Here is a 57,500-nt window from a genome sequence, read left to right as displayed (position 1 = left end):
GCAAGAGACGGGCCTACAATTCCAGTCTGTTATATATTTTGAGTATTGTTATCACTAGCGATATCAAGATATAACTTTGTATTTTGTATTTTATGTGTATATGTATATATATAGATGTACATGTAATATGTATACATATATATAAGCACATATATACATGCATAATATATCTACCCATACACACACACGCACACACACACACATACATAGGGGCAGGTGTGGCTGTGTGGTAACAAATTACGTTCGAAGATACTGTACTTGATATGGGCGGTAGTGCCTTGCCGGTCTATGGCCTACCTTCAACAAACCGGGAAGGCACAAACACTCTGTCTTCACATTTGCTGCGTGAGACATGTTTTAACGTTGACGAGCTTGCCGAGTACATAGCCGACAATGAGCCAAAGCTCCTTCCAGAACAGAAGTTGGCTTACAACTCCGTTGTTAATTCAGACCGGGCCAAAGCTGGGGGGGATTTTTTTCCTAGACGCTCCTGGGGGCACTGGGGAAACTTTTGTCAACAAATTAATATTGGCTGAGATTAGGCGAACACAAGGCATTGCCCTAGCTGTGGCATCATCTGGAATTGCGGCTACTTTGTTGCCAGGCGGCAGGACAGCTCACTCCACTTTCAAGTTTCCGCTTGACTTAGCGAAGACTGAGACACCAACTTGCAACATCAGTAACAGCTCCGATCAGGCAGAAAGCTTATCGTTTGGGATGAATGCGCGATGGCCCACAGAGGTGCTCTTGAGGCACTAGATAGATCTCTCAGAACTTCAAACACTCTTCAGCTCCCATGGGAGGCATAACACTTCTTCTTTCAGGGGACTTCCGACAAACACTTCCCGTTATTCCCAAAGGGACTAGAGCTGATGCAGTAAGTGCGTGTCTTAAGTCATCCACATTGTGGCCACTGGTGAAGACTCTCAAACTTCACACCAATATGCGTGCTCATATGCGACGTAATATCACATCAGCAGCATTTTTTCACACCCTCCTTGCACTTGGCGAAGGCAAAATACCAGGGATGAAAATGGTAATATTGCGATCGATTCCATTTGTACCATTGTTAAAACGCCTTCTGATCTCAGAGATGCAGTCTTCCCAGATCTACAAGCTAATTATCAGAATATGGATTGGATTGGCCAAAGGGCTATTCTGGCCCCGAGGAATAAAACTGTTCACCATATTAATGATGAAATGCTAAAACTCATTCCTGGGGATGTCTATGTATATAAGTCTATCGATACAACTCCTGACCCAGAGGACGTCATCAACTATCCAATAGAGGTACTCAATTCCTTTGAGCCCCCCGGACTACCACCACACATTCTCAAACTTAAAGTTGGTGCCCCTATAATGCTCCTTAGAAATTTGGTTCCCCCAAAACAATGCAATGGCACACGTTTGATCATTAAGTCCTTATCTCCCAATCTGATTGAGGCCACCATTATCACAGGGTGCGGTCGAGGCAACGTTGTGCTCATACCTAGGATGCATCTTTTCCCATCAGGAGCAGACCTACCTTTCATATTTCGGAGGTCCCAGTTCCCAGTAAGGCCATGTTTCGCAATGTTAATTAACAAAGCGCAGGGTGAAACACTGTCTGTGGCGGGAATACATTTGGGAGAGCCATGTTTCTCTCATGGTCAGCTTTATGTTGCCTGCTCGCGTGTCGGCAGCAACAGTGATGCTTTCGCATTCGTTCCACAACGAAAAACAAAAAAACATTGTGTACAAATAAGTTTTATAGGATTATTACGTTTCATCATTTTCGAACACGTTAGTATTTCACTTACATACGACTCTCTTTTATAATTGCATTTACATTTTTAGGCGTTTCATGACATTAATTCACACTTAACCAACACCTGTCCTTCGCTCACCTCTATTTCTATCCATTCATTATCAAACCACCAGCCTCATCTTCTATATCCAACGTACATGACACATCTACCCCCTACATTTACACTCTCACTGTTAAAGTTTACATAAGCGACAACACGATCGCAACATACACTTTGGAAACTAAGCAACAGATCATTTTATACAACAACAAATTTAATCATAACGCCCATCAATGAAAACATCTCCACCACTGTGTTGTGATTCATCTATACAGCACCACTACAGTCTTGCCGGTCTGACATATGGTGAGTAGATGCTATTGTTCTATATTTTATAAATTACCCATATTTACTTACCCATGCTTCATTCCCCTCTTGCCTACATAGGGCATCCATTCTCTTTTAACACAGCATGAAGTTTTGTAACAGCACATCCGCTGCCGTTCGTGGAAAACGAAGAGACCCTATTCACCTGCAAACGTTTTACACCGCCTTCCACGACTATCAAATTCTTACAATTATGAGAACAATAACATGGCTCTTTTCAAGGCAACCTCGCATTCAATTCTTACACCATTCTACGAGGGGGTAGAAACCCCTTTACACGGCTTTCTATATACTTACGAATACATTCATTCGCCGTAAACTTATATCAATATTTACCTGAATAATCATCATAATTCAGTGTAATTATTAACAGTACTTTCAAGCAATTCAGCCCCGAGCATCGCCGGGCAATTCTGCTAGTATATATATATATAACTATAGCATTATCCTAAGTATTTTCTGGCTCTAATTTTCCACATATTTCATGCTCGTACGTTTGTATTTCTTCAGTTGCTTGCTTCTTCTAATTCAATTAATTTCATTCGACTGCTATTGACCACAATAAGAAACTAAGTTCATTTTAGAGCGACCTTCCACCTTATTGAATTTTTAGATATTTACAATACCCATATCTCTATTTAAACTTATAACTGACCTTTCGACACCTAGACTAGCAAATTTGAGTAAAGTCTATTCTAAGAACTAAAATGACACAAATTTAGGTACAATACATTATAAACTTCGTTTTAGCTAGCTATAGCCTGACTTTCGAACTTTTAACTGAGCAAAAGTTCAAAGTTCTTTTGTTCAACGATCGCTAAATAATTTCCAACGAAGAAAAGATATTCAGTTATAATGAAGTAGTTTAGTAGACTAATTGTTTAGTTTTAGCTTCATTGCACATCATTTCCTGCTGAAAAAACCCATCATTCTCTACTTCATCACACTGTTCACACCTTATACACTCTGCTCTACCTAAATTTAACTAAATCCTATATAAACTCCAGATTTCTCTCTTGTCTCCACTGTCGTGAACAGCTCAATTAACTCAAAGTTGACTGTCATTTCACACACACACACACACACACACACGGTATTTTGCTTATTTTATGGTAGAACGCCTTAAAGTGTTCAATATAATTTTGAATTGGATTTTTTATTGAATCTTAAATCGATGTCTTATTTGTGAGATAAATACGCTTTAATCTTGGATCAAGGTTTCGTTCGACCGCTTGTTTTCGTGATACCTACCTTTTCCCAGGTGGTCGAAATAATCGACATGCAATGGAAGCAGTGACTCGTTGGATTCTGCTGTCACCTATCATCGACAGCGCGCTCATCTTTGAAATTCTCGAGTAAGAATTTGGCCTGATAATTCGAGATTCAATTCAGACAAGAAAAGACTAAACAACCCGGCTTGATGTGCAATGTGTCTAGACGTGGCTCTAATGCACTGACACACTAGGGATATGGATACTGAGAGAAATTCGATGCCAATTACAAAAGAGTGTAACTACCATTGGCAACTAACAAGACAGAGAATTTCAGTATATATAAAATTTTTTAGCGGTATTTCGTCTTTAAGTTCTGAGTTCAAATTCCGCCGAGGTCGACTTTACCTTTCATCCTTTTAAAGAATATTGAGATAGCTGGTTTAATCAGTTGCTCTCCAATAGTGTGATTTTTAAAAATGTTTTGCTATAAGCAGGGAGGTTTCGCGGCCGGCTTCGAGGGCACGAGTGTTGAGCGCGTGTTGTGCAACAAATAGTGAAGGGAGTTTTGTTCGGTTTTCAAAATTTTCTTTTGGTGGTTTGAATTAGAATATGAATTAGAATTGTTGGGATGTCTTATCTTCAAGTGCGCTTTTAGCCTGTCTGCCCGCTTTCATTGACTCATTATTCATTTTCTGATGACATAATAAGCGGAACGGTTTACGCTTATCATGCTCATCAGGAATAAACCCAGACTTTAAAAACTCCACCGAATATTGACGAGTCTTCTTCTTGCTTTGTTTACTCATTTTGAGAAGGGTTGAGACAAATCCAAGAAAGTGATGAAGCGATTGGAGATGACGATTTTGTACAGCGTAGAAAGAAAGGGATTCGAAGCATCTATCAGCAATAGTGAGCGGAGTTCACTGCAGCTTTTATAAACGCTTGACACTGGAGAATAGATATTCTTTTCTACTTTAGGCACAATGCCCGAAATTTTATGGGTAGGGGCCAGTCGATTAGATCGATCCCAGTACGCAACTGGTAATTAATTTATCTACCCTGAAAGGATGAAAGGCAAAGTCGACCTCGGCGAAATTTGAACTCAGAACTTAAAGACAGACGAAATACCTATTTCTTTACTACCCACAAGGGGCTAAACATAGCGAGGACAAACAAGGACAGACAAACAGATTAAGTCGATTACATCGCACCCAGTGCGTAACTGGTACGTGATTTATCGACCCCGAAAGGATGAAAATAGATTTAAAAGGACACTGCTCGGAAGTGGGGTCGAGTATTAGCCATTTTACATCTTCATTATATAATTTCATATCATTCATCCGTCTGTTTTTGTCCCCACTTGTGCTGTCATTCCTGTCCTTGTTCGTCCCCCGCCCTGTGTGTGCTTTTTATAGGTAAATAAAGAGAAAAGTTCGGAAGAGGGCATAAGTCGATTACATCGACTCCACTCATCAGCTAGTACATATTTTATCGACCCCGAAAATATGAAAGGTATAGTCAGTCTCGGCGGAATTTGAACTGAGATCGTAGACAGACGAAATACTATTTCTTTATTACCCACAAGGGGCTAAAAACAGAGGGGACAAACAAGGACAGACAAACGGATTAAGTTGATTAGATCGACTCCAGTGCGTAACTGGTACTTATTTAATCGACCCCGAAAGGATGAAAGGCAAAGTCGACCTCGGCGGAATTTGAACTCACAACGTAACGGCAGACGAAATACCGCTAAACATTTCGCCCGGCATGCTCGCCACTTTGTGAGTTGATAATATTATATACTGAAATTCTCTGTCTTGTTAGTTGCCAATGGTAGTCACACCCTCTTGTAATTGGCACCGAGTTTCTCTCATTATCCATATCCCTAGTGTATCAGCGCATTAAAACCACGTCTAGACACATTGCACATCAAGCCAGGTTGTTTAGTCCTCTCTTGCCTAAATTGAGACTCGGTAGAATATGACTCGAGAATAGATATTGAAACATAGAAACAAACGACTAACGAATTCAGATATCTCACTCGGTACGCTGATTGGTCGTAGCTACATTGATTCCCATGATTTAAGTATCATTCAAGCACGGTAGTGGTTGAATATAGTCTTAAGTCCACTATTTCGTCAATCGCAGCGGATTCTAAGCTTCACCACTAATTCAGTTCTCAACTAAATGGCAAACTGTTAACAGTCTTAAAGAGGACACCTCCTCAGCAATGAAAAATCACTGCTGCTGATGAGATATCAATAAGATGTATGGCGTATCCAGAGCCTTCTACAGATATAAAAGAACATGTGGCAGTTATCATGGAAAGAATTGTGTTCTCAACACATATATACATCTTGGCTGAACTCACAGTCCCTTATGAGAACCGAATAGAGAAACAAAACCAATTCAAAATGAGGAAATACGATAACCTTGTGAGAGACCTAATAAGGGAGGGGATACAGTTGTACAGTAAAGGCAGTGTATATTGGCGCACGGGTTTTTCTTTTTTTGAAATCAGCTCAGAATCAAGGGTTGCAAAATAACAGCGACAATGAAACTCATGTCAAAGTCAGCTGAGAACTCAATGTGATTATAGGCAAAAAGGAATGATTGATAAAACAAGCCATTAAACATAGGCAAAAGGAAGCCCAGTTTGAAACAGGGTTAATACTTGCGGTGGTCTTCTTTGTGGCCGAGCAATAAGGTGACCCAAATGTTCCGAGTTCACTAAAGGGGGCATTTAAATAAAAACAGAAGGACGTTTAGAAGTCACTACTTAGGTGGACCCAGCGCCCTTAGAGCGTCAGGAACTTAGGGACTGAAATATTTGTTTGAAGGGAGTTCTACTTCTGGAGACTTCTGCTGTCTGTTCACTCGTTACGAGTTTTCTCTTACAGCACATTTAGGCACATTTGGGAAACTACCACCTGTGTCATCTCTTGTGAAAGGTAGGAGAGTCCAGTTTGCTGGACATTGTTGTAGAGCTGAAAAAGAAGTAATTTCTACTCTTCTCCTCTGGAAGCCATCTACTCGCAATACCAGAGGGCGCACACTCTCCTACCCTGATGTAATCTCCAGGGATACAGGCATCCAGCAACAGGACCTCCGTAATGCTATGATGGACCGTGAAGTCTGGCGTAACATAGTAAATTCCATTGTCTCGACCACGGTCGAACAATGATGATGAACCATAGGTAACATTGGAAACTGGCAAGAGAACGATGGAAAAGCTGCCTCCCCCCTTCAGTTGATGCAGATACTAACTATAGACAAAAAGAGATGAAACCTTAGTATAGAAGGCAGTTGGTGATTATTGTAATCCAATCTTCTTCAGCTGTCTTATTGATCGTGCGCTGTTCTGGAAGTTAGAAACAAGTTCTTGAAACTAAGAATATAAAAATATTAAATCAACTGGGGAAATTTGACAGTTTCACACAGGAGACAAACAAAAACACTACCAAAAAAATACCCCCAAAATGAAACGAAACAAAAAAGAAACTAAAAGAAAAAGAAAATGAATATTGATGTCATGTGAAACTAAATGGACAGATGATGTTAAAAATGTAAGAAAAATAAAAACAACACAACATTTTAATAGTGAGCAGAGAAAAAGCTCAGGAAGCGTAGGAAACGATAGAGCAAAACGATAGAGCAAACTTACTAATTAGATCCGGTTGAATTTCTGGATAGAATGATCATGAAACTACCAGGAAACACTTTGAAAACCAATATCATACAAAAATACTCTCCTACACATGGATATAGTCATGAAATGACAAATGAATTTTACAAAAATATACAAAATGATATATAATCGAAAGCTGAGGAAACCATAATTATAATAGAATATTCTGAATTCAGAAATCAGCAGAGATAACAGCGACACAAAATAAGTTGATATGAATTAATTAGATGAAAGAAATGAATAAAAATATGACCTGTTGGTCCTTGTAAAATAAATAGTCTACTACAAATAGGAGAATTTAGGTGACACAAGATCTCAGGCAAAATCTATCAGTGGCTCGTAATCGATGTGCCGCGGATTAAAAAACAAACAAAAAACCCCAAAACATGAATCATAATTTTGTTGAACAAAGATATAAATCGTAATTGAAGATAAGCAAAACGTTACAGTTTTCGTAAATTTTAACTTTAATTAAATATTTTAAAACTATATCTAAAGTAAATCAGTATTTTTTTTTATTTATTTGTTATCCAGTGTGCGCCAGGACGTCAAAAACAAACACAAAAAAACTGAGAACTGCTGAACTTATTAACTAATAAATCAAAGTATTTACAAGCTATGTGAAACTTTCGAAAGGGGATGAGGGACTTCCTGGAATGTTCCGAGGGAGAGGAGGTGATGATGGACTTCTCGCAATGTTCTGAGGAAGTGGAGGAAGTGGTAGGTGGAGAAACTTACTGGAAAGTTCCGAGGAAGGGGAGGAATGACTTCCTGGAAAGTTCTGAGAGGTAGTGAGGACTTCGTGGAAATTTCCGAGGAGTGGGATAGAGACTCCCTGAAAAGGCAGGGGAGGTGGTGGAGGAGGGACTTCCTGAAGTAAATATAAATTTAGGCCTTTATCCAGAGACGATTAAATTAAAAATCAAATTTAAGTAAATAAAAATTACTAAAATAGAGAAAAATTAAATTATATTTTTTAAAAATTAGCATAATCTAGACAGTAGTATTGATTATGGCACAAGACTAGCAATTTCTAAGAAAGAAGTAAGTCGATTACATCGACCCCGAAAGGATAAAAGGCAAGTCGGACATTTGTGGTATTTGAACTCAGAAGGTGAAAAGAACAAAATACCTATTTCTTTATTACCCACAAGGAGCTAAACACAGAGCGGACAAACAAGGACAGACATAGGTATTAAGTCGATTACATCGACCCCAGTGCGTAACTGGTACTTAATTTATCGACCCCGAAAGGATAAAAGGCAAAGTCGACCTCGGCGGAATTTGAACTCACAACGTAACGGCAGACGAAATACGGGCTAAGCATTTCGCCCGGCGTGCTAACGTATCTGCCAGCTCGCCGCCTTTTCTGCCAGCTCGCCTTCATTAAGGCGGCGAGCTGGCAGAAATGAAGAAGAACAAAATACCGCTAAGCATTTCGAATCCAGACAGTGGAAATATGAAACAAGTATACGCAAACATCACACTAACGAAAAGAGGAAAAGATAAGAGAAAATAAATGACGGTTGGAATTTTAAAGATGTTGGCGAGGAGAAAGAGGTGCAGGAATAAAGATCAATATAGAACGTTCGAGAAAAAGAGAGATGTGCTATACGTACCAAAGTAACAAACAATTGGTTGGGTTAACAACTGGAACCCTCGTCGTCGTAACCGACGGAGAGCCAGTACTATTTGACTGGTAATTTATTTCATCGACATCGAAAAGATGAAAGACAAAGTTGACGTTAACGAAATTTGAACTTAGAACGTAAAGCACCATAACCTTTTACTAAGACAGCCCCTCTTATGAAATAGTGTGGAGGCGCAATGGCCCAGTGGTTAGGGCAGCGGACTCGCGGTCATAGGATCGCGGTTTCGATTCCCAGACCGGGCGTTGTGAGTGTTTATTGAGCAAAAACACCTAAAAGCTCCACGAGGCTCCGGCAGGGGGTGGTGGTGATCCCTGCTGTACTCTTTCACCACAACTTTCTCTCACTCTTACTTCCTGTTTCTGTTGTACCTGTATTTCAAAGGGCCGGCCTTGTCACTCTCTGTGTCACGCTGAATATCCCCGAGAACTACGTTAAGGGTGCACGTATCTGTGGAGTGCTCAGCTACTTACACGTTAATTTCACGAGCAGGCTGTTCCGTTGATTCGGATCAACCGGAACCCTCATCGTCGTAACCGACAGAGTGCTTCTTATGAAATAGTAATTCTTTCAAGCTTTGTCACAAAGCTAGCAATTTTAAGGGAGGAGAGAAGTCGATAGTATCGTCTCAGTCCTCGACTAGTACTTATTTTATCGATACGGAAAGGATAAAAGGCCAAGTCGACCTTGGCAGAATTTGAACTCAGAACGTAAAGACCTGGAAAACATACCGTTAAAAATTTCATCCAACGTGCCAAAGATTCTGACAATTCACTGCTCGTTTAAAAGGTGGAAGAAAGCGGCATACATGATGAGAATGAATGTTGGGAAGCACTCCGTCGGTTATGACGACGAGGGTTCCGGTTGATCCGAATCAACGGAACAGCCTGCTCGTGAAATTAACGTGTAAGTGGCTGAGCACTCCACAGACACGTGTACCCTTAACGTAGTTCTCGGGGATATTCAGCGTGACACAGAGAGTGACAAGGCCGGCCCTTTGAAATACAGGTACAACAGAAACAGGAAGTAAGAGTGAGAGAAAGTTGTGGTGAAAGAGTACAGCAGGGATCACCACCATCCCCTGCCGGAGCCTCGTGGAGCTTTAGGTGTTTTCGCTCAATAAACACTCACAACGCCCGGTCTGAGAATCGAAACCGCGATCCTATGACCGCGAGTCCGCTGCCCTAACCACTGGGCCATTGCGCCTCCAGACAAATCCCCCGACCCCTTGTCTATCCCCTCTGTTAGGACTTTATGGCTATTATAAAATCAATCCATTGCTCATTTAATAAATAATGGTTATATAATAGCTGTGACTGATTTTGGCACAAAGCCAGTAATTTTGAGTGGGGAGGGTGTTAAGCGATACCGTCTAATGTTGCACTTGACTAGTACTTAATTTTATCGACCCGAAAGGATGAAGGGAAAAATTGACCTCTGTTGGATTTGAACTCGGAATGTATAAATTGCTACTCATTCAAGCACAATGCCTGCAAGTTTGAGGGGATGGATTAGTCTATGTCATCAATTCCAGTATTGAATTTGTTCTTTATTTTATTGAACCGGAATAGATAAAGGCAAAGTTGACACTAGCTGTATTTGAACTCAGAATGTAAAGATCTTGAAGAAATATTGGTTTAAAATTTTGGCACAAGGCCAGCAATTTTAGGGGAGGGGAAGTCGATTACGTCGACCCCAGTGCTCAACTGAAAGGCAAAGTCGACCTTGATGGAGTTTGAACTTAGAACATAAAGACTGACGAAATGCCGCTCAACATTTTGCTCAGCATTCGAACATTTGAGAGTTCGCCGCCTTAGCCATAAGAAATATTGATTTCAAAATTTGGCACGAGACCACCAAGTTCGATTGAGGTGTTAAGTCAATTACATGATCTGTTGTGTGCATAGGACTATCAGTCCGTTGTTACCCATACTCTTACAAATAACTCTTTCTAATTATGGCACAAGGCCAGCAATTTTAGAAGCGCGATGAGTCGATTATTGACCCTAGTGCTCAACTCGTACTTATTTTATCGGCACCAAAAGGACGAAAGGCAAAGTTGAGCTCAGAAAGTAAAACCATAAAAAATGCCGCAAAACATTCTGCCAGCTCGCTGCCTTAATAGTCTTACAAATAATAACATCTCAGCTTATGAAGAGGAGACTGAGCGTGAATGTAGAAACCTTTTATGAACATATCCACTTACTAAGTAATAAGAAAAAATTGCATTTGTCTATTAAAAGAGGAGGAGTTTGTAATAATGGAGGGTTAAAGGTAGTCAAGTAGTAAATATTTATGCACTATATGTTTCTTTATTGCCCACAAGGGGCTAAACATAGAGGGGACAAACAAAGACAGACAAAGGGATTAAGTCGATTACATCAACCCCAGTGCGAAACTGGTACTTAATTTATCGACCCCGAAAGGATGAAAGGCAAAGTTGACCTCGGCGGAATTCGAACTCACAACGTAACGGCAGACGAAATGCCAGTAAGCATTTCGTCCGGCGTGCTAACGTTTCTGCCAGCTCGCCGCCTTCATTTACGCACTATATAGTCTTTGTATGTACGTAAGAACAACCACATGACTCTTACTATAAGTATGCATGGTCAAAACATTAGTGAAGCTGGGTGACATTACTACTCATGGTTCGATCTACCGATACCTGTAAATTCAAGCTCAACTTGAACAATATCTCTAATCGATGCTACCGGATGCTTGTTTCATGATGTTCGCGTCATTGTTTCAGAATGTCTCACCTGTGTGTTACTGTTGTCTTTCTTAAAGAACTGGATTAAACACTTAGGTTCTTTACTTTTTGACCGACAGATTTTAAAAATAATTTTTTGTAACTAAACACTTTCAAACTTCGGACACTGGTAGAATGTGTTATATAAAATATTTACGAAGTTCTCACGTTAAAGTTGTGGTATGTCGGTAATTTCAACCAATCAATGACGTGTATTCAACTGAATAAGATTACTGCCGTTGTTTGTCAACAACTATTGGCGGTGTATTTTTTGTTTGTCACTGTTATTTATGACATCGTTCGTGCGTTTGTACTGGTTTTAGGGTTAGGCATTTAGGGTTAGGGTTTTAGAGTTAGGGTTAAGGTTAAGGTTTTAGGATTAGGGTTGTCATAAATAACAGTGACAAACGAAATATACACCGCCGGAAGTTCTTGTTGACAAACAACAGCAGTAATTTTATTCAGCTGAATACACGTCATAGATTGGTTGGAATTACCGAAATACGAGAACTTTAACGTGAAATAACTTCGTAAATATAAGTTTTTTTCTCAAAAATGCTAATGTTTTATATGACACATTCTACCAGTGTCCAAAGTTTGAAAGTGTTTAGTTACAAAAAATTATTTTAAAATCTGTCGGTCAAAAGGCAAAGATCTAACAATTAAGGGTAAAATGAATAATCACACGAGCTTTTTGCGAAGTTTCCGAAGCTGTTATATTAAGGAGCAGAACATGTTATTTTCGCATCTAGACTTGCACTCAGCGTTTGCATCAGAGTGGACCTCATCTTTAGGTCAAGTGGTGATAGTAAACCGGACGTATAAGGTCTACCGCTGGATCTTTTCCTTGTGAACGGCACATGTCAACACAATTTCTAGTTAACTAAACACTTTAAAACTTCGTATACTGATAGAATGTGTCAAAATAAAACATTTTTTTCTCTTGGCTTTCTTGATAAAATTGTAATTCGTTTGTTTAACGTAGTTTAATTTTTCGAATTTTAACCAATGAATTGCCTTTAATTGAGCTAAAATCATTTGCTGCGTCTAAAACTGAGACAACATCCTGTCACTAACCCTAACCCTCACCCTAAATTTTAGCCTTTCGTTTTTTTTTCTTAATTGTTAAATTAATTTAAGGATAACAATTAAGAAAAAAAAAAACGATAGGCTAAAACGAAAGCAATGGAAAATAATTTAAACAATTAACAAAATAATTCTATAATTTTATACACACGCTTTCCGTACGTATATGGAAAGCGTTTGTATAAAATTATAGAATTATTTTGTTAATTATTTTGTTTAAATTATTTTCCATTGCTTTGGTTTTTTTTTTACACGCGTAACAATTAAATTAATTTAACATTAAGAAAAAAAAAAATTAGGGTGAGGGTGAGGGTTAGTGACAGGATGTTGTCTCAGTTTTAGACGCAGCAAATGATTTTAGTTCACTAGAGGCGATTCATTGGTTAAAATTCGAAAAATTAAACTACGTTAAACAAACAAATTACAATTTTCTCAAGAAAGCCAAGAGAAAAAAATGTTTTATTTTGACACATTCTACCAGTATACGAAGTTTTAAAGTGTTTAGTTAACTAGAAATTGTGTTGACATGTGCCGTTCAAAAGGAAAAGATCCCTACCGCTTCATTCGGTAACAAGATATATTTCGCGAGCATCTTAAGTATTTTCGTTGCTGCTAACCATTTGTCAGCTTTACTTGAACAGATCTGTGGCACGAAGCTAACAAATCTTTGTGATGAATTTTACTGGAACTGTAAAAAAGAAATGATGCTATCATTCTACAGGTTCAAATGTTCGTTTAAAGCAGAGTTGGTATTTTTTTTATTACTATTATACTTTTTGATGAGACGGGTGCAATTTACCGGAAAAGAGCGCAGAAGTTTTCGGGGAAGGAGGGATAAAATGTATAAAGGCTAAATTCTCTGGAAAGTCCCAGAATTTTGTTGAAACTTCTACAGTGAACAAATGGCGTGGTTATATAATTTCTACTCTCATTTCCTTTGCTTTAAAGTAGGTAACTTCTTATAGGCTTCAGGAAACAAGCAAAAAAGTTGCACCCTTTAATTAAACCGACTATATTTAATTCTTTACTGCCCACAGGGGGCTAAACATAGAGGGGACAAACAAGGACAGATAAAAGGTTTATGTCGATTACATCGAACCAGTGCGTAACTGGTACTTAATTGACCCAGAAAGGATGAAAGGTAAAATCAACCTCGGTGGAATTTGAACTCAGAATGTGAAAACGCGTAAAATGCTGCTTAGCATTTTGCCCGGCGTGCTACCGATTCTGCTAACTCGCCGAACTTAGTAGTAGTAGTAATTCTTTTATACGTTTCAGCCCTAAGGCCGTGGTTAATGAGGGTTTCAAATTTAGGGACAAAGCCAGCAATTTCGGGGGTGAGGGTAAATCGATTACATCGACCCCAGTGCTCAACTAATACTTATTTTATTGACCCCTAAAGGATGAAAGCTGGTCAACCGTTTCAAAAAATTCCAATTATCTTTGGATTCAGTAATTTCCCGGTTGGGGTCATATTCGGTAAAGTGAGATTTACCCAATCTTAATGATTATACAACTGGACCATCGTTACATATATTCTCTTAGTTTACAAGTTTCTGAACCGACACTTTTCTTCAAACACAATGAAACAACGTTGGTTGATTCCAGTACTTTTTTACTTATATATACCAGGATGCGAAAAAGACATAGATAGAAGATCTTGCCAACGGGTGAGAATAGCTGTTGGTTTTATAGCAATGTATTTATATTTTGTTAATTTCATTTAATAGAAGTTCAGAGTTACTTCAGTCAAAACTATTGAAGAGCCTTCAGCTTTTCCAAATACACGCATAATCCAATATATACATAGAGAGAGACTTAGCAAATATAAGTTTAATTTTAACACTGCATGCACAGATAACTAACGTCTCCTATTGTCACTTTCTTGTAACATGGAAATAAAGTTATGGATACCTCAAGAAGATATGAACAGTAAAAGAAAATATAGAAAAATGTTACTTTAGATTATTCACAGCAGTGAGCCAAGATATCTCAGGTTACGGAGTTCAAATTTTATCCAAGCTATTTTATTTTATAGGAAAATATTGATACGTATTATACAACAAACAGCTAGAGGTTCGACCTCTGGTTAGCAAAATAAAAAGGACGCACTTTGAGATTAAGGAAAAATATAGAATCAAAAGGTAAAAGGATGGAATATAAAATCATTGCTATTAGTCTGAAATATCAGGCAATTTAAATAATTGTGATTCTGTCATGAACAAATTAAATTAGAAGCTGACTAATATGTAAAAAATATAGATTTTACAGATGACATAACTGTTAATAGTTCTTATAGTAATCTTAAGTGAAAGATGTCGATAGTATGAACACGAAAATTCTTGACAAGTTTGATTAAATAGATTTAAAAAGTAAAATTAAGATAAAGGATAAAATATACTGTAAATAGTTATAAAGACATAGAAGCAGACAATTAAAATGCTCCATATAGAAAATACTTCAAGTAGGAATTGATTTAATTCGGAAGTAAATGATTAAACAAAAAAACTGTAGTTTCACTTAAACAAAAGCAAAGAAAATAAAATATTTCATTATTTAGAGTCCATAAATGTTTCACAGTCCAGCAGAGAAGGAAATGTTTTAATACGAATACATTGATGTTTAATTAGAGGTAAATTGAGGAAATCGCTTTTTATGAAAATACACATTGTATTGAGGGTTAATAATAGTCAGTTCTTTTGCAGCTTGCAGTAATGTGTTGGTGTTGAACATTGGTAAAGCTGGTTAACACTGTTCTTCAATTCTGACGGTTTCCACGCTGAAGGAGAGTCAGTGAAATTATTCCTTACCATTACGATGTCTGGTGTACTCAAAGCTATTCGGGTATCCATCTCTGGAACTCGTTTCACATGCAAAGTTGAGGAATCGTAAGTGGGACTTGGTTGATGCCACTGAACAATAGAACAGTTTTCGAAGTTGATTTTGGGAAAATCTCCTGTCATAGTTTGCTCCTTTGAGAAATAAGAACCATTTAAAATATCTGGCAAGTCACACGAGTCTGTGATATTTTTAGAATGGAGTACAGATTTGAAATTAATCAATTTCGGCGAATTATTTTTCACACAAGTTTCTCGTGTTTTAGACCAGAGACGTTTGAAAAGACTCGAATGATCACAACCCATTTTGAACTACATTAATTATCTCACTGCGACGCTATGACTGAGTCTTAAAGCTATTAATTATCGCATGATGTAAGGAGGTGAGGTGGTTGGGCAATTAAACCCTATTATCAAACACTTCTGGAAGTGTATGATTAAAAGGCGTTTTGAAATATAAAGTTTTTATCAAGAACTTTGAAACAAACTTTTATTTGTATTGATTAAAAAAAAAAAAAAAAGATGTGGAATGCAATTAACAACTGCCTGAAACCAATAACTTATAGTCAAGTCAATAATTCTAGATAAGATATAAAATGTTTAGAGACAAATTAAAATGACTGACAGAGTGTCTGTATTATAAATTAAATTACTGTAGATTAAAGACGCAATTCCTAACCCCCACCAGATTTCAACACGACACCAATTTCACAAAGATCACCAATGACCTGTGAAAAGGTATGGAAAGGACACACCACGTTTAGCTTCGTATAAAATATAAGGAGTTGTATTTTGACAAAAAAAAAAAAATGAAGAAAGGCATAAAGCTCTAATGCGGTTTGAGTTTCTTACATTCAGCTCTTACTCCAAGATTCTGGTGACGAATTGTTAAAGTCACAAATTTTGAAAGCTCAGATCTCAACGGTCATGTGTAAAAAAAAAAATCAAGAATCCTTATCTTGTGGCTTTTTCAATATATATATACTTGATGCTAACATAATTTTTTTGTATTATAAAGCATTATTTGTATAATATATTTTCTTGTCCATATTCTTTGCTATAGCATTTTGATACAGTTTTGACTTGCTCACTCGACTTAGATAAAGTCGGAAATATTAAATAGATTTCTTATACTCAATTATTTAAATATGGGTGTACTGCATTCCAGATCGTAAGATTGTGGTTTCGATTCTCAGACCCAGCAGTGCGTTGCATTTTTGAGCAAAAATACTTTATTTTACGTTACTTCGCAGTCACTTCGATCTCTGACACATGACGCACCATGCATCTTTACAGTCAATGTTGATATATGTGTGTGTGTCTCCCCAGTTTTGGTTTGTTTACGTCTTCACAACTTTAGCAGTTCGGCAAAAGAAACTTATAGACTCACTCAAAGACTTTAAATGAAATGAGTGATGGTGGAGATTTATTCCAGTAAACCCTTCAAGGTGATGCCCTGCAGGGCCGATGACTGAAACAAGTAAAATTATATAAACATGTTTGAGGTAATTTTTTTATTATCATTTTCTAGAATTTTAGGATCTTTTCGGTTTGAACGGCAGTTTTTCTAGCGGTGTCATATGAAATTGTCACCCATAATTATGACTCTAGTATCGATCTATTGCATTTCAATCTATTTTAGGGTTGGTTAGGGGTGGGCAAAGGGTATCTTTTTTTCTTCAGAAATGTAAATAAACACAATCTGTTTCTTAAACAAGGGACATATTCATACGGCACAGAATGTTTTCACCTCAATAGACGGTCATTGATTGATTGAAATTTCAGAAATTGAAGAAACAAAAAAAAACAACAAATATCTTACAAACTATAGAATTTTCTCAATAAAGCCAAGAGAAAAAGATGTTTTATAAACACATTCTAGCAGTATACGAAGTTTAAAATGTTTTAGTTACCTAGAAATTATGTTAAAAACTGCTGTTCAAACCGAAAAGATCCAATATCAGTTTAATATACAACCAAAACAGAGTCATGCTTTTTAAAATATATATATAACACATAAACAGAACCTGAAAGTATCGTAAAGGCTTGAAACTATTAGCAGCTCTTTCGGTAGTGTATTAATATATATATATGACCCACTTCTTTCAGTTTCCGTGTGCCAAAGCTATTCATTTGTCTAACATACCACGCAGACCGACTGAACGCACAGCCATGTGAGTGAGATGCAAACCTCTTACGACGTGGTGACGCCTGTATTTATCTGATATCTACTTCATTTGTATGGTGTTTAAGTCTGATTTATATTGCTCAAAGCTACAATAAGTTTTCACTTTATTTTTAGTGACAAAATAGTATTTCTCAATATAGACACAGTTATCCTGTAGGTTTTCCCTGTAGAGTGCAGCAAAATGCAGATTGGACTGAATCCATAAATTTACACAATACCTTTGCTAAAAATATATATTCCTGTCAAACAGATTCATAAATCTGATTATTGAAATAGTATTCGTCTTTGCGATAGCATAATTGTGTGATTGAAAACTTCACTCCATAACCAGGTGGTTTCGCGTTCAATCCTATAGTGAAACGTCTGGGTAAGTGTTTCTTTTATAGCTTTAGGCTGACTAAGGCGCGCATGTATTGGGGTCTGATTGAAAAACGCTTCAAGATGGTACCCCAGCATGGCTGTAGTCTAACGACTAAAGCAAGTAAAAGAACAAATGAATTTATCAGAAATTCTAAGGTTTCCTTCTCAACTAAGACTGGTGAGAAGAGTGAGATAGATAGAGAGAGCAAGAGAGAAGGGGTGGAAGAAACCTAAACTCCTAGGGTATCCTTAGATTGGAGATCAGGTACAAATGTAACAATGTGGACTATGCTAAAGGCACTCAATAACCAGGAGGTGGTGTCAAGAATATTTCCTACAAACAGGTACAATCCAACAGGTTTCCGTACAGTTTCTACTAACTCAATTTCACTCAAAAGTGTAGGGTCTACTCGTGGGTATGGTAGATGGCATACGCCTAATATAGCCCATAGTGAAATCGAATGTAGAACCAAATGATTGCGAAGCTTATTTCTTAATTCCGCTTGTTCTAAAACTGCGCCAATATATAACTATTGCACCAAATGTCCGGTACATTTAAATGATCCCTTAATTAATCTATTTTATTTTCTGATGATCATCGAAGTTTGAAATGCCAAATGATTTAGCTACTGAAGGTTGCACGGCAATATTTACAATCGATTAATCTGAATTTTGATCTAATTAGCAAGATCACTAATCAGGTTGATTGATGAGAAGATTAATTGGACTCCGGATAGTCCTCCAAAGATATGAAATATACAAGATTAAATAGAAGTATATTTTAATTTTAGCTTTTACTTGTATCAGTCATTAAACTGCGGCCAAGCTGGAACATCGCACTCAAGTGTTTAATCGAACAGAGTAACTCCAGTGATTATTCTTTGCAAAACCTTGTAATTATTCTGTCGATCTCTTTTGCTAAACCGCTAATTTACGGGGACGTCAATGACAGTTGTCAAGCAGGGATGGTGGACAATCACATCTCACACATAAAGACACACACAAACGCATATATTTACATGACGGGCTTCTTTCAGTTTCCTCCTCCCAAATCCTCTCTTAAGGCTTTGGTCGGGCCGGGGCTATAACAAAAAACACTTGCACAAAGCACCGGTCAGTGGGATTGAACCCAGGACCACGTGGCTAGGGACCACACAGCCACAAGTAGTGTAAAATTGTTACTGGATCACTACTATATCTCATATATGATGGAAGCACTCCGTAGGTTCCGACGACGAGGGTTCCGGTTGATCCGACCAACGGAACAGCCTGCTCGTGAAATTAACGTGTAAGTGGCTGAGCACTCCACAGACACGTGTACCCTTAACGGAGTTCTCAGGGATATTCAGCGTGACACAGAGAGTGACAAGGCCGGCCCTTTGAAATACAGGTACAACAGAAACAGGAAGTAAGAGTGAGAGACAGTTGTGGTGAAAGAGTACAGCAGGGATCACCACCATCCCTGCCGGAGCCTCGTGGAGCTTTAGGTGTTTTCGCTCAATAAACACCCACAACGCCCGATCTGGGAATCGAAACCGCGATCCTACGACCGCGAGTCCGCTGCCCTAACCACTGGGCCATTGCGCTTCCACATCTCATATATACCTACTTTGTCACACCCTGAAGCAGTGTAGATATCAGGTTTTATCTTGTCCGTTCCACTCATCATTTAGAAAATATTACCACACCATATACAAAAAAGAAGAAATGTTGAATTACAGCTTCCACAGTTCAAATTTCTCCAGTATAAGCTTTTCTCGAAAGCAAAACTCAGGAACTTCAGTCCACTTCCCTATGTTTTGGAACGTAGATTTCCAGAAATTCCTGTAATTTGATTTTGCTTTAGTCAGAGAAACCGCCTAACCAACTTTTGTGCGCAGAAGCTCCCATTCTGAAACAGCCATCTGAATACATGTTGATTCTATAGAACTCCGCTACTGAAACTACTAAGCTTTAATAAAACAATAGAAAAATATCTAGATTTTAACGAAAAATTTAGGAGCTATCATATATATATATATATATATATATATATATATGTAAACATCGAATAGCGAAAATGAGTGCCCAACACCACATTGGTGGATAAAATTTCTTCATATGTGTATTAAAGCTACCATAGGTTTCATGTTAGAAAAAGTATTAATTAATCTTAATTTTTCAAGCCGATGACATGGAGGAATGGTGTTCATCTTCATTTTGGATGAGACATTTTGTGATTTCATCCAAAATGGAGACGAATATCATTTCTCCATATGATCGGTTTGAAAAATTGTTAAGATATTAAGATATTTTTCTTAAGATGAAACCAATGATAACCTTAATGCACATACTGTCTTTTTCTTGCTTGAGTCATTGTAGTGTAGCCATGTTGGGACATCGCTTACAAGTACTGATGTCGATTAGTCGGACTAATCGATATCAGTACTTACTTTTAATCGTAGTACTTGTTCTTTCGGTCTCTATTACCCAACCGCTAAGTTATGGGACATAAAAGAAAGCAACACCGGCCGGTTGTCAAGAGGTGATGGGGACAAACGCATACGCAAAGATATATGCGCATGGATACCCCCATATATATATAACTACATGTAAGCAGTTTTTTCCCCCCCGTCTTCCTTTTCTTTTGGACTTTCCTCTGTCTCCTGTTTCTGAAGAAGAGCTTTGCCCGAAACGTAAAACACCCTTTCTTTCTTTCTTTCCTTCCCTGAGCGTCTTATTAATACTTTGCATGTACCACGCCCTCGCGTTGTTGCTTTTTTGTTGTCATTTTTCTCCGTTTTTTTTATTAACTATGTATATAAATATATACTTGAAATTTACAGAAAAACAATAGAAGACAGGTGTATGAACAACAAGCAGGTGTATAGTTTGATGCTCAGGAAAGTGAAAAAAAGTCTTTTACATTTCGAGCTTGCGTTCTTCAACAGAGAGGAATAAGAGAAAACAAACAGAAAGAGAATAAAAAAAAACTTGTGGATTTAACGGTCAAGCATATATTTGGTTTGCATGATTCTTTATGTGAATTCGCGTGTTGAAGCATATTTCATTGTGTTTGGAGAGTCATTCTCTTTTAGTGCCTTATTACTTAATTAACACTCACGCTGGTTCGATTTGCACTCATTTACTAAAGGCTGCAAGACGCAACGAAAATAACGAAAATTTTAGAAAGTATAAGTAAATGAATGGGAATCGAATCGGTGAGTGTGTTAAGTAATAAGGCACTAAAAGATACAATATATATATACATATGTATATATGTTCACGACGGAGTACTTTCAGTTTCTGCCTAAACCGCTCACAAGATGTTGGTCGTCTCGACGCTATATATGTATATATATATATATATATATATATATATATATAATATATATATATATATATATATATATATATATATATACGGATATTTTCAAAGGACATCGAATTGCATTAATTCCCCACGACTTAATGCATGTCATTGCTCCACCTACAAAACTTCTAAGCCATTATCTGAAGGCAAGAAAGTAGCGAACTGGTAGAATAGTTAAAACGTTGCAAAGATCCTTTGTGGTATGTTTTTCCCGGATCTTTACGTTCTGCGTTCAACACTTGTGGAAGTTAACTTTTGCCTTTCAATCTCACGAAGTTGATAAAGTTCCACGCAAGTACTAGAGTCAATGGTATCGACTAAATCCTAATCTTTTTCTTCAAAATTATTGTCCTTGTCTCTATATGAGAAATTTCTATCTGATAATAAGAAACTCGATTTAGCAATTCATACAAGATTCGAAACAATTATCTATTGTTCCAAAACGCCTAGTCTACTTATTTCTGATAAAGGAATAATTTGTATAATATTCTTGTGATTAATTGGACTGTTCTATTCATTGAAATGATTACTTGCATTTTGAAGAGAAATTTGTGAGATATCTGTTGAAACTCTTGAGATCTAAAATGGAATCCGTCGTAAAAAGGGATTTTTCAAAATTGAGCTAGCTGAAATAAGAATAACATTTACAAAGAAATTTGATATTCAAATCAATATTCAAATATGTTCTCGAGAAAATATAGAATCAAATTTTAGGTAGTGAAGTTTATTGGAAATATTTTATGTACCTCGAAGGCAAAGTGATATTGATTTGAAAACGAAGCTGAAGTGAAACTGTGTTGAGATCATTACAGTGATGGGAAGTCTATTGAGTAGCTGTTTTCCCTACGTACGTTTTCCATTTTCTCCTACACTATTTTCCACTAAAGAAGGCAAAAATTGTTATTATGTCAGACAAGAAAATGAACTTCCGTTTTCAGTAAACTGCAATCGACATCTCGAGAATGAGACCGTACCTATAGCTGTCATCTCGACATCTCCAATTCTTTCACCCGCCTCACAGAATCGACGAAGATTTGAATCTGTAGAACCAAACCGGGAAAGAGAGAAAGCAAGTTCACCTCCCGAAGTCTTTTCGGAACTGACAGATGTGGGTATGTCAAATAAAGTCGGAAGAGCTTCAAATGCGAGAGAATCCTACGAAATATTTTCCTGTAAAACCGTAAAACAATCTTTCTTCGGGAATTGTACTTTGAGAATGTTGCTAAACATTTTCTCTCCTGCCGAAAGGCGTCGTCAAATGCTGAAAGATGCCTTTGAACATTTCGATTGTGAACAAGCAATGTTTAAACCGAATAGGTTTCCACATATAAGCAAGTATTGTGAAGTCCTCTCGCCAATAATAGAAGAAACACCTGATATGTTATAGAAAATTGAGGTATTTAGACTTTTCCGATAAAGAATATTTAAAAATAACTATCAATGATCTAGTACACCTTTCCATTTGTAATTTTTTTTGAGGTGTGTGTCTAAACCGAATAGGTTTCATCAGTTAAGCAGGTGTTATGAAGCCCTCTTGCCAATAACAGAACAAACACCTGATATGTTATAAAAAATTCTTTTCTCTCAACCACAAATTTTAATATGAGAATTTTCAAAAATATACTTTTTATATAGTCTTGCATGTTGGTGACGAACATTACAGTTATTTAGGAAAAGCTATAAAGAAGTTAAAAGCATTTAATGTTAGGTATTTTTAGCCAATGAATTTTAAACCTCACAACGGTAGTGGAAACTGTTGTCATGGCAACTCCGCTTCATTAATTAATTCTTTTGTAAAGAATCGGGATTGGTGCAATTACAAAAATTATTTTGCAGGCGATTTCTTTTCCGCCGTAATTTTCCGAGATCGTAATACACTCGAAGAATTTCTATCTGAGAATAAGAAACTCGATTTAGCAATTCATACAAGATTTAGTTCTGCCGGGAGTTGGAATTCGAGAGGTACAGGGTTCGATTCTTTTTTGTAGAAGCGTGCTGGCCACTTTTCCCGTCTTCTAAGGGTATTTACTAGATTTTTCTTACCTCTTTAAACAACCATTCTTGTGTTCAAGAAGTCCTTTATTTTCTGTAGAAATATATATAAATAGTAAGGGATTACCTTTACTAATAATCTTAATGTTTATATATATTAATGTGTGCGTTCAGTTTAAGTACAACTAGTACTGTACGTTATTGGTATCCAGGCAACTTTCAATAGAGTTGTTAGTATGCTACTGTCCTTAGCGCTGTAACTAGTTTTGATATACAGAGCATATATAGTGGAAAATTAAGATAAAGACCAGTATTAATCGTTAGTTCTTCGGTACGTTTAACCATTGCATTTATTTGGAACTTAAAATTTGATGTTCCGATTGCATTTATACGCCTAACCGCAATGGATCCTCAGGAGACCTTGCATTGCTTACAGAGACCTTATATTGGGTGCGTAGATATATATATATATATATATATATATAGAATTATCAATAATAATATAGGGTGAAATTAATTAATTTGGAATAATCATTAATTTCACCAAGTAGATTTCGGCATGTAAATGTCCCATTCAAGGAAGGTTTAAGTAATTAAGGGTTTAGCAACGATTTGCTTCACCACTTTTAAGTAGAAAGAATAGCCATAACTCTTTGAGTGCTATTTCTAAATTCGGTGTGTGGTGAAGCAAATCGTTGCTAAACCCTTAATTACTTAGTATATATATATATATATATATATATATATATATATATATATATACGGCTGTTATTTCTAGCGGCAGGTTGAATCTGTCTCATCATTGTCTTTCAATTAAATCCCTTTCTATTCTTTTAAAAAAACTTCTGTTTTGGTTATTTTACTTTCATTAAAGTCTTTTTCTTTTTTCCTTTAAAGCCTTCTATTTTGAATGCCCCTCCCCATTAAAATATTTTAAAACTCCTTTAATTTTCACCGTTCCCTTGTAAAAGTAAATGTTTATGAAATAAACGAAATTGTCTGCATTGTTAATGTTTGTTGCTATGGCAGCAATCAGTTTCGGCTTCTGCTTGTGATGACACTGGATTCATTTCTTGCCTAAAAATATATAATCTAAGTACTTCTATCTTGTTTGATTTACAAAAAAAAAAAACAAAAAAAAATCACCAAAAATTTAACAGAACAAATTTGTTATTCGTCAGCATGCCAGACTACATATGTATGGAAAATTTGAAAACCATCCATTGATAATTTGTCAAGTGGTCGGAAGAAAACGAAAAGGATTCCGAATGGAGACATTTACATAGACTTTTCCAATAAATACTAAAACAATTATGAGCTTAATGTTATTCCTGTACACCTTTCCATTTGTAAATTTTTTTTTAGGTATTTGTGTCCCCTAATATAAAATGAATTTTACTAAAATTTTATATACTATATTATTTGAACATTTGTTTCTAGAAATGTCTTGACTGAAACAGTGGAAACTACAGATCTCTCTCTCTCTCTCTCTCTCTCTCTCTCTCTCTCTCTCTCTCTCTCTCTCTCTCTCTCTCTCTCTCTCTCACACTCACACACTCACACACACACACCGAAAGGGGGGGGGGTGCTGAAAAGTTGCTGGCTTTAAGGGGGTCGCGAAAGGCCTGGTTGGAGGCTCAAACTTTCGAGTTCTTTTACAGATTATTGGAAAAACTGCAATAAATGAGCGAATGTGAAAGGGGAATATGTTGAATAAAATCATTAACTGATCCTCCTGTATTTTCTTTTACCCAAAGCCAAGAACTTTTCAGTAAACCCTTTTTGTGTGTGTATATGTATGTATCTAAAAAAAACCCTGTTTCCTTCCCTGACAGTTACTGATGGAATTATATATTTTTGTAAGATTCTCTTTCTCTGAGAATAATATAAATACAAAAATGATTTTAAATCTTATCTTAGTATGTACAGAAAGAAACGGTTGTGAGTTTGTTTAATAAATAATACATTTATTTAATCGTGTCGAAAGATATTACAAGCGTTAACTCAATGTGAAAGATAAGGAATTTAAGCTTCAGAAGAGACCATTTTTAAAATGGAAAATAAGTTGGTGGATTTTAAGTCTCGTGTAATAAAATACATTAAGAAAAAAGGAATAAAGTTACGAAGAAACAGTCTGTATGCGAAGCGAGACGACTAAATTGTAATTATGCCATCCTTCCCAAGGAAAGTGGCATGGTTGGAGCAATTATAAAAAGAGTGGCATTTAGGGAAAACGAACAAAAAAGCCCAATGTATATAGTCCAATGTTTAAAACTTTTAGTGGTATCACAAATAGGTTTTAGCAGTTATTTAATTGTGAAACTGAAACTAAAACTCCCGTTTCGAATCTGATTTAAAAAAAAAAAAAAAAAAAAAAAGCTGAATTCTTATCATAATCTTAAACCCTAACACCCGGGACTTGGTTTCCTCGCAACTTAAAAAAATTTTTTTCTTTTAAATGCGTATTTTTACATGCGCAAAGGAATCAACCTATTCAATTTCTACCTTTTGAAAAATTTGTTTCGTTGCTTTAACTTGGAGATCTCCTGAAATTATTTGATGTAAGTAAATAGTATGTTTTCTTTTTCTCATGTTGCTCTCTTGTCTTGCGTAATCGTCCTTGGTCAACGGTCAAATTCTTGTCATCTCTCATTACAAAAAAAAAAAAAAAATTATTTGCGAATTATATGTGCTTTTACAGAATCATATAAACAACGAACGTTTTAAAACCTTTCTGTGAAGAATCAGTGGTTATATTTAGGTGGGGGACCTTTTCGGTTTGAACGGCGGTTTTTTCTAGCGGTGTCATATGAAATTGTCACCTATAATTATGACCCTAGTATCGATCTATTGCATTTCAATCTGTTTTAGGGGTGGGGAAAGGGTATCTTTTTTTCTTCAGAAATGTAAATAAACCCAATCTGTTTCTTAAACGAGGGATATATTCATACGGCACAGAATGTTTTCACCTCAATAGAGGTCATTGATTGGTTGAAATTGCAGAAATTGAAGAAAAAAAAAACAACAAATATCTTACAAACTACAGAATTTTCTCAATAAAGCCAAGAGAAAAAGATGTTTTATAAACACATTCTACCGGTATACGAAGTTTAAGTGTTTAGTTACGTGGAAATTATTAAAAAAAAAACTGCCGTTCAAACCGAAAAGATCCTTAGGTGGGTAAAGAGAATATTTGTTCGATTCTTATCTATTGGAGTAATTTTAGTAATGTCAACACATGCCGAATATTTCGATTAGTGTCTAATTGAAAATGACAGCCCCTTGCTGGGTAAATTTCTGCCTTATACGTAGTCAGCTTGATATCTTGTTGAACATGTGAATGAATGGATATATGGAAGCACTCCGTCGGTTACGACGATGAGAGTTCCGGTTCATCCGAATCAACGGAACAGCCTGCTCGTGAAATTAACGTGTAAGTGGCTGAGCACTCCACAGACACGTGTACCCTTAACGTAGTTCTCGGGGGATATTCAGAGTGACAAGGCCGGCCCTTTGAAATACAGGTACAACAGAAACAGGAAGTAAGAGTGAGAGAAAGTTGTGGTGAAAGAGTACAGCAGGGATCACCACCATCCCCTGCCGGAGCCTCGTGGAGCTTTAGGTGTTTTCGCTCAATAAACAACTCACAATGCCCGGTCTGGGAATCGAAACCGCGATCCTATGACTGCGAGTCCGCTGCCCTAACCACTGGGCCATTGCGCCTCCACATGTGAATGAATACTTAATATTGAACAGCAGTATTTGTCTGGTGTATTTAAAACCTCTTAAACACATCATCTACGGGAAGCAATGTAAAAGTGGTTATGGTCTGTTTTATTGAAAAGTTTAAGTTTATGCGTGTTTCCGCGTTTTACCATGGCTATAAAATAACTTAGCAAACAACGCGTAGGAACCAATGAAAAATTATGGAATTGTTTAGGTGTATTTTTTCGGTTTTATTTATTTTCGTGTTATGTGTCTCCACATGTGTTTGTGTTGTCCCTCCTCTGTGTTGGCCCCTTATGGGCAATAAAGAGGAAATTATGGAATTGTATAACTGTTATATATACGTTGAGTGGAGGCGCAATGGCCCAGTGGTTAGGGCCGCGGACTCGCGGTCATAGGATCGCGGTTTCGATTCCCAGACCGGGCGTTGTGAGTGTTTATTGAGCGAAAACACCTAAAGCTCCACGAGGCTCTGGCAGGGGATGGTGGTGATCCCTGCTGTACTCTTTCACCACAACTTTCTCTCACTCTTACTTCCTGTTTCTGTTGTACCTGTATTTCAAAGGGCCGGCCTTGTCACTCTCTGTGTCACGCTGAATATCCCCCGAGAACTACGTTAAGGGTACACGTGTCTGTGGAGTGCTCAGCCACTTACACGTTAATTTCACGAGCAGGCTGTTCCGTTGATTCGGATCAACCGGAACCCTCATCGTCGTAACCGACGGAGTGCTTCCACCATATATACGTTGGTATGTGTATTATGGGGGATTAGAGAGAGAACGTATACGTCTATCAAGTGTGCTTCAGTTGGAAATGTAGTTTAAAAGGTTAGCTGACTAATTGTTTGTATTTCAAATTTTTCTTTTGAATTTGTTACGAGAAATTTTTCATTGGTTCACAAAATGATATCCATGAGCTGTGCTTCACACAAACAGATGCACAAGCAATGCATAATTTTAAAAAAACCAGCTCAGCTTTCGTTTTATTAATGTTTTAACCTGGCATAAAGCACTCCTGTATTCTTTTATTCTGCATAGCCAAAATGAAGTTTGCCAGAATAAAACCGTGAAATACATTAAGTATTTCGATGAGATAAAATACAATATATGAAAATGTGTTTTCAAGTTGTTTGTGATAGTCTGTTGTTTTTTGTTTTGTTGTCATTTCACTAAGAGTTTTTGTTAAATGTTGCAATGCTGGCTGTTCAATATTAGATAGCTTGCGTTATATATTTTGCTGGTGTATCAATAGATTATAGCAAATAGTCTGCAGTTGTTGAACCGAGGCGACCCACAGTTACATTTAGTTTCTACACTCATAATGTCATCATACAACTCCACCACTCTTAATAGTGATAATAATTTTCAAATTTTACCACACGGGATAGGGGAAGACAGTTATTAGTCATAGAAGAGAACATTAAAGTCCCAGGTAAGGAATGCATTGGGATCTTTTCCGTTTGAACGGCAGTTTTTTCTAGCGGTGTCATATGAGATTGTCACCCATAATTATCGATCTATTGCATTTCAATCTGTTTTAGGGTTCGGTGGGAGGAAGGGTATATTTTTTCTTCACAAATGTAAATAAACCCAATCTGTTTCTTAAACGATGGACATATTCATACGGCACAGAATGTTTTTTACCTCAACAGACGTCAGTGATTGGTCGAAATTGCAGAAATTGAAGAAAAGAATCCCAAATATCTTACAAACTATAGAATTTTCTCAAAGCTAAGAGAAAAAGATGTTTTATAAACACATTCTACCAGTATACGAAGTTTAAAATTTTTTAGTTACATAGAAATTGTTAAAAACTGCCGTTCAAACAGAAAAGATCCATGCATTGTAATTGATCGAAAAAATAACAAAAATTTAAAGGCCAATTTTGGAGACAAAATAAACGCATTAGGGGTAGAAATTAAATATTACGAACATTTGCCACCCGTGGTGGATTTTGAAACATTGAAACCGCTGTAAACTTATTAGATAATTATTCAGTAAAAGTTTTATTTAAAATAGATTTAAAAGGATACTACTCGGAAGTGGGGTCGAGTATTAGCCATTTTACATCTTCATTATATAATTTCATATCATTCATCCGACTATGTTTTTGTCTCCACTTGTGCTGTCATTCCTGTCCTTGTTCGTCCCCCTCTATGTATGCTTTTTATAGGTAAATAAAGAGAAAATTTCGGGAGAGGGCATAAGTCGATTACATCGACCCCACTCATCAGCTTAGTACATATTTTATCGACCGCGAAAATATGAAAGGTATAGTCGATCTCGGCGGAATTTGAACTGAGAAAGTAAACACGGACAAAACACTGCAAAATGTTTTGCAAGACGATGTGCTACCGATTCTGACTTTGTTCTAAATTTAGGCATAAAGCCAGCGATTTTGAGGGAAGTAAGTATTATGTCTTGCAAACAACTTTCACATGCAAGTGCTACCAGTTAAACGCTCCGTATATCGGAAGCTAGCAAGTGTATGGGGTCATCAGGAGAGAATGCGCGCCGTTTCGGGGCCTACATCTCGACGGCATCAATGCGCACCGGCCCCCCTCACTGATATGAGGCCCCGCTTGCTAGATCAGCTGGTTATGAAGAACTCAATATACTTCTAGCCATCGCTCATCGTCTCTTTTTAACCAAATCCAGTGGCTAGCCTTCTCCACTGTAGATTGGATATCAGTCATGGTGGTATTGACCAAATCGAACCAGTTATTGGCTTGAACTTTATTTTACCGACCCTGGAGAGACGAAAGGCAATCTCATCTCAGACATATATGAACTCAGAGCATAGAGAGCCGGAACAAATGTCTTAAGGCATTTGTCAGCTTTCACACTATTCTGTCAATTCATTACACCTCTAATTATTTCTAATTTAGGCACGATGTAAGTTTGAGGTTTCTAATTTAAGTAAAGAGATAAAAATTTTGAGGGGAGATAGATGATCGATTACATCAATCCCAACACGTTACTGGTACTTTATTGATGGAAGCACACTCCGTCGGTTACGACGACGAGGGTTCCGGTTGATCCGATCAACGGAACAGCCTGCTCGTGAAATTAACGTGTAAGTGGCTGAGCACCCACAGACACGTGTACCCTTAACGTAGTTCTCGGGGATATTCAGCGTGACACAGAGAGTGACAAGGCCGGCCCTTTGAAATACAGGTACAACAGAAACAGGAAGTAAGAGTGAGAGAAAGTTGTGGTGAAAGAGTACAGCAGGGATCACCACCATCCCCTGCCGGAGCCTCGTGGAGCTTTTTAGGTGTTTTCGCTCAATAAACACTCACAACGCCCGGTCTGGGAATCGAAACCGCGATCCTACGACCGCGAGTCCGCTGCCCTAACCACTGGGCCATTGCGCCTCCACATTTTATTGATACCGAAGAGTTGAAAGTAAAGTTGACCTGAATGGGATTTGAATAACATCAAAAATAAAAATAAGAAACCAAGCAAAAGTTAGTACTTGGTAACATTCTCGACAAATCACTTAAAGAAAAAAAATATTGGATAATGTAGCACTGAATAGGTTGTCTGCAAATAAAATAGGAAAGTCATGGGTAGAACTCTTTCAGTCATAGGCCCGATTGACCAAAACGTGACATGGGGTGAAGCAATAACAAAATATTTTTATCAGTGACACGAGCTTCATTAAATTTGGAAAGCGAGTATGTAATCAGATTACTAGCTCTCCCGAGTATTTATTTTATTCATTAATACCAGAGAGATGAGAAACAAAGTCAATTCTTGCGGGATTTGAAATCAGTTTCAGGAAAGACGAACATAGATACAGCAAAATGGAATTTAATTCATTACTCTGCTTTTTCTCTAAGGCGGCGAGCTGGCAGAAACGTTAGCACGCCGGGCGAAATGCGTAGCTGTATTTCGCCTGTCGTTATGTTCCGAGTTCAAATTCCGCCGAGGTAAACTTTGCCTTTCATCCTTTCGGGGTCGATAAATTAAGTACCAGTTACGCACTGGGGTCGATGAAATCGACTTAATCCCTTTGTCTGTCCTTGTTTGTTCCTTCTGTGTTTAGCCCCTTGTGGGTAGTAAAGAAATATACTCTGCTTTTTTCTGTTACTCTAGTGGTGTTAATACTTGGTACACCCATGGAAACTAGTGAAGATGGACGTTGGTAATTATGTTGATAATAGTGTCAAGAAAAGGGACAAGACTGAAAATTGTTGGAAAGTGATTAGGCGATTAAAATGGCCTTAGTAAAGGGTGATGCACGAAAAAGTATCCCGGATTACGTAGCATAGTGTACAGAAATAAATTTACAAGTGCTTGAAACGACACAATTATAGATCTTGAAAACGGTTCCTGCTGCATCAATATACAGCTGTGCACGTCTAACCATGTTTAAGTTCACCCGGCATAAAATAGTGACATCGATGGCGACGACCGCAAGCGTGATATTGTCTTTCAGTTCCTGTATTACGTACGGATTATTTTTGTCTTTTTTTAAAGCACTCCGTCGGTTACGACGATGAGGGTTCCGGTTGATCCGAATCAACGGAACAGCCTGCTCGTGAAATTAACGTGTAAGTGGCTGAGCACTCCACAGACACGTGCACCCTTAACGTAGTTCTCGGGGATATTCAGCGTGACACAGAGAGTGACAAGGCCGGCCCTTTGAAATACAGGTACAACAGAAACAGGAAGTAAGAGTGAGAGAAAGTTGTGGTGAAAGAGTACAGCAGGGATCACCACCATCCCCTACCGGAGCCTCGTGGAGCTTTTAGGTGTTTTCGCTCAATAAACACTCACAACGCCCGGTCTGGGAATCGAAACCGCGATCCTATGACCGCGAGTCCGCTGCCCTAACCACTGGGCCATTGCGCCTCCACAACGGATTATTTTTGTACACTGCGCTCTTCGAGTGGTAATAATCACACGTTGAAAGGTTAAGAGAACGTTGTGGCCATAAAGGTTTGCTAACTGTGCATTACTTTGAGAAGATCCTATGAACTCGCTGCATGGCTACCAGAAAGGAGTGGCAAGTCGCTTCGTTCTGCAGGAAGAAGTACACCTGTATTTCATCTTCAATGATTTGGGATCTTTTCCTTTTGAACGGCAGACAATTACTAGTTAACTAAACACTTTAAAACTTCGTATACTGGTAGAATGTGTCAAAATAAAACATTTTTTCTCTTGGCTTTCTTGAGAAAATTGTAATTTGTTTGTTTAACGTAGTTTAATTTTTCGAATTTTAACCAATCCTATGCTCTCTTTTGAGCTAAAATCATTTGCTGCGTCTAAAACTGAGACAACATCCTGTAACTAACCCTAAACCTCCCCCCTAACACTAACCCTAAATTTTGTTTTTCTTAATTGTTAAATTAATTTAATTGTTACGCGTGTAAAAAAAACTAAAGCAATGGAATCAAATTAATTTAACAACTAAGAAAAAAAATTAGGGTTTAGGTTAGGGGGGAGGTTTAGGGTTAGTTACAGGATGTTGTCTCAGTTTTAGACGCAGCAAATGATTTTAGTTGAATGGAGGTAATCGATTGGTTAAAATTGCCGAAATGCTCGGATTTTCAGACGAAATATCTTACAAACCATAGAATTTTCTCAATAAAACCAAGAGAAAAGGATGTTTTATAAACAATTTCTACCAGTATACGAAGTTTAAAAGTGTTTAGTTAACTAGAAATTGTTGACATCTGCCGTTCAAAAGGAAAAAGATCCATGATTTGAGTACAACATTGATCCAAAATGTTAATGTAGACCTCCGTGTTGACAGTACTGCCAAAAAATAACGGTCCAGTGATACATGTCCCTGAAACAGTACACCTTATGGCGTGGCTGCTAGTGTACAAGGTGAGAATTCTCCAGCTCTCAGTACCGTCAGTTTTGTGAATTTACGTGGCCGGAGAGATGAAACTATTCGTTATCACTGATTATGTCCTGGAATAGGTGTAGCTCACCATTAGCAAAGCTAATCAGAAGCCATGTGCAATAATTTACTCGTTTGTTCTTGTCATTCACTTTTAATTGCTGTACACATGTGGAATGATATGGATTCAACTTCAGACGTTTCAACACCCGTTGACCTCACCTCATGCTTATGTGACACTGCTGCGCCAGTTTGCGTGTTGTCTTTGGACTTCGATTAATCCTTTGGCGAATGTTTTGAGTAACTTCCAGCGTTCGAACTGTAGGATCTCTTTGTTTTGGGGCGTCGTGCACTGACCCCCGTAGAGCGTCACTTCTTAACCAACACTTACATCGTTCTCTTTGCCAGTTAGCCTTTGTCCAGAAACTTGACTTCAAACATTTCACGCATTTGCTTAGCAGAACCCGTTCTCACATACGCTTTCACTATCTCCACTCTTTCCGCTATAGAATACATCATCTTGCAGAAAAGGCTAGATATGTTCACTCAACGCAATCTTATCCTCAACAAATGTGGTAGCATGCGGTGAGGATAACGTAGTAAGCAGTCGACTAGTGCGCCATCTTTGTTCAGCAGTTACAAGCGTACACACACACACATACAATGGATAGGTAGCGCACTGAGGCCGAATTTTTAAGAAGTTCACTTTGTAACTACGAGATTCCTAATTCAATCCCACTTGTATATTAATTCAGGAGCAGGTAATTCATTTGATCGAAGAATTCAATCCTCATTGTCAAACGACAGAGAATAGATAGACTATTTTGTCAGCATGTAGCCATCAATGCGGTATCGAGCACTCATTTTTACTGTTCGATACAAGTGCGCGCGCACACACACACATAGAGATTCAAGTAGTTGATCGTTTATGTATATAAAAGACAAAAAAAATTAGATATGGTGATTGCCATTTATTTTCTACTCACACTTCAACATTACTTTAAATTTAATTTGTCAAAATATTTTCGTCGCTTTGAGACCGCGACCTGTTCGCTGATAAAACTTTGTGCTGCATCTCACGAAGTTTTGTCAGTGAACAGGTCGCGGTCTCAAAGCGACGAAAATATTTTGACAAATTAAATTTAAATGTTGAAGTGAATCTAATAGTTTTGTGTGTTTCTTAAATGGCTTATAAACACCTTCCACGCTGCAATTGCTTTCGTTCCAGCACACGATCTCAGATCAAGTCACTCGCTATGCAAGTACATCTCCGTAATTACTTTAAAGTTTTTCGGGAAAAGTTTACTTTTAAATATTGGTTTCAGATGTTGGTTCAAGATCAGCAGTTTCGGAGAGATGGGTAAGAGGATTACATCGACACCTGTAATTAACCTGTACTTATTTTATCAACCCCGAAAGGAAGAAAGGCACAGTCGACCTCAGCGGAATTTGAACTCGGAACGTAAAGGCAGATGAAATGCCGCCAAGAGTTTACATTTAAATATTAAAAGACTATATTAACAAATCATTGGCAAACTATAGAACAAAATATATCTACCAAAACAATAAGTTATTGATACACATACATGAAAGATATTTTTGAATACCAAATTTGTTGCAAACTCTAAATCGAATTCTGAACTCACTGAAACGATACACAGGGAATAGTCATTTTAGTAAGAAATTTCAAGAGAAATTCATGAAAAAAGCCATTGGCTGTTTAGCAAATACCACAGAGAGAAAGACGTTTGTTTCTTATTTCTGTTAGTTCTTTTAGCTATTGAGTTGGTAATGGTTTTCTTAGTTATGTTTGATTTTTGTCATTTAAACAAATATCTCTTCGACGTCTGAAGTTTGCACTTTGATAGGTTTCATTAAACTTTATTCAACCAATGAAACAATAAATTGAAACTTTATTGTTTGTTATTTGACGTCAAATAAATTTTTTGTTTTCCAACATTTTAATTCTCTACAGAATACTAATATTTAAATTACAAAATAAAATCACTCAATCACTATCTATCCATCCATACATACACAAACATACACACATATGTACGTACAATATATAAACATCAAGCAGATGTATATACATAAGGATATATATATACACAGACACACACTTCTTTTGTAGCTATCTATATGAAAGAACACTTTGAACGTTTAGCTGATAGTGTCATTCATATTTTTTATAAGCGAATAAACTCGACCGTTGCAACCAGCAAATATTTGTATCCTACTCATTTCTTTCAATATAGCAAAGTAGCAGGATGGGCGAAGTTTATCATGACATCACTAATCGTGAGCTCGAATCTATAGCATGCCCCTCTATGCAGTTCAGGATATCGCGGTATCCACTGTTGACACTGATGAAACTGACAAGTTATACTATTTGACAAATAGCATATGGGTCATAGGTTTAATTCTCTTGCAATCTTGTTGTCTCAAGGAAATCAACGTCTTTTACTACCACTATATGTCTTAGTGCCTTGTTTAGAGTACAAACCGCTCCCGTGTGAGCAAGCTAATAATCACTGGTGTTCCAAACGTGGCCACCTTATCCTTTTTTTAGGGCTTCCTATGCTATGTAGCCTTCCATTTCTTCATTAGGGCCAGAAGTTATTTCGACCAATAACAGCTGCTGAACACTTTACAAGGCTCAAGTGATGCTCACAATGGGAGATTACGCCCACATCTGGGACGGTGTGGCTGGTATCCACACTGACATCTTGGACCACGTCCAAGAGAAGAGCCAGCCACTGGATTGATTAACATTCAATCACAGAAGGACACACTCCACCTTTTGGATCACTGATGTTCTATTTCCTCTTCCTCCCCTCTCTCTCTTCTACAATGGTCTGGCCTCGTAATTTCGCCACTCATGCTTCTCCGGCCCACTCGTCTTTCTTGCTCTCATCATCTTATAACATGCAATCCAGCTTTTTCCAAAATATTCACTACCCATAGAATATTTATCTTCTGGAATATTCTCTCAATTCGAGTCTTTGCTGCTAGTGGTGCCGTACAACAGTTTAAACAGAATATTAACAACATCAAGTTCTCCGGTCTCAGAAGTATGTCCCTTTGGCCTCAGCAAGTAAAAATATAGGAGACGGAAGGGCTTTCGTGGATTGTGGTAAGAACATATCTTCTTGCCTCCCACTTGGTTTACTAAAAGCATCAGAGGTAATGGACGACGCATTGAATCTACCAAGTATAAGAGCCATTCTCCAAACAGAATCTCACACAGATGTTTCGGTCTGATAAATTAACACGCATAAGGCATTGACTTGGGCAATGGGGTCGAACCCCTAGGCATGCACTTGCGAAGCAAACGTTTTAAGTACTTAATCACAGCTATGCCTATGGTGGTGGAGGAGGGAAAACAAAAGATTGAATTTGTTGGCTTATCAGGTGTCGAGATGAAAATGAAGTACCGTAACGTTTAGTAAAGTTACCAGTGGTAGTTTGGCATCCTATCCTAGGAGATTTCCACTTCATCCAATGGCTTACATTACAGTAGTGGATTTACTAGACGCCTACTCTTGTGTGATATTCACTAGTAGGCTATCGCTTAAGAGAATTTTAGTACTGTTGCACTTGACATCAGTAACGCATTCGATCGTATCTGGCTCGTGAATTTTCTTGTAAAACTGTCCGCCTATGGGTTATATCCCTTTATATCCTATGGGCTATTTCATCTGTTGAATTGGTAGCTTGTCATGTAGAACACTATCAACTCTGGTGTGCTCTACGGTTTTGTTTTGTCCACAAATCTTTTCTTTTTTTCTTCAACAACGCATAGGCGCAGGAGTGGCTGTGTGGTAAGTAGCTTGTTTACCAGCCACATGGTTCCGGGTTCAGTACCACTGCGTGGCACCTTGGGCAAGTGTCATCTACTATAGCCTTGGGCCGACCCTAGTATCGATCTATTGCATTTCAATCTGTTTTAGGGTTAGGGTTAGGGGTGGGGGGAAGGGTTTCTTTTTTTCTTCACAAATGTAAATAAACCCAATATGTTTCTTAAACGAGGGACATATTCATACAGCACATACTGTTTTTTTTACCTCAATAGACGTATTTGATTGGTTGAAATTGCAGAAATTGAAGAAAAAACCAACAAATATCTTACAAACTATAGAATTTTCTCAATAAAGCCAAGAGAAAAAGATGTTTTCTAAACACATTCTACCAGTATACGAAGTTTAAAATTTTTTAGTTACCTAGAAATTATGTTAAAAACTGCCGTTCAAACCGAAAAGATCCCATCCTTTTTTTAGAGTTATTCACCAATAGTGGTCACTTTATCTCTAAGTTTGTTATATCTATCCAAGAGAGCTAGAAGACTGGACTAAATTTATTGTGGTAGTGAGTAACAACTCTTTATATCCTCAGTCAACATCAAGTGTTCATAGTTTAATGATGATAAAATATATTCCAGTCAAGTTGTGAGGGTGGTTCAGTTCCAATATTATTTTTCTGCTAAATCTATGATCTTCATTACGAGCATTTCTCCGGTTATGTCGTCGAGGGAGAGGTGAATGAAGTTTGTAAACTTAGATGGACATTCCATGTTCTAAAACTTCTCATAAAACTTCTCGTTTTACTGCATCCAAAGATTTCGTCAGGTCAATGAATACTTAGGACTTCATGTGTGGAGGCGCAATGGCCCAGTGGTTAGGGCAGCGGACTCGCGGTCATAGGATCGCGGTTTCGATTCCCAGACCGGGCATTGTGAGTGTTTATTGAGCGAAAACACCTAAAAGCTCCACGAGGCTCCGGCAGGGGATGGTGGTGATCCCTGCTGTACTCTTTCACCACAACTTTCTCTCACTCTCACTCTTACTTCCTGTTTCTGTTGTACCTGTATTTCAAAGGGCCGGCCTTGTCACTCTCTGTGTCACGTTAAGGGTGCACGTGTCTGTGGAGTGCTCAGCCACTTACACGTTAATTTCACGAGCAGGCTGTTCCGTTGATTCGGATCAACCGGAACCCTCGTCGTCGTAACCGACGGAGTGCTTCCAAGGACTTCATGTTTCGCCTTAGATATTTCTCTTGCATCTATTTCGCATTAAAAATCACACTAAAACCGAGCGCAGGAATGGTTATGTGATTGCTTCGCAAGCACTTAGTTTTAAATTCAAGTACATTGTGCGACCACTTGGGTACTTAGGGATATGTTTTCTATGATGGCCATGAATCGGTCAAAGGTATATGACTAATATTTGGTTGATAATATGACTAATATATGGGAGACCATACTTGTTCATAGAAGTAAGAATAAGGACACACAGTTCAACATTTCCACTCGGCTGTTTTTGGCAAAACCCATTCTCTTACAAATATTAGAGTTAATCTTTGATCTGAGAGAAACTTTTGTCTTTCTCTCACCAGTCTCAGAAATACCAAAATGGTCAATATTTATTTCTTCACTGCCCACAAGGGGCTAAACACAGAGAGGACAAACAAGGACAGACAAACGGATTAAGTCGATTACATCGACCCCAGTGCGTAACTGATACTTAATTTATCGACCCCGAAAGGATGAAAGGCAAAGTCGACCTCGGCGGAATTTGAACTCAGAACGTAGCGGCAGATGAAATACCGCTAAGCATTTCGCCCGGCGAGCTAACAATTCTGCCAACTTGCCGCCTGGTCAATATTGCTTCCCCACTCCTCTCACTGAGCCATTAAAAAAATCTATCATGCTATGTAAGTCGTGCAGTTATTTTCAATTCTTGTTTTGTTTGTTCACAATGATTTCCATTATATTTTATTCCAATATATTCATTCGAACACTGTTATACAAACATCGATGACAATATTTGTTACCTCGCTTTGTCTCTCAGCGAATGCGTCATCAGCGCTGGTACTTCGTCCAAAATTTATTTTCGGATCTTTTCGGTTTGAACGGCAGTTTTTGCTAGCGGTGTCATATGAAATTGTCACCCATAATTATGACCCTAGTATCGATCTATTGCATTTCAATCTGTTTTAGTGTTAGGGGTGGGGGAAGGGTATCTTTTTTTTTCACAAATGTAAATAAACCCAATCTGTTTCTTAAATGTGGGACATATTCATACGGCACAGAATGTTTTCACCTCAGTAGAGGTCATTGTTTGGTTGAAATTGCAGAAATTGAAAGAAAAAAACAACAAATATCTTACCAACTATAGAATTTTCTCAAAGCCAAGAGAAAAAGGTGTTCTATAAACACATTCTACCAGTATACGAAGTTTGAAATTTTTTAGTTACCTAGAAATTATGTTAAAAACTGCCGTTCAAACCGAAAAGATCCTTATTTTCTTTAAAAAGAGAGTTTTCTTTTTTGAGGGACAAAGATAGCGGGTTAAACTTTGAATAATTAGTTACTAAAATTCTCACCAATTTGCAGTGCTCTTGCTGCTTATAATAGCGTAACATAAGCTAGTTGTACTTACTTTGAATTAAGTAGAGTGAGTATCTGAGAGCAGAACGGCTTAGAGATACCCTGCGATGAGATAAGGGTACATATCATCCACCTCTCAGTTGTTTTTTACTCTATTGACATAGATATTTAATTTGAAGGTCGAATCTTGGATCTTTTCGGTTTGAACGACAGTTTTTTAAAATAATTTCCACGTAACTAAACACTTTTAAACTTCGTATATTGGTAGAATGTGTTTATAAAACATCTTTTTCTCTTGGCTTTATTGAGAAAATTCTATAGTCTGTAAGATATTTGTTGTTTTTTTCTTCAATTTCTGCTGCTACGTTCTGAGTTCAAATTTAGCCGAAGTCGATTTTGCCTTTCATCCTTTCGGGATCGATAAATTGAGTACCAGTTGCGTACTGAGGTCGATCTAATCGACTGTCCCCCTCCTCGCAAATTTCGGGCCATGTGCCTAGAGTAGAAAAGAATTTTTAAGGCGGTGAGCTGGCAGAATCGTTGGCACGCCGGTCAAAATGCTCAGCAGCATTTCGTCTGTCCTTAAGTTCTGAGTTCAAATTCCGCCGAGGTCGACTTTGCCTTTCATCCTTTCGGGATCGATAAATTAAGTACCAGTTGCGTACTCGGCTTGATCTAATCGACTGGCCGCCTCTTCACAAATTTCAGGCTTTGTGCCTAGAGTTGAAAAGAATATTGCGGCCTGTAATACAATGGAGTCATTGGTTACTTGTTTCCAACGAAGCAAACATTGGTTTACGGCATTTCTGCAAGCGGGAATCTGTATCTCGGCGGAGAAAAATATATTGCAGAGGACTTTATTCTTTTTTCTTTGTTAATTAACAATTTTTATTTCCTGTTTTCCCTATTATAATTGAAGACAGCAGAGCCAGGGGACTGTGAAATCTTGTATAAAAGTAAATGGAAAATAGGACATTTTTCTTATTAAAAAAAGAGAAGCAAGAAAAAGAAGAAAGAGCGAGTAATAAAAAAAAGACTACATACTACGATACATTCACTCGCCAATCATTCATAAAATTGAAATAGTTATGACAATTCTTGTAGGACGTTATTGTAAAAGTGCCGTTTTCTCGCGAATGTATACTTGCTGATTATACATCAACGTATATATATATATATATATATATATATATATATATAAATATATGTGTGTGTGTATATATATATATATATGTGTGTGTGTGTGTATATATATATGTGTATGTGTATATATGTATGTGTATATATATATGTGTGTGTGTGTGTATATATGTATGTGCATATATATGTGTGTGTGTGTGTATATATATATGTGTGTGTGTGTATATATGTGTGTGTATATATATATGTGTGTGTGTGTGTATATATGTATGTGCATATATGTGTGTGTGTGTATATATGTATATATATGTGTGTGTATATATATATGTGTGTGTGTGTGTGTATGTATGTATGTGCATATATATATGTGTGTGTGTATATATGTATATATGTGTGTGTGTGTATATATGTATATATATGTGTGTGTATATATATATGCGTGTATATATATATATGTGTGTGTGTATGTTTATATATATATATATATGTGTGTGTGTATGTGTATATATATATGTGTGTGTGCATATATATATTTATGTTGTGTGTGTGTGTGTGTGTTATGCTTTCTCCGCTTTTTTCTCTTATTCCTTTCTGTTGAAAAGCGTAAGCTCGGAACGTGAAAGACTTTCTCACTTTCCCGAGCATCAACCTGATACACCTGTTTGCTATTCATACATCTGTCTGTGTGTCATCTGTCTCCGTCTTTTGTTTTTCTGTAAATTTCAACTATATTCTTTTACTCATTTACTTGTTTCAGACTGTGTCCATGCTGGAGCACCGACTTTAGTCGAGCAAATCGACCCCAGGACTTATTGTTTGTAAGCCTAGTACTTATTCTATCGGTCTCATTTGCCGAACCGCTAAGTTACAGGGACGTAAACACACCAGCATCGGTTGTCAAGCGATGTTGGTGGTGGGGGGGAATCTGCCGTGCTCTCCTGATTTAACACCAACGGATTTCCACCTCTTTCGATCTCTTTCAAATGCTATGTGCGGAGTTTCGTTCAATACTGATGCAGAACTGACAGCTTGGTTGGATCAATTTTTTGAGTCGAAATCGGATGATTTCTACCAACGAGGTTTTGAAAATCTTGTTGAACGTTGGGAAGAAGTAAAGAACAAAGGTGAATACATTATTGATTAATTAGTTATCTTCTTTTGATTAAACCTTTTAATAAAATTTAAATTGAAAAAAAAAAACAAACGACGGGAACTTAGCTGCCAACCCAATATAACTGTATTAAAATTTTATGAGTGATTGGCGAATGATTGTGTAGTAGTGTGTGATCTTTTTTATTCTCTTTTCCTTCTTTTTCTCGTTTCTCTTTTTAAAGAAAAGAAGTCCTGTTATCCATTTTGTGCAAGAATTCAAAGTCCCTTGGCTGTGCTGTCTTCAATTATAACAGGGAAAACAGGAAATAAATGTTAATTAAAAAAAAAAAATCCAATTCACAAGGCAACAGTTACTCGGAAGCTATGGAATAAGACACACGAAGTGCTGAGCAATGAGAATCGAAAGTCAGGCAGTCGCGAATCAAACAGCCGAATTATCTAGCCATAACCGCACCTACACTCCTTCTCCACAGGCCATTCCTATAGTTTGATCTTCATCAAATAACTTTGGATTGCGACACAATAATCGTTCAGCAATATCAAACACATTAAACTAATCTATTTATGCACATTTTAAATCTACTTCTATTGTTAGGTTATGGTCGAGAATTCCGTTGGCTGTTGAACACCAAAAAAACGACCCGTTTCGTCGTTCCGTCATTAGATAACGTTTTACATTAAACAAAGCGATTTGCTTGTATATTTCATATTTTTCTGTTGTTTGAACATCTAGAATACGTTTTAGCTTTACATTGTCTTCACTAGACACATCTTGCTTGAATGCCTTCTATTGTCACGTATATCATTAACATTTAGATTAATATTCATAGATACGAGATATATACGCTTATTGCGTTAAGTATTGGTGGTTTGCCTTTACTAATGATGACCATTAAGAGAACAGAATGGATCTATTTCTTTGTAATAACCGATTGTTGAAATTACTCTTGGTTTTTCTCAGAACTGTTTGTTCTGCAAAATGATTCAGTTATATAGAAAATGCAATAATTTTTTTTATTTATTTATGACTCGTGTACAGATATTTTCTACTTTGAAAAAAGCTGAATTTCCTTGTCGTCCTTAGACAAGTTAATGTTCCGAAACGCTTGTAACTTAGTGAGGAGGCGAAAACTTTTCTGAAGACCATATAGAGAAATCCAGTGACTTAGAAAATCTATTCTGAAAGCAGAGTCGACAATACAAATCCATTTATTCGTTTCTGTCATTAGACTGCGGCCGAGCTGGGATGCCACTTTGAATTGTTTAATCCTGTGAATAGATTCCAATATTTCTTGTATAGTCTGTTTCTTTTCTAACTCAAACTGCTCTTTTGTTGAACGTTAGAGGGTACGTAAACAACAAATACATAAGCTATGGAGAAGTAAGCAAACCAACATCGCATGGGGACAAGTAAAAATGCACTTACACATTGGCATTGATCGATCCGGAGCTATAGTAGATGTATATTACCCAAACTGCCGCGCAATGGGACTGAAACCGAAACCACATTGCTACAAAACGAACTTCTTAACCACACAGTTTATAAACTGAAATTTGATCAAAAACTGAAAATTAAATTATAAACCTTGGGATTGAAAGTTCGAATCCTCTCTATAAATCAGTGTTGAACAATGTTCAAAACTGAATCAAATTTCAAAGAATTTGTGACGTGTGCTTATCATTCGGATCACAATCTTAAAGCCTTGGTTTCAATTCCTAGATGGTTGGTTCGGGACATTCTTGAACAAGGTGCTTCATTTGTTGTTGCTGGTATTTACTCAGCTGTAAATGAGTACAAGCCAGGTTCTAATGCACTCTTCTCTCCACCCAGGTACCAAATTTTTGATATTCTTGATAGTCAAGAATGAGAGAACTGATAGTGTCTATGCCTGCTAGTGACTACACACACACACACATCTAAAACATTTAGCAAATGCATTGTACATGTTACAAAGCAGTGTCCGTTCGCGTGTGATGTCTGGTGGTACTTGTACACTTCACTTTTTCTGTCAACACGAAAAACGCTGTAGAAGAGTCGAGTGAACATATTAGTTACTCAGTTAAGGCATAACGCTATAGATTTGCAGGTGGCAAGACTAACATCTGGTTACATGTACAACTCAGTTTGTAAGGCCTTTATTGTCGAAAATGAAATGAATAGTTTTCCGCTGCAAATTGAAACCAGCTTGACAACCTTCTTAGTTCTTACAAAAATCGGTTCATGTGACACGCTCTTCTTTTTTTATGTATTAAGAAAGAAAGCAATGTTATACATAGATTGGAATGTGAAATGTTGATACTACTAAATTAGATTGTAAACGCCAAGTCATTAAATGCGTTTTAGTAATTCAAAATACCAATCAATTTAATAGGTTTTTGATATTTTAAAAATCCTTGGAAATTAAGTGGATTTCCAAATATTACTTTGAAAGATTAATCGGACAAGAGAGAAAATGAGCGTAATACGAATTAATGTAACAGTTAAAACTGTTTTCATGGCAGACAGTTATCAGGAGGGAATCGATGTAGATAATTTGCATTAGTAAGAAATAATCAATGTGTGTTGGTATAAATGAACAGCATTAAGGCGGTGAGCTGGCCGAACCGTTAGCACGCCGGGCGAAATGCTTAGCGGTATTTCGTCTGCGTTACGTTGTGAGTTCAAATTCCGCCGAGGTCGACTTTGCCTTTCATCCTTTCGGGGTCGATAAATTAAACACCAGTTACACACTGGGGTCGATGTAATCGATTTAATTCCTTTGTCTGTCCTTGTTTGCCCCCCTCTGTGTTTAGCCCCTTGTGGGTAATAAAGAAATAGGTATTTCGTCTGCGTTACGTTGTGAGTTCAAATTCCGCCGAGGTCGACTTTGCCTTTCATCCTTTCGGGGTCGATAAATTAAGTACCAGTTACGCACTGGGGTCGATGTAATCGATTTAATCCCTTTGTCTGTCCTTGTTTGTCCCCTCTGTGTTTAGCCCCTTGTGGGTAATAAAGAAATAGGCATAAATGAACAGCGTTTACCAGGTTTGCTTTTAAAACGAACATAGCTGAAACGAAATGGTTTATTTGCTGAATGTCAGAGCTCAGTACACCGAAAGGTAAACAGGGCATCACTTCCAGATGGAGAGGTAATTCCAATCGGCTCCCGAATCACTTCTCCATTGACAACCAGTTAGCCCTTCATGAAATTCCCCAAGTATTAAAACTTCAGCGTCTCAACAACCCACCATTCTTGGTCTAGGTCAGAAAATTGATTAAGGAAATGAGCTGCGGCAAGGTGCCCAACAGGGATTGTTTTCCTGCTGAATTATACAAGGCTCTGGATCATGATAGAAGCATTTTACAATGTCCTAGTTAGCATTCGGAAGGAGGAAACAATACAACTTGTAGTAAAGAAATAGGTATTAGAAAAAAAAAAGTAAAGAAATAGGAAACAATACAACTTGTCATGCGTGATGTTGTTAGAGTATCTTTGTAAGAACAAAGGTTCCCGAGCAGACTGTGGCATATAACGTGGCATCTCCCTGCTTCCCACAGCAAGTAAAATCTCGGCTTACATCAGTCTTAACAAGTTCATCTCAACAGTATCTGATGCAAATCTCCCTGAATCACAATGCAGTTTCCAGTCTGAATGGAGTATCGTGAACATGATTTTCAATGTGTAGTAAATACAAGAGAAATTCTTGAGCAGAACAGGAACTTTTAAAGGCGGTGAGCTGGCAGAAACGTTAGCACGTTGGGCGAAATGCTTAGCGTTATTTCATCTGTCTTTACGTTCTGAGTTCAAGTTCCCTCGAGGTCGACTTTGCATTTTGTCCTTTCGGGGTCGATAAATTAAGCACAAGTTCCATACTTGGTCGATCTAATCGACTGGCCCCCTCCTCCACAAAATTCGGGCCTTGTGCCTAGAGTAGAAAAGAACATGAACCTTTATCATATTTACTAAACAAATGCATTTGATATAGCCAACCTAAATGCTTTATGAATTATCCTAAAATAACTTCGCTGTTCCCCCGAGTTGACCAATCTCATTCGCCTCGCCTTCCACGACAAGACCAAGAAATTCTTGTATCTAATAAACGCAGTAGTATGAAGCGAGGATGTGCACTTGCACCAGAAATTTTCAACCCACTTTTGATTATAGTCTATTAGAAATTTAGACATGCGTATCTAGATTAAATACCGTTTGGAAGGTTCTCTATTTGTTTTCATTGACTTGTAGCGCACATGACGACTCTTTAGAACCTTATCATAGACGCCCTAGGTGGTGATGATCAGGAACCCATGGCACACCAACAGCATCACTTAAAAAAACCGCCGACAGTCTCTCAGAAGAATAAAACATGGTTAGCTTGGTAATTCAACCAAGAGAAAACCAATAACACTCCGACAGAGCCCTGCATGGACGCCACAGTTTCGGAAAGTCGAGAGCTTCTGGTATCTGGGAGGCATTTTCCCCAATAACGGAGAATTCGACAACAAAATCGCGTTAGAATCCAGAAAGCTAACTAGGCATTTCGAAGGCGACTGTCGTACAGGGCTTCGCATCAGAGTATTTTAGTAGAAGGATATTCGCCTGTCTATCAGATTGAAACCCTCAATACTGTAGTATTCTCTACTCTGGCTGTAAGACATGTAAGCTTAAACAACTTGTGGAGATGCATCAAACAACTTGTGCAATTTCACAACTACTCTTTACGATTCATCGCAAATTCGCTTCCAGGACCGTGTCTCTCACCTTCTCGTCCCACACAGAGCCAATCCCCTCATGCACTAAAGAGATCTTAAGAATCAGCTTAACAGGATATGTGATCCACTGAATAAGACTACGATGCCGCGACAACAGTTCCACGTGGAAATGGAGCAGTGTACTTATGTCCAGGGTTGCCTAAATTAGAAATACATTGAAACCTCACGTCGAATCTGAAGTGGTCCGCACTGCAGCCATATGACTGTGGGACCGTGACTGTAGGCCGATGTGAGTAAAACTACTGATATCCCAGAGCTGTTAACAAACTTCAAGCCGAGTGAGTGGTGATTGCAACACATCAAGGTAAGTTATGAGAGACATAGAAAAGCGACTGATCCCACTCTAACAAGTGGCGTCTCATGCCCTAACTGCAGTAATATCTGCGTGTCTGATTTCGGTCACAGAAGTCATATGCGTGCCCAAAAACGTTGATAGCGCCACATCGTCTTCCTCGGACCATGGGAGATCGCCAGCATCATTTTAGAACGAACAGAAACAAAATGGTATATGTAGCGCGAAAGAAGATCTTGACAGCAGAAACGAAGATCTCGATAGCAGGAAGGATAAAAAGCCGAGTCAGCAGAAAGCAAATGAGAATTTCCATCGAAAAATATAAACTCCACAAAAGGGACTAAGTCCTCGTGCTAAGAACAGGGAAGAATTCTAAGGCTCCTGACAGCACTTCTCTGATTTAGAAGTTCGTAATTTTTATCGATCCCCTCACCTTTTTATTTTTGTTTATTAAGCACGGTGTTGGTTTTCAACACTCAAGATGGTTCTGTGGTCGAAGTATAAAGATATCTGTATTATGATTTTTTTTTTATATAAAAGAAAAGTAATTGCTAAGTTAGCAACAATGTAAGCGATATTGGGAAAGAAAGCACTCTATTAAACCGATGCAAATATTTTACTGGTTCTTTATTTTATAAACCCGAAAGAAATCAAAATTCAACAGGACCTCGGTAAGATATGATCTCAGAATCTTGAGAGAGTACGCTCGTACGTATTTGTTTATTTCAGTAATGCTTGTTATTTGTAAAACGATATATTAATACAACAGATAATAAAAACTGACAAATATCAATCATCTGTGAGTTTTTATTAAAATTGAAAATAATATAATTAACGTCACTTCACTGAATGATAAATCGGAAAGTTAGCACTAAATTTCAAATATAAAAGATAAGATCACGCGTATAAACACTTATCAAAACTTATGTCCTGAGAGTGAAAAAGAATATTTGGGAGATAAACAAAATAAGAAAACACGATTTAATTTTTTCTTTGTCATAAAATCTCTGTAGTAAAATATATATTTGCTTAAATTCTATATAAAAATGAGCAGCTTGAAAGTATATTGGAATTACCCGCTCAAGAGAGAACTTAAAAAATGTGATAACAAAAATGTGTTTTCTTCTTATTAATGTTGGCAATATGAATAGAAATGTACAGTTTAAGAGATCGTTTGTGGTTTAATCACATGCGAGCGATCTCTCACTTAAAATATATCATCTGGAGTGATAGTTTTTCTAGTTCATGATCGAAGAAATTCAAGAACCATATCTAACTCGACTGCTGTGACAAACTCATCGAATTTCTAGATGACATCACTCGAAAATTAGATTGCTGCTCATGGGTGGATGTTATCAATCTCAGCTTCACCATAAAACTTTAAATCTGTGTTACACAAACAATCTATGGCGAAGCTCTCCGTAATAGATGTGAAGATTCATCTTCATAATTATTTGAAGTCCTTCATTATCGATAAAGAGTTGTAGTCACGGTACTAGGACAACCTTATGAATTGTATGCGATGATATTCTGTGTTTTAGGGATCTGTTCTTGGTTCTCTGTTATTTGTTGCTTACATTAATTAAACATATGCCAACTGAAAGTATGTTACTATGTTAACATACGCAGACCACATTCAGTTATAATTTGAAATAAAAAGGAACAAATCCTATCAGGTATAGATCTTTCCTGCAACCTGACACGAAAACGATGCAGCAATGGATTGCTAACTAACAACCCAAACAGGCTGTAGGCAAGTGCAGCACTATAAAATTTAGGAAAAATAACCAGGAATATACTTACCCTCAACCTTAAAAAGTCTTCTGGTGAACGTAGCATAGGAATTATTGTCAAGAATGATCTGCGTTGAATGAACCACGTTTCTAAAATCGTCAAAAACCGCTATTTAAAGCTATATTGTATGTTCTTACTTAGAGTTTGCATCTCCAATCTGGAACCCACCCACCCATCTTGTACAGAATATTGATCTGCTGGAAACTGTCCAGAGACGTGCATCTAGACAAACACCCTTTATCAATCACCGTATCTGCAACGTATTGCTTCTCTTGGTATTTGCACGCTAAAGTTTCGACGTCTAATTGTTGACTTGGTTCAAGTCCGCCAGAATATTCCCTATTTTTCTAACATCAATATAGACCTACTTTTTTGAATGCAGTAGCTCTAATACCAGTATAGCATCCATTAATTTCGGAATTGTGGTGGCATAAGATAAGCTAACAATAGCTGTCAGAACACTGCATCCTTCAAAAATTTCATGATTCCCACAATATGCCAATATTTCTGACGTGCAAATGCATATTTATTCGTTGTGACAGTTAATATTCGGTTTTCTCTAGTTTTGCGTCGTTATTCTGTGTGCTATGCATAAATTTGTAGTTTTCATTGTAGTCTGTATTTACTTGACTTATATGTTTGCTCTCTGCCTCACTTTTACTGATGAGTTGTGGTGCACCTGAGCACGATAAATAATAAATTCATTATATTATATCAATGCATTATAAAGTGGTGAGCGGGAAGAATGGTTAGCACACTGGACAAAATGGTTAGTGGTATTTATTCCGGTTTTCACCATCTGAGCTCATATTTCGTCGTGATGAACTTTGCCTGACATCATTTTGGGGCCGATAAAATAATTACCACTCAAGTACTGGGGTAGATGTAATCGACTAGCCCCCTTTTCCAAAATTTCAGGCTGTGTATTTCTGTCGAAAGGATTATATTAATGCAATAAAATCAGAAAATACCTTTACCCTTAATCATATATTAACTAAAACGGATGTCGAGTTTTCTATTTTCCTCAATTTTTCGACTCAGACATTCGATTTAGCTGTCTTGTAAATCCATTATCAGGTAAATCATCAGCATCATTTTTGCTAGTTTCCAAAGGAAAGTGAACAGAAAAGTTTATAAGCAAAAATGAAATTGGTGGAGTAGGCGAGTGTATTAAGAGTTTCAAATAAAGGCATGTTATCCATTAGATTACAATTATGGTATTATAATATGCGAAAGTACACCGTTATAGGCGAATCATATATTTGTCAGTAAGTCAATTATTAGACCGATAGCTGATAATGAAGTTCAACAAGAAATAACCTAATATTCAACTGTTTTCTAGTAAGCTAAAATAGAATAATTGGAAAAAAACATATTTCTGTCAACGTAAAATAATGGAATTTGGTATTACATTTTGATGCATCAACTGATATTAGAAATCTCACCTCTCTCCTTCTCTGTCTGTCTGTCTGCCTGCCTGTCTGCCTCTCTCTATCTCTTTCTCTATCTATCTATCTATCTATCTATATATTATATATATATATATATATATATATATATATATATCTTTATATATATATATATAAATATATCTTTATATATATATATATATATATATCTTTATATATATTATATATATCTATATATCTATCTTTATATATATTATATATATCTATATATCTATCTATGTATCTATGTATCTATCTATATATCTATATATATATATATGTGTGTATATATATATATATGTGTGTGTATATGTGTATATATATATATATATATATGTGTGTATATATATATATATATATATATATGTGTGTATATATATATATATATATATGTGTGTGTGTATATATATATGTGTGTGTGTATATATATATATATATATATATATATATATATATATATATATATATATGTATATAAAGATTCATTTAGTTCACTCATGGATTTGAAATTACTAATTTTACTCTATGCTGCAGACGGCTTCAATAACACACCAGATATAAAAAAATATTTTTGAGTGGATATTCTTGAGAACGAAAGGGGTTTTTTTTGTCATGTTTTTATTACTAGCACAGACAGAGTACTGTTCATATCAAAAAATTGTTATTCCGTTGGCAAAATAACTACGAGATTCAAAGAGATTATTTGCGTATTTTAGCGGAATCAACTCAGTTCCAAGTATTTGGAGGGTAAGTCTCCCGTTTGAAAATTTCGTCCCTTCTTTTCACTAGTCTCAACTCCACGAAAAAGGGATGTGGGCCTGCTGCTCGTCTTCCTTTGATTAAACAAGGAAAAGATAATATGTTGAGGTTTGTCATGACATAAGACCGGAACCTAATCTGGTTTCCCTGGTATATAAGTGATTGAGATTACAACAGCCCCATTCTATTAACGTGGTGCTGGTACATCGCAGGATTAACTTCCCAGGTGCTGCTGAAATTCATTTACAGCTGAATGAATTGGAGCAACATGAAATGAAGTGTTTTGCTGAAGAACACAACACAACACTCGGGGAATTGAAACCAAGACCTTACAATTGCGAGTGCAATTATGTTACGAGACTTTACAAAAATAATAACACAAATAAAATATCGGCTGTAAATCTTAGTGAAAGCAAACAGAAGTACTGGACATGCACGATAAGTGTTGCAAAATCCGTTTAGTTTCAATGGCTAATATGGTTGTTACATGTAGGGCAGCAAGCTGGCGAATATTTAGCAATCCGGGAAAAATGGTTAACGGCGTTTCTTGTCTTTACGTTCTGAGTTCAAATTCCACCGAGGTCGACTTTGCCTTTCATCCTTTCGAGGGTCAATAAAATAAGTACAGGGATCGGTGTAATCGACTTGTCCCTCCCCCTAAACTACTGGCATTGTGCCAAAATTTGAAGTCAGTATGATTGTTATACGTCTGTGTGAAACATCTTTTGTTGCAGTTACAGGAGAAATGAATAGATTTAACTCTAGAAAACATAGTTATTAAAGGGATTATCAAAGGAGTTCTACTGCTATCACTAATCATGGGTCAAAACTCTTAGTCGACGTTAGATCACACCATTGCCGAATATTTCTTTCTACTGTTAAAATCAACGGTATTACACGGATATGTATATAATGTGAGTGCTCTCTGTCACTCTAATATCCATAGATAAGAGTTTTATTGGTTGTACAGATAGCACACCGTCCATATCAAAAGTATTATTTTTTTTCTTGGAAAACACAAAATTCAGAAATTCTCTAACATTGATTTTTCTATGGAAAGCTTCTTACTGAAGGGACACTGTCATCCAAGATGAAGTTTATTATAAAGGCCGAATTGATGAGAAATTTTGATAATCTCGAATACAAATATATTCCGATGAAGGCAGAATCTGTGTTGCATTGGATAAAATACCTAGCAGTATTCGTTTGAGCTTTCTGCGCTCTGAGTTCAAATCCCACCGATGTCAGCTTTATGTTTCCATCTTTCGGATGTGAATGAAGTACCAATTCCAGGCGATAGACAGGCGGAATTGTTAAAGCGTTGTACTGAGACAGTAACATTTTCTTTCCTAAATGGGACGCGGATCCTTTGCAGGGTCAACTTCCCTGCTATTTTCTGAATTCATTCACAGCTGGCTGGACTGGAGCAACATAAAATGAATGGAGTGTCTTGCTCAAGATCTTCCGAGAATCGGAACCATGATCTCCCGATCGCGAGTGCAAACACTTAACCTATTTCTTTATTACCGACAAGGGGTTAAACATAGAGGGGACAAACATGGACAGACATAGGTATTAAGTCGATTACATCGACCCCAGTGCGTAACTGGTACTTAATTTATCGACCCCGAAAGGATGAAAGGCAAAGACGACCTCGGCGGAATTTGAACTCACAACGTAACGGCAGCCGAAATACCTATTTCTTTATTACCCACAAGGGGTTAAACATAGAGGGGACAAACATGGACAGACATAGGTATTAAGTCGATTACATCGACCCCAGTGCGTAACTGGTACTTAATTTATCGACCCCGAAAGGATGAAAGGCAAAGACGACCTCGGCGGAATTTGAACTCACAACGTAACGGCAGCCGAAATACCTATTTCTTTATTACCCACAAGGGGCTAAACATAGAGGGGACAACATGGACAGACATAGGTATTAAGTCGTCGATTACATCGACCCCAGTGCTTAACTGGTACTTAATTTATCGACCCCGAAAGGATGAAAGGCAAAGTCGACCTCGGCGGAATTTGAACTCACAACGTAACTGCAGCCGAAATACCTATTTCTTTATTACCCACAAGGGGCTAAACAAAGAGGGGACAAACATGGACAGACATAAGTATTAAGTCGATTATATCGACCCCAGTGCTTAACTGGTACTTAATTTATCGACCCCCGAAAGGATGAAAGGCAAAGTCGACCTCGGCCGGCGGAATTTGAACTCACAACGTAACGGCAGCCGAAATACCGCTAAGCATTTTGCCCAACGTGCTAACGATTCTGCTAGCTCGCCGCCTTATGCAAACACTTAACCATTAAGCCACTTACTTTCACAGCTGTTTGGCCCTTTTGAATTCTGAATTAAAATCCCAATTAGCGTAAATGGAGAGAGCAAATGGTCCGATCACAGGGTACCTCGTCCAACTCACCAGTAATAACACACTAAGTATTCACCCTGCAATGCATCAAAAATCAGTTAAATAAAGTGTCTCAGTTGAAACATCTTCACAGAATAGAACTTTTATTTTAGTTGTGGATGGAAGCACTCCGTCGGTTACGACGACGAGGGTTCCGGTTGATCCGAATCAACGGAAAAGCCTGCTCGTGAAATTAGCGTGTAAGTGGCTGAGCACTCCACAGACACGTGTACCCTTAACGTAGTTCTCGGAGATATTCAGCGTGACACAGAGAGTGACAAGGCCGGCCCTTTGAAATACAGGTACAACAGAAACAGGAAGTAAGAGTGAGAGAAAGTTGTGGTGAAAGAGTACAGAAGGGATCACCACCATCCCCTGCCGGAGCCTCGTGGAGCTTTAGGTGTTTTCGCTCAATAAACACTCACAACGCCCGGTCTGGGAATCGAAACCGCGATCCTATGACCGCGAGTCCGCTGCCCTAACCACTGGGCCATTGCGCCTCCACTATTTTAGTTAAATTAATTAACAACATAGGTGCAGGCGTGGTTGTGTGGTAAGAACTTTTCTTTCCAGCGACATGGTTTCTGGTTCAGTCAACCAAAGCCGTTTGAATGGATTTGGTAGAGGGGAGAAAAACAAAATGAAAGATGCCTGTTCTTTTTTGCGTCTCTAAGGTGGGTTTTAACTTATTACTAGTAATGTAGGTGCTATTCTGCACCGTCAGTCTTAATTAGTGGCTATTGAAATTTTGCTTTTTGGCTTTATATTGTGTACTACCACCTTCGTTATTTTATACACTTCAAGGACATAAAATACCAACAAGTAGAGGGTACCAAGTAGAGGTGGTGGACACACACACACACACACATAGATATATATGTGTGTGTGTATGTGTGCACCACCTCTACTTGACAACCCCTGTTGGTATTTTATATCCTTGAAACTTTAAGGTTCGGCATAAGAGACCTTTGGAATAAGTGTCATGCCTAGAAGAATTAAATATTAGGAGTCGATTCGTTCGACCTCAACGTGTTGCCCCAGCATGGCCACAGTATAATGACTGAAACATATAAAATAAAATATGTCTAATAATAACAACGTTTTCATATATGAGTGACGTGTGTAGAAACGCATAACACGCATATATATGTATATAAACACACTGACATCTCGAAAATAAATAGACACTATCATTTTTAAAAGATTTATTTTTAGAAAAAAAAATAATACCATTTGATACATGTAAATTCCTAATCTAGTATCAGCCTCGTTGTCGTAACCGACGGAGTGCTCTATTCATCTTTATTGGTAACGAAGTAGATTCTTTAAATATTTATTTCATGATTAATAATAAATTATTTTAGTCTTTTAAATCGCTACTTATGGGATGGATGGAAGCACTCCGTCGGTTACGACGACGAGGGTTCCGGTTGATCCGAATGAACGGAACAGCCTGCTCGTGAAATTAACGTGTAAGTGGCTGAGCACTCCAGCAGGGATCACCACCATCCCCTGCCAGAGTCTCGTGGAGCTTTAGGTGTTTTCGCTCAATAAACACTCACAACGCCCGGTCTGGGAATCGAAACCGCGATCCTATGACCGCGAGTCCGCTGCCCTAACCACTGGTCCATTGCGCCTCCACAAATCGCTACTAATATATATATATATATATATATATATATATATATATATATATATATATATATTATATATATATATATATATATATATATAATATATATATATATATATATATATATATATATATATATATATATATATATATATAGAATTAAGAGACAGAACCTCCATAAAGTAATTAATAATGAAAGATATTATCTATAATAAAATATAAATTAAAATATATAATTAATATTGTACTAAAAATTACTATACTAAATAATACACTTTCTGTTTCCAGTAGTATATTGTGTGTGTGTGTGAGTAGTTGTCGATCTAGTTATGTGTAAGTATACGTTTGCGTTGAGGTATTTACTTGTTTGATGTGTATGCACATATATATTAGTAATTACTATTAGCATTAACAACCTTGTATTCAAGACAAGCACAAAGACACACACACATACGCATATACACTACTACACTCACATGTCCGAACAGACACATAAAGCCATACAGGTATACTCATACAAAGACATGTTATTTTGGTTTAGCTTTTAATTATTAAATGCAAAACCCATCATTATTGTAGCAGATACTATCAAGGTGAATCGAAAGTCTTTTAACCCGAGGAAATTTGAGAATCATCCATTTTTATCATGTTTTAGCATCTTGCTGGCAATAAAAAAAAAACAACTATTAAAATACACGAATAGACTATCTAACCATAAACTTTCTTTTCTGATTCTCGGTAGCTGCGTGTCAAATTGTTTCAAATGTCTCCTTTGTGTTTTAAATGATTTGAAACGTGTCTACGAAAGAGATTCTACGTGACCGGTTGACGTTTAAAAGAATAGCAACCAAATCTCAGAAAATACCCACCGCCTAAATATATTACAGTGCACTTGCGTTTATACTTATCACTGCTTAGCGCTCCCACTCCGTAATTTACTTACAGTGAGCCACCGAATAGAGCTTATCATTCATCGTACGGTGACTGAAATAGCATAAGCGCGACAATCTCTATTGTTGAGTGTACAATGAATTGAAAAAAAGACGGGATGGTTACAACTGGAATGCCTTCAGACATAAGTTACCCAGAGCTGTCTCGAGATTAAGCCACTTCACCAAGACAGTTGTTGGTCTCTTGGAGTGTTATTAATAGTTTAAATACGCTCGAGGCACGTTCAAAATGGGGCACAAACCAGCCATTCACTGTGTTTTGTCGTGGAGAAAATTTCTCGCTGTGGACAAATTATGTGGATACAACTAGACTAGTTCGCAGTGCCACCCACCTAGACTGTGAGATGCCAGCGTTTCGGAGTAGTTGTGTCCTCTTCAGTCACAGACACCAGGCAGATGACGCTGCGAACTGATCATAGAGATTGTCGCGCTTATGCTATTTCAGTCACCGTACGATGAATGATAAGCTCTATTCGGTGGCTCACTGTAAGTAAATTACGGAGTGGGAGCGCTAAGCAGTGATAAGTATAAACGCAATGTTATTACCAGTTCAAATATACATGAGGCACGTTCCAACTGGGGAACAAGCCATTATTGGATGTTATGACCGAACGCGAACGGCACCGGATATGAAGGAAGTAGGTTGACGGAGTCTGATGCTGGTAAAATTTGGCTGAGCAAACCTCTGATGAAAGAAATTCGTATCTTGAGTGTCCAGTCCTTTTCCAAATGTTTAGGGGATAGGTATGACACGAGTAAGATTTGATTGCTAATTTTCCGAGGGAAACGTGTAACCACACGGAGACTTTTTCGCTAATTTGCGAACGAAGTAGATTGCTGTTGCGTTGCTGTCGTTCAGACTAGTGGCCCTGAAACTACCAAATATCAACTCCACTCCGCACTAAAAATGGTAAGGGATTTCTTTAGTCCACCCTCTCTTTATTAACGTGAAAAAAGAAAAGAGTTTGCGTCCGAATAATCCGAATAATCTCATAATGCTGGATCGGAGTCGTTTTCATATTTTACTTGTTTTCAGTCATTAGACTACGGCCATGCTTGAGCATCACCATTTGAGTCGAATTTTTAGTCGAATGAATCGACCCCAGGACTTATTATTTAACGCCAGGTACTCGTCAAGGCTGGTAGAAACGTTAGCACACCGGGCGAAATGCTTAGCGGTATTTCGTCTGCCGTTACGTTGTGAGTTCAAATTCCGCCGAGGTCGACTTTGCCTTTCATCCTTTCGGGGTCGATAAATTAAGTACCACTTACGCACTGGTTTCGATGTAATCGACTTAATACCTATGTCTGTCCTTGTTTGTTCCCTCTGTGTTTAGCCCCTTGTGGATAATAAAGAAATAGGTACTCGTATTCTATCGGCTACTTTTATCGAACTTCTAAGTTACAGGGACATAAACAAACAAATACTGGTTGTCAAGCAGTGATGGGGGATAAACACAGACACGAAGACACACACACACACACACACACACACACACACATATGTGTGTGTGACAAGCTTCTTTCAGTTTCCGTCTGCCAAATTCACTAAAAGGCTTTGGTCGGCTCGGGACTATAGTAGAAGACACTTGCCCAAGGTGCCACGCGGTGTGATTGAACCCAGAACCATGTGGTTAGGAAGCAACTTTCTTACCACAGAGCCACACCACCATCTATTTAGTTTACCCTGATAAGCAAGGCTGTTTATCATAGGTTTCTCGACTAGGACTACAAGGATTATTTTAACGATATTTAACACTATATTATCTAGTGTGACTTCTCTTAATTTGTGATAGAAACATGTGATTTGATGTCGATTTGTATATTATTTACTTCGAGCACGACTAGAAACCACACAAGCATTCTTATTGGATTTGGTCTTAAAGATTGTAGGAAGTGGTTCATTGTATTTATAAACAATGGCGATTTCTGAATCAT

The 57,500-nt window shown here is 37.5% G+C and overlaps 1 long non-coding RNA gene across 1 annotated transcript; it reads right to left on the bottom strand.

Moving 5' to 3' along the window:
• Positions 1–20,152: 20,152 nt before the first annotated feature.
• On the bottom strand, positions 20,153–34,946 carry LOC118764954. Its single transcript, XR_005000794.1, has 3 exons — positions 34,931–34,946; positions 34,888–34,890; positions 20,153–20,277 (listed from the first exon to the last, which is right to left on the bottom strand). It is a non-coding gene; the product is annotated as an uncharacterized LOC118764954 (long non-coding RNA).
• Positions 34,947–57,500: the final 22,554 nt, after the last annotated feature.

This window comes from Octopus sinensis, linkage group LG10, assembly GCF_006345805.1.
Source record: "Octopus sinensis linkage group LG10, ASM634580v1, whole genome shotgun sequence".
NCBI lineage: Eukaryota > Metazoa > Mollusca > Cephalopoda > Octopoda > Octopodidae > Octopus > Octopus sinensis.
Note: the sequence above shows the minus strand (reverse complement) of the source record. Positions and strands in the feature narration are given on the sequence as shown.